Source organism: Chrysemys picta, chromosome 20, assembly GCF_011386835.1.
Source record: "Chrysemys picta bellii isolate R12L10 chromosome 20, ASM1138683v2, whole genome shotgun sequence".
NCBI lineage: Eukaryota > Metazoa > Chordata > Testudines > Emydidae > Chrysemys > Chrysemys picta.
In genome coordinates, this window is record NC_088810.1 from 8,842,836 (window position 1) to 8,912,531 (window position 69,696).

At 53.2% G+C, this 69,696-nt stretch overlaps 3 protein-coding genes across 3 annotated transcripts in view; all 3 read right to left on the reverse strand.

Annotated features, from left to right (window-relative positions):
- Positions 1-10,053: 10,053 nt before the first annotated feature.
- LOC101950905 (alpha-tectorin-like) lies at positions 10,054-30,242 on the reverse strand. The gene is made up of 7 exons (XM_065574664.1): positions 30,173-30,242; positions 18,323-18,474; positions 17,130-17,411; positions 15,672-15,809; positions 14,743-14,902; positions 13,793-14,214; positions 10,054-10,626 (listed from the first exon to the last, which is right to left on the reverse strand). Exons 1-7 carry the CDS (start codon positions 30,240-30,242, stop codon positions 10,054-10,056), a joined length of 1,797 nt encoding a protein of 598 aa, XP_065430736.1.
- A 23,297-nt stretch (positions 30,243-53,539) lies between these two features.
- On the reverse strand, positions 53,540-59,017 carry LOC135976701 (sulfotransferase 2B1-like). The gene is made up of 6 exons (XM_065573830.1): positions 58,510-59,017; positions 57,857-58,065; positions 57,465-57,591; positions 56,080-56,174; positions 55,283-55,463; positions 53,540-54,068 (listed from the first exon to the last, which is right to left on the reverse strand). The coding sequence occupies exons 1-6, from the start codon at positions 58,643-58,645 to the stop codon at positions 53,959-53,961; spliced, it is 858 nt and encodes a 285-aa protein (XP_065429902.1). The 5' UTR covers positions 58,646-59,017; the 3' UTR covers positions 53,540-53,958.
- A 6,217-nt stretch (positions 59,018-65,234) lies between these two features.
- LOC135976861 (sulfotransferase 2B1-like) overlaps positions 65,235-69,696 on the reverse strand; it is a 6,437-nt gene continuing 1,975 nt past the window's right edge. Inside the window, exons 4-6 of the mRNA XM_065574541.1 lie at positions 68,753-68,847; positions 67,105-67,285; positions 65,235-65,760 (exon numbers count right to left, since the gene is read on the reverse strand). Coding sequence (XP_065430613.1) covers positions 65,651-65,760; positions 67,105-67,285; positions 68,753-68,847 — 386 coding nt within the window. The 3' untranslated portion in view covers positions 65,235-65,650. The remainder of the gene's footprint in view (positions 65,761-67,104; positions 67,286-68,752; positions 68,848-69,696) is intronic.

A 69,696-nucleotide genomic window follows, 5' to 3' on the forward strand; every position in this document is an offset into this window, starting at 1 on the left:
TTCCAAAATGTTTCCTCTCATCTGCAATTTGAATTATACTAACTTCAACTTTCAGCCCCTGAATCCTGTCATTCTTCTGTCTGCTGGAACATGATAACAGTTTTAAAGTACATAGAAGGTTGTTACAAGGAGAAAAATTGTTCTCCTTAACCACTGAGGAGAGGACAAGAAGCAATAGGTTTAAATTGCAGCAACTGGGTAGGGTTCCTAACTATCAGGGTGGTTAAGCACTGGAATAAGTTACCTAGTGAGGTTGTGGAATCACCATCCTTGGAGATTTTTAAGAGCAGGTTAGACAAACATCTGCCAGAGATGATCTAAATCAGGGGTGGGCAAACTACAGTCCGCAGGCTGAATCCGGTCCGCCAGCTGTTTTAATCTGGCCCTCGAGCTCCTGCTGGCAAGCAGGGTCTGGGGCTTGCCCCACTCCAGTGCTCCAGCCGGGGAGCAGGGTCGGGGGCCACTCCACGCAGCTGCCAGAAGCAGCGGCATTGCCCACCCCCCACCCCCAAGCTCCTACGCATAAGGGTAGCCAGGGGACTCTGCTCTGCACACTGCCCCCACCCCAAGCACTACCCCTGCAGGTCCCATTGGCCGGGAACTGCACCCAATGGGAGCTGCAGGGGCGGTGCCTGTGGATGAGGCAGTGCACAGAGCCACCTGGCCACCCCTCCGCGTAGGAGCTGGAGGGGGGACATGCCGCTGCTTCCGGGAGCCACTTGAGTTAAGTGCCACCCGGAGCCTGCACCCCTGAACCTCTCCCCGTGCCCCAACCCCCTGCCCCAGCTCTGATCCCCCTCCTGCCCTCTGAACAACTCGATCCCAGCCCAGAGCACCCTCCTGTACCCCAAACCCCTCATCCCCACCCCAGAGCTCGCTCCCCCAGCTGGAGCTTACAGCCCTTCCTGCATCCCAACCCCCTGCCCCAGCCCTGATTCCCCCTCCCACCTTCTGAACCCCTCAGTCCCAGCCCGGAGCACCCTCTTACACCCCAAACTCCTTATCCCCAGGCCCACCCCAGATCCCACACCCCCAGCTGGAGCCCTCACCCCCCCCACACCCCACTCCCCTGCCCCAGCCTAGAGCCCCCTCCTGCACCCTGAACTCCTCATTTCTGGCTCCACCCCAGAGCCTGCACCCCCAACCAGAACCCTCACCCCCTCCCACACCTCAACCCCAATTTTGTGAGCATTCATAGCCGGCCATACAATTTCTATTTCCAGATGTGGCCCTCGGGTCAAAAACTTTGCCCACCCCTGGTCTAAATAATACTTAATCTTGCCATGAGTACAGGGGACTAGACTAGATGACCTCTCAAGATCCCTTCCAGTCCTGTGATTCTATGAGTGGTGTGCACATGAAGTCTGTGGTGTGCAAATGTGAACATGGGTGAGGAATTTAGGGAGAAACCTGACTATCATCTGGTTTGCAGCTAGACATTAAACCCATACTGTCCTCCTAATTGGGGATTTTAGTTATAAACTGCCTTTAAACTGGGCTAGTGTCAAGCAAAAATTGCAGTGCTGCAGTGACTGGTTTATTGGGGAAGGTTGAAAAAAAATCTGGGAAATGATTTTTTTTTCCAATTTAAGTTCTTTGAGTTAATACTTTCCCAGTGAATTACCTTGACTGTCCCGTGCTGCCCTCTCTGCAGGTGGATCTCAGTCCTGTTCACAAGGACAAACACCTCTGAGGTCACAGCCACAGGAACACGGGGCAGGTTTCCGTTCTTCACTTCCACTCTGAAGAAGGGTAAGGATTTGGATGCCCCACACAATTCAGCAAAGACATATCTGCAGGTGCTCTGGGAATTGTATCGCTTCCCATCAAACGTAGTGTAATGGGGCAGCCCAGAAGCCCAGCAGATGCCGTTGGTTCGTTCGTGGCATCCATAAACCCCCTTTCGAGTGCCACAGAATTCCCCTGGGGCACAGGCAGAGCGGGAGCACTGGACAGCGTGGGAGGAGCCATCACATCTGCACAATCTCTGGCAATTTTCTCCTTCCCAGAAGCTTTCCCCTGCCAGGTGGTATCTGCCATTGTGGGTGCAGCCGCACTGCTCCCGAGGCACACAGTCGGCGCCACTCAGCACAAAGCCAGGGTCACACTGGCACCCTTCTTCACACGCAGTCCGGCAGCGGGAGGGCACAGCTGGGTGGGCACAAGAGGCCGGGCAGGAAGGTCCACAGAGCTCATAGTGGCTGTTGGGGGGGCAGGTTAGCTCTGAAAGGGACATGAAGAGCAGTGTTAAATACAGAAGGAATGCTCCAGGGAATCCTTCCAGGCAGTAAACCCAAGGGAAGGAATGAAAATGGGGATAATAAGACAGAGCATGAAAAACAGAGACTAGGATAAACAGTCGTGTGAAAAAAATAATTTCATATTGGTTGGAATTTTGAAATGTACCTGAGCAACTTAGAGCAGGAATCCCAAGTGGGATTTCTGCTCCGAAATCATATAGGCACTTGTCAAAATTCTACCCATTAGTAATAGCCGTTTTGCATCTAAGATAAACACTGTTCTCCTGCTTATTATTATTTTATTCATTTCAAACTGGATCTGACGTAAGAGCTCTGTTGAGAAAATAATGACTCCTGCGTTTTCTTTATCAGCATTGTAGTGCTGGCTCATATCTTGGTAAGGCACTTCGGGAGACCTGACATTTGAAAGCAGGACGAGTACAAGTCCACACTGTATCATAAAAGCTAATTTGTTCTGAATACAGAAAACTGGGAGAGGAGAAATAAATTATCTGTTTGTCTTCATCATCTAAAGATGTTTATATTGATCTTTATGTAAGCAGAGTCAGGATGAGCTCTACCCTGACATCTGGTGGTGAATTATGGCGAGTGTGGAAAAGAACTCCAGGGGCTGATCTTGTTTGCATAGGCACACCCACTCGCCTGGCATGAAACAACAGCAACTCAAAGTGGTTACTTTGGCTGGTGTGGGATCAGTTTTCTCTGTTATTGGGGCAGGAAGAATAAAGTTTTGTTACCCTGATTCTGTGAATCAAGGCCAATGAAACTGTTGTATGACAGAAGGACTGAGTGAGTCCTTCACCATTACCTAAGTAGCACTTGCTTGACAAGGGGCGTGGGTTACAAAACCCAGGGAATAGAGGAAGGAAGGAACTTTCTCTCTCTCTCTCTCAATTAGAGGTCTAGTTACAGACTGCTGAGCTGAATTCACTTTGGGCCAATGGTGCACTAGCACTGGGGCTCCCCTACTATGAGCTGAAATTGCTAAGAGCTGAAATCACAAAAGAGCTAAAGTTATTAAGAGCTGAGATCACTGAGGCTGTGTTAACTAGTGGGGGAGCCTGAAGCTATATTGCTAAGCAGCTGGCGGAGCAGCTAGCAGAGTGGAGCCTTGCGGGACGGTTGGAGTGGAGCTGAGCGACTCACAGGTCGGTGAGTGGAGCGGAGTGGCTGGAGGAGCAGCGAGCAGAGCGGAGCCTTGTGGGAATGGCCCAAGGGATGGCTGAAGTGGAGCAGAGCTGAGCGGCTCACAGGTCGGTGAGCAGAGTGGAGCAGCTGCCAGAGCAGTTCGTGGGACGGCAGGAGCAGCTCACGGGGCAGCTGGTGGAGTGGAGCGGCTCGTGGTGAAGGCTGCGGCAGAACCCCGTCGGCCTCGGATCACGTAAGGTGCCCCTTAACACCCTGCGTGCCCCCCACCCTGAACTCTGGGGCTGCACTGATGAGGGACAGAAACTTTGGGGTTGTTGGACTTTTGGGACTTTGGTGATCCTTGGGTTGCTGGTTTCAAGAACCCAAGGGCAAGGACACAGCCCAACTTGTTGGGGTGGGTTTTTTTGCTCATGGTTTGTGTTATGAATCCTGTTTGTGGTGTTTTTCCAATTTAATGCTGATGTCGTTTAGCTCATGTTATTAAACATTTTTTGTTACACTCAGACTCCGTGCTTGCGAGAGGGGAAGTATTGCCTCTTAGAGGCACTCAGGGGGTGGTACGTAGTTGTCCCAGGTCACTGGGTGGGGGCTCAAGCCGGTTTTGCATTGCGTTATTGAAACGGAACCCCTAGATACAGAACCCGGCCCTTGTTGCTGCCAACTTAGATGGGCAGAAGGGTTACATTTAAAAGGGAAGACATCAGAATGTAGGAACAGGAAGAGCCTGCCCTGACCAATGTGGCTCAGGCGAATGTCTGAGCTGTTCAATAAGAGAGGATGTATTACTAAAGAACATGTGTTTGGAATCATGTGCTTACCGCACGCAGCCCGCTGTCTCCATGGCTCAATGGCAATGCTGCGACTTTGACACTGCTGGGCATAACTGCGAAGCACTTCACACAGGGTCTTATGGCTGCCCCGAGTCGCGCACACATCCCTCACGCAGCTCTCTAAGTGAACCTGCGCAGCAACCGGCTGGTTACACTCTTTAAAAGGCCCAGTAGTATCCGTGATAACCCCGCAGTAGCGCTCAGATTTGTACTGGGCTAGTTCCACTTTGTTACATTGGGCTGGGAGCCCAACGGCCGTGCAGTGAAAAGGGGAGTTGGCATCCTTCCAGCTATTGCCAAAGGTGACGGCATCATGGACCACAGAACCATTTGGGGTTCGAAAATCATCACTCCGGTTCCCATTGAAGTCCCCACCGAGTCCACAGAGGAACCCAGAATAGGCCTCAGAAACAGAAACCAGCACATAGTAGGACCAGTCGTAGGACACAGAAAGGCCAAAATCCGTCTGAACCACAGCCGATGAGCCGCTGAAATAGGCATAGAGTTTACCTGATGCAAGGACCAGGGGAAGATTGACCAGGGATCCATTCACCTAAGGGGAAAGCGAGACATGAAGAAATCTTTAAGAATAGGATGCTTGTCTGGCATGGGAAAATCAGGATTCCCCCTGTGATGAGGATTCCATCGCAGGCATGTAGAAGTCTTTACGCTATCTTCCCCCACCTCAGGGGCAGGGAGGGCCATGACCATGGTTGGAGAAGCGGGAAAAGCCAGAGAATACCACATTCCAGCTTGTACTTGACTGGTATAGCATCCCTTCAAGACAGCTGCGTCCACTCTGATTTAGAGCAGCCTTGTGGCTCTTGCCCAGGTACTTATTGGGAAAAAAGCAAAATGTACGAGAAGTCATGGAAATTGTCTCACCTGCACCTGGCCATACTGTCCTTCTGCTATGGCAATGTGCTCACCGTAGACCTCGAGCTCTACCAGGTGCGTCCAGGACACTACGATGGAGCCCCTGTGCACATTCTCTACTTTGATGGTGAAGTCGGGGAGTTTCCCAGGGGGGCCACAATACTTGCTCAGGGTGTACTTGCAGGCTCCTTGATAATCAAACATGACTCCATCGAATGTGGTGTAGTGAGGATGACCAAACACCCAGCAGGTGCCATATTTCACAGGGTAACAGCCTCGGATGCCATCCGCAACGCTGCATGTCTCCAGAGCCCCACAGGCATGATCCTGGCACTGCATGGGCTGGGCAGGCTGCCGGCAGCTGCATTTCCTGCTGCAGGTGTCTGTCAGGATCACCTCCTCTCCCAGCTGGTGATACTGACCATTCAACATGCAGCCGCACTGTCTCAGGGACACACACACTGCTCCGCTGAGAATGTAGCCTTTGTTGCAAACACAACCCTCTCTGCAAGGCTGGGTGCAGTACAGGGGGGCAGTGGAATCCATGCAGCTGGCAGGACAGGCAGTGGCACAGGGTTCATAATGGCTGTTCTCTGGACAAGTGATCCCTACAATCACAGGAAGGTAGGAAGGAGGAAATTGTTAGCACATGCTGAATCATATAAATGAACCAATGTTTGAGCACCTGCAACTCCCACTGAAGTCAGTTGAAGGGTTGGGCCTATTAGCTTTAACACAGAGAGCAGTCTAGTCTGTGGGTGTCTAGACCGGGGCAGAACAGAGGGAGACCCTATTTATTGATAGGAAGTGCCACAGTTTGCATTAGTTAGTCTGGGAGTTAGGCAGGTAGGGAGAACTACTGGGTTTCAGTTTATTCAACTGCCTACATAAAGTTGCCTCTGCCAATGCCAAAGATGATAGTATCTCTTCTGTACCTTGCAGGAGCAATACATCATCTGGATTTCACACATCACTGCTGTCACAGAGTGTGGGGGACACAAGACCCTGCACCCCCAGCTTCCTGCGATTCACCATGACTCTCAGCCAGTCAGTAAAGCAGAAGGTTTATTTAGACGACAGGAATACAGTCCAAGACAGGTCTTGCAGGCGCAGACAACAGGACCCCCCTCAGTTAGGTCCATCTTGGGCTCCCAGGGTACCCCAGCCCCCTTGCGAGGTCAGAGCCCCATCTGCCTCCCAGCCATATCACCAGCCAGCCCCTGAAACTCTGCCTTCAGCGACTCCTCCCACAGCCTTTGTTCAGTTTCCCGGGCAAAGGTGTCACCTGGCCTCTAACCCCTTCCTGGGTTCTCATGTTACATGCTCAGGTATTCTCCCTCGGTCAGTCTCCCCTCCCCCAATGCAGACTATCCTAGCCACACTCCCCTGTCAGCATTCAAAGACCACAGTAAGAACAGTCCCAGTTCCTCACAACTGCCCTCCTCAGCCATATTCCTGGATTCCCATTTCTGAATCCAGGACATAACATCCCTCTTTGTCCTAAAGTTACCTCAGGAATTTACCCTTCACCATCATGTCCTATTCTCCAAACCATTCAACACCTTTCTTTGTATCAGACATTTTTCAATCTCCTCCTCACCCTAGGGAAGGCTAGTGCTATCTCCCATGCTGTCCCTGTCCCCCACCTGAAACATCACAGTTCCACAGCATTCGATTCAATGAGGCATTATTGGCATGACCAGCTATACAAGCGTTGCCCAAGTGTAGGAAAAAGACAGACCCCTCAGGTATCTGTGAGAAGCAGGTATTGTCCACCCAGCATAGGGTTACACACATTTGGGGTTTGACCCCATGTTCTTTGGTCACTTCTGTCCATGCCTGATCCAGTGACAGATGGTTACATAGCACAATGTCATCTCTGCTGTACCAGGGTTACGTGCCTCCTCTGCAGATCCCTGACTCTCTTCCATTCCTATCTTCACCCCCTGCTTCAGCCTCCCTTTCTGACAAAATAAATCACGTCCTGCTCTCCAAGACTGCAGCATTCCCCTCTGGCGTCAGCCATTCTCCCCACAAAGTATTCTGCTGTCTCATCCCCTGTTCTAAAGCATCTCCAACCCTTCTCTGGACAAAAAGAACAGGAGTACTTGTGGCACCTTAGAGACTAACGAATTTATTTGAGCATAAGCTTTCGTGGGCTACATCCCACTTCTTCGGATGCATAGAATGGAACATATATTGAGGATATATATATATACACACATACAGAGAGCATAAACAGGTGGGAGTTGTCTTACCAACTCTGAGAGGCCAATTAAGTAAGAGAAAAAAAACTTTTGAAGTGATAATCAAGATAGCCCAGTACAGAAAGTTTGATAAGAAATGTGAGAATCCTTACAAGGGGAGATACAATCAACTTAGGCTTGAATCTATCTAGTTTGCATATCAGTTCAAGCTCATTCACCCGCACATCTACCAATGTGATATATGCCATCATGTGCCAGCAATGTCCCTCTGCCATGTACATTGGCCAAACCGGACAGTCTCTACGCAAAAGAATTAATGGACACAAATCTTACATCAGGAATCAGAACATTCAAAAACCAGTGGGAGAACACTTCAACCTCTCTAACCACTCAGTGACAGACTTGAAGGTGGCAATTTTGCAACAAAAAAACTTCAAAAACAGACTCCAACGAGAGACTGCTGAGCTGGAATTGATATGCAAACTAGATACAATCAACTTAGGCTTGAATAGAGACTGGGAATGGCTGAGCCATTACAAACATTGACTCTATCTCCCCATGTAAGTATTCTCACACTTCTTATCAACCTGTCTGTACTGGGCTATCTTGATTATCACTTCAAAAGTTTTTTTTCTCTTACTTAATTGGCCTCTCAGAGTTGGTAAGACAACTCCCACCTTTTCATGCTCTCTGTATGTGTGTGTATATATATCTCCTCAATATATGTTCCATTCTATGCATCTGATGAAGTGGGTTCTAGCCCACGAAAGCTTACGCTCAAATAAATTCGTTAGTCTCTAAGGTGCCACAAGTACTCCTGTTCTTTTTGCGGATACAGACTAACACAGCTGCTACTCTGAAACTTCTCTGGACAAGGTATTATAACCTCCAGCAGGTCCAGGTAATTCTCAGCATGGGCTAGAACTGGACAAGAAACCTCCAAGGTAAGTTTTGTATGAAATCTGGGGAGCTGGACCAATGCCAATGTACACTAGCTGAAGATCTGGTTGTGGAAATAAGCTATATTATAGCATCATATTCTTAACTGGCAGAATCTTGCAGATCATAATTAAAGTATATAGCCACATATGTACTTTTCTGTTTAGAATCAGATAATAATTGGTCACACTTTATATTAAGGTTCCATTTATAAATAGTTAATAAATGATTAATACATGTTTTAATAAATGATCAAATGACTGTCAAAGAGTTCCATTGGTTAACAGACTACATATAACCATCTATCTGTTTCATGGCTTTAAGACCAGAAGAAACCATTAGATCATTTAGTCTAACCTCCTGGATAAAACAACTCGTACACTCATGTCTGTAACATGCTTATAACGCCCAATCATGTATTAACTTTTTATAAGCCATTTACAAATGTGACTTTATCCTAAAGTTTAATTGAAACCTATATACATTTAATATGAGATTTAAATGATTATAGGTGATAACAGGGGAAGTACAAACAATGAAAATTAATTATATAGTTTCAGGAAATTACCCAGATCATTAGACAGCAAAAATTACACTTTAAGTACTGGGCGGGCACATTGTACTCTACTGGGAATAACATATATTCTGAGAAAATCCTGCTATTATTATTTACTATTTGTATTAAAGTAGCATCTAGACACCTGAACCGAGATCAGGGCCTTGCTATGCTAGACACTGTACAGATACTAAGAATAGTAAGAAACAGTCCCTGCATCAGAGTTTACAACCTAACTAGACAACCGATGGAGAAAAGAATTACTACCACCAGTTTACAGATGGAGAACTGAGGCACACAGACTTGCCAAAGGTCACGCAGGAAGTCTGTGGCAGAGCAGGAATTGAACTCAGACCCCAGTTCAATACCTTGCCCAAGGGGTCCATCCTTCCTCACCAATGCAGATGAAATTGTTAGCAATAATGACACCAATAATTTTATTTCTTACCGGCTCTCCCACCCCAAGTCAGTGGAATCCGAGAAGTAAACAAAGGGTCTGAGTCTAATCTCATAGCTGCATAGGTCAGAAGTAACTCCCCTGGAGCCAGTGTGGAAATGAGATCAGAATTAGGCCCAAAGGGTATTTCCTGTGTGACCTTGGGCGGACTTTGGCCTATAGGAGTGAGAATTGCAGCGTACCCTAGTGTGCTGTGCTCTCACTACCCATGTGGATGCTGCTGGCATGGACTAAAGGGTAACTAGTTCACGCTAGCGCTGCCTGTATGAAAGGCGACTATATTAACATGAACTAGGTAACTTTTAGTCCACCCCAGCAGCGGCCACATGGGGCAACTAGAGTGCAACAATTTGGTGTATTCTACAATTCACACCCCCGGAGTCCATACTGCGGTACCTTGCGGGTCGCAAGGTTATTATATGGGGGGTCATGAGCTGTCAGTCTCCACCCCAAAGCCCACTTTGGGTTCAGCATTTATAATGGTGTTAAATATAGAAAAAGGTGTTTTTAATTTATAAGGGGAGGTCGCACTCAGAGGTTGGCTGTGTGAAAGGGGTCACCAGTACAAAAATTTGAGAACCACTGGTGTAGACATAGCCTGAGGCTCTGCGTGGCTCAGGTCCCTATCTATGGAATAGCAGTGCCCTGCCTCACAGAAGTACTGTGAGAAAAAAATGTATTGAAGATTGTGAGGCAATCAGTAATGGAGTAATTGCAGTAATGGAGGCCAGATAAGTGCTTTACACACAAAATGGTTAGCTAAAGATTTGTAAAGATTTTACTCACCACAAAACTGGTCTGTTCTCCACTGCCCAACAGTGACGTTGGCTGCCTGGCAGCTCGCTGTGTAAGCGCCTAGAACCCCACACAGCACAGTCCGATTCCCCCTGGACATGCAGAGGTCATACATACAGTTTTCCACCAAGCCTGCCTGGGATAGGGTCTGAGCGCAGGCTGTGAAGGGGCCTGGAGACATTTTCATAATGCCGCAGTAGTCGTGACCAGAATAACGAGCCTGTTCAGCAGTGGGACAAGAAGGCAGCTCCTGGTCCTCCACACACTGGCGCCTGTCACCCTTCACCTGCCAGCTTGTGGCAAAGAGAGCAGCTGACGTGACTAAGGTGCCATTTGGAGTCTGGAAGTCATCGGAGGGGTCACCAGTCAGTGTCCCACACAGGCCGCAGGTGAAGTTACGATAAGTCGAGGGCACGGTGACCTCCACACGTTGAATCCCATCATAGGAAACCTCCACCCCAAAATCAGTGGCAACTTTCACAGAGAAGCCATTTTGGTGCACTCGGATCTTCCCATTGAGAAGAGTGACCGGAAGGAGAGACTTTATCCCATTCACCTAGCAGGGGATTGATGAGAATAAAACACTGAGCTCTTCTCTAGTGATCTTCATTATAAAGTACTCTAGAGGCATTGGGCCAGATCCTCAGCTGGTATAAATCGGCACAGTTCTATTGCCTTCAGCTGAGCTACACTGATTTACAACGGCTGAAGATCATGCTCACTAGCTTATTTCTCCTCATGGCCCCGCATTATAATCTATAAGATTCTACGTGGGGAGCAGATTTCTGAGAGAAGAGGGCTCTTTAATCCAGCAGACAAAAGGGCAGAATAAAAATCAATGGATGGAAGCTGAAGAGAAAGAAATTCAGAGCGGAAATGAGATGCATTTTTTTTTAACAGTGAGGGGAATTAACCACTGGGACAACTGACCTAGCAATTCTCCATCGCTAAGAATCTTTATATTAAAACTGCATGTCTCTTTTAAACATATATGCTCACCTTAACCAGAAGTTATAGGACTGATGAAGCAATCAATGGGTGAAATTCTGAGGCCATGCTTAATGATCATAAGGGACCGCCCTTCTAGCCAAAAAAAATCTATGAATATATAGCATCTAAAGACCTAAAAACAACTGGATTTTTTTTTTAAATTTACATTAGAAATCCAGATTGTGCCTACCTGAAAGACCCTATGGTCAACCAGAAAACTGAGAGGATTATGACATTAGAGATCCCTTGCTAGTAAACCAGACTGATTGAGAGGGGAAGAAAATTTCATTGAGACTGTTTAAAACTCTGTTTTGTTTGCTTGTTTTGTTAACTCCTGTTTAACTCAGAATCAAAGAATATCAGGGTTGGAAGGGACCTCAGGAGGTCATCTAGTCCAACCCCCTGCTCAAAGCAGGACCAATCCCCAACTAAATCATCCCAGCCGGGGCTTTGTCAAGCCTGACCTTAAAAACCTCTAGGGAAGGAGATTCTACTACCTCCCTAGATAACCCATTCCAGTGCTTCACCACCCTCCTAGTGAATTTTTTTTTCCTAATATCCAACCTAAACCTCCCCAACTGCAACTTGAGACCATTACTCCTTATTCTATCATCTGGTACCACTGAGAACAGTCTTCCATCCTCTTTGGAACCCCCTTTCAGGTAGTTGAAGGCAGCTATCAAATCCCCCCTCATTCTTCTCTTCTGCAGACTAAATAATCCCAATTCCCTCCAGCCCCCTAATCATTTTGGTTGCCCTCTGTTGGACTCTTTCCAATTTTTCCACATCCTTCTTGTAGTGTGGGACCCAAAACTGGACACAGTACTCCAGATGAGGCCTCACCAATGTCGAACAGAGGGGAATGATCACATCCCTCAATCTGCTGACAATGCTCTTACTTATACAGCCCAAAATGCCGCTAGCCTTCTTGGCAACAAGGGCACACTGTTGACTCATATCCAGCTTCTCATCCACTGTAACCCTATGGTCCTTTTCTGTAGAACTGCTGCCTAGCCATTCGGTCCCTAGTCTGTAGCAGTGCCTGGGATTCTTCCATCCTCAGTGCAGGACTCTGCACTTGTCCTTGTTGAATCTCATCAGATTTCTTTTGGCCCACTCCTCTAATTTGTCTAGGTCCCTCTGTATCCTATCCCTACCCTCCAGCGTATCTACCACTCCTCCCAGTTTAGTGTCATCTGCAAACTTGCTGAGGGTGCAATCCACTCCATCCTCCAGATCATTAATGAAGATATTGAACAAAACCAGCCCCAGGACCGACCCTTGGGGCACTCCGCTTGATACCGGCTGCCAACTAGACATGGAGCCGTTGATCACTACCCATTGAGCCCGATGATCTTGCCAGCTTTCTATCCACCTTATAGTCCATTCATCCAGCCCATACTTCTTTAACTTGCCAGCAAGAATACTGTGGGAGACCGTATCAAAATCTTTGCTAAAGTCAAGGAATAACACAGAAGAAAAAAAACACTTGGGAGAAAATAATCTCTTTGCCAAACAGACTGCACTTTTACCTACTAGGACAAAGTAGTAATTTTATGTAATATTTTTCTCAGTGATATGCCTGGCAATGACTTCCTTGACTAGGGATAAGACGCTGCTATTGGGGCAGAGCAGGAGGTGTGAGGTGTTTGTGTCACTAAACTGTCTGTGGTGGTATGAATGAGCCGTTAACTGGCTGAAACCGACCCATATTAATAGAGGCTCCAAAAAGACAATGGGGAACCCAAGGACTGAACAATGGACACCTAACAAAGGGAAACTCGGGCAGGTGAGGAATGGGGCTGAGGGGAAGGGCCTGAGGGCAGGTGGGGGGAGGACTGAGGGGCAAGGGGCAGGTGGGGGGCTGAGGGGAAGGGGATGCGGGCAGATAAGGGAGGCGCTAAGAAGCGAGGGGGGCTGAGGGGCAAGCAAGGGGGTCTGTAAGTGACAGGGGAAGGGGGTGAGAGAGGAGACGAGAGGGGGCTGAGAGGCGTGATAACAACGCTTAGTTCTTTCCCGCCTTGTTTCCGTCGTCTCCTCTGCGCGTGCGCAGCTGGGAGAGCCCGACAGCCGCAGCGCGAGGCTGGAGCAGAGGGGGTGGGACGGTGCTGAGCAGAGCACGCGCGGGGATCTCCCGCCCCTCCCGTCCGCTGGCAACGGCAACTGGAAGGAGAGAGGGAGGAGCTAAATCCTGATTGGGGGCTGGGGCAGGAGGGCACTGGGGGGCAGTACGGGAGGGGCTAGGGCAGGAGGGCACTGGGGGGCAGTACGGGAGGGGCTGGGGCAGGAGGGCACTGGAGGGCAGTACGGGAGGGGCTAGGGCAGGAGGGCACTGGGGGGCAGTACGGGAGGGACTGGAGCAGGAGGGCACTGGGGGGCAGTACGGGAGGGACTGGAGCAGGAGGGCACTGGGGAGCAGTACGGGAGGGACTGGAGCAGGAGGGGACTGGGGGGCAGTACGGTAGGGGCTAGGGCAGGAGGGCACTGGAGGGCAGTGCGGGAGGGGCTAGGGCAGGAGGGCAGTATGGGAGGGGCTGGAGCAGGAGGTCATTGGGGGGCAGTACGGGAGGGACTGGAGCAGGAGGGCACTGGGGGGCAGTATGGGAGGGGCTGGGGCAGGAGGGCACTGGGGGGCAGTACGGGAGGGGCTTGTGTTCCTAAGGGGCTGTGGGAGTCTGAAGACAGAGCAGTTACACTGGGGCTGGGCTTATGTCATGGAGCCCCCAACTCACCGTGATTTGTCCAGTGGCCCCCCTGGCCATGGCGATGTCCTGCCTGTAGACTGTCACCCGGACAAGGCGGGTGCCGGGTGCCCCCTGTGCCGCTCCTGGCTCCTCACTCTCTGCCTCCACCTGGAACGGTGCCAGGCCGGAGGGATGCGGGGGGGCACACAGCTGTGACAGCACATGGGTGCAGGCCCCCTGGAAGTGGTAGAGTTGTCCGTCGAAGGTGCTGTAGTGCCGCCCTCCCCATGCCTGGCAGGCTGCTCGGCTGATGGGCTGACACACGTGATACCAGGAGGCTGGGTGGCAGGCCTCATCCGGGGAGCAACCCCTTGCATGGCATGTCACCCCGTCCTCCCCATACATGCACTGGCACCGGCGCTCGCACTTCTGGTCGCTCCAGAAGAAAGTGCCAGGGGGCAGGAAGTTGGCTGCAGAGAGAGAGCAGGAGATGTGAGTCTGTGCCCATCTGGGCAGGATGGGCAGATGAGGAAGGCAGCAGCTGCCTGGGCCTAGGTGGAGGGAGACACACATCTGGGAGCAGGGGAGATATGGTTAAAGGAAGGATGGAGCATGGGGGGGTTGTTGGCTAGAGAGGGTTGTTGTTCTAGAGAAGGTTGGGCTAGAAAGAGGGATGGGCTAGAAGGGAACAGAGAGATGGGGCGAGCAATGGGAGGGGAGGAAGGCGCCGGGAGAGGGATGGGTTGGACGAGGGAACGGGTCGGAAGGTGTTAGGGTGCCTGGGAGAGAGGCTTAGACAGAGACAAAGGCCCAGAGCAGCCAGGCTTACATGCTTCATGGAAATCCTTGATGGGGTCAAAGTGGGGTGTGTGGATCAGAGATGAGCAGAGACAGGGGGCTTAGCCAAAGCAAGTGCAAGGTGCAGGCTGTAATATACTGGTGTGAGAGAGGTGTTGCCGCCCCAACTGGACGGCAGTGCTGCGGCCTCTGCCACGCACCGTTGTAGACACAGCCGTTGGGCACAGCGAAATTGTCCACCTGGAAGGCCCAGCGCCCAGGGCTCTTGATGTTGCTCATTGAACTGATCTTCAGGATGCTTGGGGTCCGTGAGCCAGGGATGTTGAAGTAATTTTTGGACCCACCACTGTTAAATCCAGCCTGAGAGGGGAATGAACAGGAACAGGATCAAAGGAAGGTGGCAGTGGTTTGTGCCGGAGAGAGACATGACTCCAGTGCTGCGGATCCAGCTCCATGGGCAGCCAGAACCCAGGATACACATGGGTCCTGGCCATGCCAGGGAGTCCATGATGGGGCATCTGCAGGCACCAGGCTCATCAGGAGAATCAGTTTTTGTACCACTGCCCCCTACTGGGCAGGAACAGGAGCACTGCAATGGGTCACACCAACTGGAAAAGTACCCAGGGGTACTGACTCATCACTTCTGTGACCACTAAACTACACTTCACTCCAAGAGCTATAAATGCAAACAAAGGGACTCCCAGTCCTCCCACTTCAACTACTGACCCCCACTCTTCTACTAGAGCTGGGATTGAACCCATGAGTCCTGACTCCCAGACCCCTGCTCTGACCCACTAGACCCCACTCCCTCCCATGCTGTGAATAGACTCCAAGAACTCAGGAGTCCTGACTCACATGCTTTGTTGAAACTAGAACTCAGGGCCTGGATCTTGGTCTCCTTTCCTAATTACTAGTACTAAGGTGAAAGGGCTTGTGAGTCCAGTAGGTAGCTACACACCTGGTACTGTATGGGGATGGATGGATGGATAGAGAGACAAATGCTGCCTCCCATAATACAGAGAGATGGTCCTTCTAGGCAACATGTCCATTGAAAGTGTTACCCATGTGTGCTGAACATACCTTCTCAGCCTCCCAATTTTCCAGCCTGGAGTAATAAAGCGAGACCTACCTGAGCTGGGGTGCCCCCCAATCCAGTATGGGGGTCCCCACCACTCGCCGCCCCTGTTGTCCACTGGATATCACTGTAGTGCAGCATGATGAAGGACAGGTCGCCGTCGGTGGTTAGAACCACCTGGAAGGTGTTCACCTACAACAGTGCATGAGGAAGACAATCAGTGAAAATTCACAAACCAGCACATAAGACCAAGTTCTTCTCTCCACACGGCAGGTGTAGTCCCATGTTCACCCTTGACCCCCGCCTGTGTGGAAAGGAAGTTCAGGAGACCATCAATGCTTGGTCTCTTTGCTGAGGTGGACAATGAACGGGTTAAATTAGTGTTAGTGGCAGGGAAGGGCGGGTTGTCATGTCGATGCCTGTCCCTTAGGAGATGTGCTGAGAACCACCACACTCACTCCAGACAAGCCACCAAACTGGCCACCAGATGGGAATAATGGGTTATTCAATGAAACAAGTGTTGAATATTTTGGAGGTTAGGAACCAGATTCTGATCTCAGCTCATATAAATCAAGAGTATCTCAGTGGGGGTTATATTCAGTGGGGTTACTCCTGATCTACCCCAGGGTGAGTGATAGTAGCATTGAGCCCTGTGCTCCTGCACCCCTTTAGTCCTCTGGCCTGAGGAGCTCTGCAACCTGGTTTCATTGTCTTTGAAAGCTAATGTTCCTAACGACGTATTTAATGAAGATTTATCAAGACAGTTATTGTGTGTTTAATTATAAACAGGCATTTATTTAATGCACATTAATGCAGGAGGTCATAGAGAGCTAGACGCTCAACTGGAGTAAATCAGCATGGATTTCCAAGCAGCAATGCCAGTTCACCCCAGTTGAGGATCTGGCCCCAAAGCCCCACCCTCACCCTCCCTTTCAGTTTCTGTGAGAATTCCAGCTCGGACCCAGCAGCTGGCTTTAGCGAGATCCTTGTTTCCAGCCAGTTTTCCTGGAGAGATCAGATACCCTGGCTGAGGTAGTACAGGGGAGGGTGTAAGGAGCCACCCATTCAGTGGAGCCACTGAGCCATGCAGACCCTGCCAAAGGCTCACACCATTCACAGCTAGACATTGCACAATAGGGATTCAAGATAAACACAAGCCCACTCCTGCAGCTCCCACTGAGCTCAGCCATTGGACCACACACTCCCAGAGGTGGGGAGATAAATAGTATCTAGGAGTTTTGACTCCCAGCCCCTCTGCTCTAACCATTGTACCCCACTCCCTACCCAAAGCTGGCACTAGAACCCAAGAGTCCGGAGTCCATGTCCCTGCTGTTTTAGCCATTAGACTCACTTTTCACAGATTGGGGAAAAGAACCCAGGAGTCCTGACTCCCAGTCCCCTCCAGCTCTAACTACTTTACCTCACTGCCCTCCCAGAGGTGGGGTAGAACCTAGGAAGCCTGGCTCCTGGCCTTCCCCCCTCCACTACAACCAAGACCCTCTGGTACTTTACCTTGGAGGATTTGGAGCCATAGAAGGTCACGCGGTCCCAAGTGGCCACAAAGAGCCAGGTCGCAGTGAACTCTTCGTGGGGAAAGTAGGTGTTGATGTCAGCCGTGACTCTCTGCAAGAGCTGCGGGTCTCGGCTCTGCCGGAAACACACCTCGCCCGTGATGCGGTTATCCACATCCGCCCAGAATGGCGCCACAAAGGCCCGGCCATCGGTCAGCGGGAAAGAGTCAGGTGTGAATTGGTTAACAGGGACGCCAAACGACACCACACCATTATTGTTCACCTGGGGGTGGGAAAGGAGCTGAGGGTCTATCTTTTATCACCACACATATCCATTCCCCATACTCGCTGATCGATTGATCAATCTGTCTGTCTATCTATTTTGTATGCAGTGTCGTAGCTGTGTCGGTCCCAGAATATTAGAGAGACAAGGTGGGGGAGGTAATATCTTTTATATATATATTAGTAATCTATTATGGCCTGAAGAGCTCTTTGTAAGCTTGAAAGCTTGTCTCTCTCACCAACAGAAATTGGTCCAATAGAAGATATTACCTCACCCACCATGTCTGTCTAGGTATCCATTCCCCAACATACTGATTTATCTGTCCCCTATGCTCTTCTGTGTAGCAGCTTAGCTTTTTATAGTCTTACGTGGTCCTTGTCACTGCACTCAGTGGATGTTGGAGCCTGTTTGTGCAGCCTTTTTTTACTGGCTACAGAAAGGTATTTGGTGGCTACCTTGACAATAGACCTCATTGCTGCCCTCTCTAAGGACCCCACCCCTGGAGGGTAGGTAGTTCAGCCTCCCTGGCTCATTCCACCCATGTGATCTCTGCATTGGCCTGCCCACTAAGTAGGGTGACCAGATGAGATGAAGAAAATATCGGGACACATGTGTGGGGAGGGTCCACCGGCGGATCAAAAGGGAAAAAAACCCAGTGGTGCCAGCGGAGCAAAATATCGGGACAAATTGCATCCCGACCAAAGATCGGTTGGGATGCGGGACAACCACCCAAATATCGGGATGGTCCTGATTTTATCGGGACGTCTGGTCACCCTACCACTAAGCACTGGACTGAGACCCCATCCATTCATTCCTCAGAGGCCACCAAAGAGCCTGCCAGTGGAGAAGATCATCCTAGAGTTTGGGCTGCTGAGGAGAACACTCCCACACAGAGGGAATGAGCAACTTACGTAAAGAGAGCGGTAATTGCTGTTATAGAAGGAGAAGCGCACTGAGATGGGGATTTCAGGAGATGCCCCATCGTCTGCCTTGGGGGTTCTTCTGTCTCCAAACTTGGGTCCGTATGGGTACATGAGTGTATCTGAGGAGACACGGGGGGATACTGAACAGTGTCATATGGAGAACCAGCTGTCTATCTGTCTACAGTGTTGTTGTAGCTGTGTCAGTCCCAGGATATGAGAGAGACAAGGTAGGTGAGGTGATATCTTTTATTGGACCGACTTCTGCTGGTGAGAGACAAGCTTTTGAGATACACAAGAGCCCTTCTTCAGGTCTGGAATAGGTAGTCAGAATGTCACAGCTAAATGCAAGTCGGGACAGATTGTTCAGCAAAGGGAGTAAGCACACATTAGTGGCCAATTAATACCTGCAGTTATAGGACAAAGTGGGTTGGTGGGTTACAGATTGTTGTAATGAATCATCAAACCAGTATCGGTTCAGTTCATGACTTTAGTGTCTAGTAAAGTTAAACTTGCAGGCAGTCTTTTGAAGGCGCTGTGCAGGTTTCCTTTGAGGATGAGGACTGACAGGTCAGATACGGAGTGATGGCTTTGTGAAGAGTGTTCGCCCACCAGTGATTTTTTTTTTGTCCTTGCATTTAGCTGTGACACTTTGATTCCTTTTTCCAGACCTGAAGAAGGACTCTGTGTAGCTCGAAAGTGTCTCTCTTTCTCCACCCGAAGTTGGTCCAATAAAAGACTTCACCTCACACACTTTGTCTCTCTAGTATCCTGGTACCAACATGGCTACAACAACACTGCATCATCTCTCTATCTCTCTTGCCTATAGTAGCTATCTGTGTATTTATCCTGTCTGCCTCCCTACATAAGCAATGTGTGCATCTATCCTGTCTGTGTCTACACATCACCACAGCTCCAATGCTGCACCCATCTGCCTGTGGTACTAGAAGCCCAGCATTGTGCCTCTGGGGCAGGGACTGACTCTTAGTGCTCAGGCAGTGCCCAGCACAATGCGCCCCCAGTTCTCACTGAGGCCTCTGTCTGTTGCTTTGATAGCAACCATGGAGGAAGAGAGAGAAGGACGTGGCTGAGGACAGTGGGAGCTGCACAGGAAGAGGTGCTCATGCCCACAGTGCAGTGGGAAGGGAGCAGAGTGGAGACTAGGGCTAGATGAGTCTTGGGAGCTGGGAAGCGAGTAGGTAGAGAGGCAGTTTCTGTGACATGAGGGTGGAACTTGTGCCTGAAGTGAGCAGGGAGCTGGGAGGGGGCTGCTGAGGGTTGGGGTGATGTGGTCACCCCTCTTTATACATGGCAGTAGGTGGCAACAGCATCCTGCCCTCACTGGAGCTTGGGGGGGGCATAGATAGGGTTACCATTCGTCCGGATTTACCCGGACATGTCCTCCTTTTTGTGCTAAAAATAGCATCCGGGGGGAATTTGTAAAGCACTCACAATGTCCGGGATTTCCCCCCTCCCCCGGCAGAGCAGAGCGAGCGGCTGGGAGGGCTGCAGGAAAGTCCCGGGCTGGATTCCGGAGCAGCTTCCTCCTCCCTGCATTCTGAGCCGGCAGCTCCTCCTCCTGCAGCCCGGTCCCGCAGCACTGTGCAGGGCCAGGGACCGGGTTTTGTTGTGCTGGGGAGCGCAGCCACGTGTCCGGCTGGCACAGAGCCCAACACCCTGTTCTGAGCAGCAGGGTAAGGGGGCCAGGGAGGTTCTGGAGGGGGCAGTCAAGAAACGGGGGGGGGCTTTTTGGGGGGAGTGGAGAAAGTTTTGGGCAGTCAGGGTACAGGTAGGGGGTGGGGTTCTGGAGGGCAGTTAGGAGCAGGGGTCCCAGGAGGGGGCAGTCAGGGGACAAGGAGCGGGGGGGTAGGGGGCTGGGAGTTCTGGGGGGGAGCTGTCAGGGGGCAGGAGTGGGGAGAGGGATCGGAGCAGTCAGGGGACAGGGAGCAGAGGGGTTTAGATGAGTTGGGAGTTCTGGGGGGGGCTGTCAGGGGGTGGGGAGTGGTTGGATGGGGCGTGGGAGTCCCAGGGGTCTGTCTGGGGGTGGGGGTGTGGATAAGGGTTGGGGCAGTCAGGGGACAAGAGGCAAGGAGGCTTAGATAGGGAGTGGAGTCCTGGGGGGCAGTTAGGGGCAGGGGTCCCAGGAGGGGGCAGTCAGGGGACAAGGAACGGGGGGAGGGTTGGGGGTTCTGGGGGGGCGGGAAGTGGGAGGGGCAGGGGCGGGGCTAGGGCGGGGCTCCTCCCGTCCTCTTTTTTGCTTGTTGAAATATGGTAACCCTAGGCATAGAGGAAGGAGCCACAATAGCTAAGATGAGAGGAGATGGAGGCTTGGATAGGATGTGATGCAGCTTACAGATCCAGGGGGGTGCAAGAGGAGGTGTCCTGCCCAGGGTTGAGTCCAAGGAGCTGCTGGGGGCAAAGAGATCACTCCCTTGGGGTGCATTCAGTTCCACTTGGAGATTGACCCCACACTGGCCAGTTTCACTTGCTGCCTCTCATCCATTGTGCTCCCTGGTGGGGGTCCCCAGCATGGCTGGGAAGTGTTTGCCCCAAACCATGCACCTGCCTGGACTTAGGGGTAATGACTGGCCCCCAGCACCCTCCCCCCTGCAAACAAGGACAAACACACCTCACAGCTAATGCCCCCCTGCTGCATGTGTGGCAATGAGGAGCGACTGAAGTCCACCTACCTGTATCAGCCACCGCTGCCCCAGAGAGCACCTGCAATGCTAAAATCAAAGGGAGATTAACAGAGGCAGGCAGTGGCTGGGTGGCCTTGCTTTCTGGCTGAGATACTAGCCCAGGGCAGAAGTGCTGGCAGCTGTGCAGGGGCATTTTCTGTTCATAGAATCATAGAATATCAGGGTTGGAAGGGACCTCAGAAGGTCATCTAGTCCAACCCCCTGCTCAAAGCAGGACCAATTCCCAGCTAAATCATCCCAGCCAGGGCTTTGCCAAGCCAGCCCTTAAAAACCTCTAAGGATGGAGATTCCACCACCTCCCTAGGGAACCCATTCCAGTGCTTCACCACCTTCCTAGTGAAAAAGTTTTTCCTAATATCCAACCTAGACCTCCCCTGCTGCAACTTGAGACCATTACTCCTTGTTCTGTCATCTGCCACCACTGAGAACAGCCGAGCTCCATCCTCTTTGGAACCATGTAGTTGAAGGCTGCTATCAAATCCCCCCTCACTCTTCTCTTCTGCAGACTAAACAATCCCAGTTCCCTCAGCCTCTCCTCGTAAGACATGTGCCCCAGCCCCCTGATCATTTTCACAGACTAGGGCTAGCGGAGGTAGTGGCAATGTAAGCTTCCCACTACATCTATCCATCCCCATACACATAATCTATCTATCTATTCCCACGCATCATCTATTTCTTCCCACACATTATCTATCTATCTATCGTTAATGTATTTGTCTGTCTTCTTTAATCTATCCATCCATTTGATCTAATCTATCTGATCTGTATAAAATCTCTTTTTGTTAAGTATCAGAAGGGTAGCCGTGTTAGTCTGAATCTGTAAAAAGCAACAGAGGGTCCTGTGGCACCTTTGAGACTAACAGAAGTATTGGGAGCATAAGCTTTCGTGGGTAAGAACCTCACTTCTTTTTGTTGTTTTTCACTGTGTTTGTTTTCTCTCTCTCTCTCTCAGCCCATCTGAGTGGCATCCAGGTGCTAATGCCTTCAGCAGTCCTCCTTGATGGGCTTTTCAATGTGACCTGGCCCAGCCACCCCTCTAGGGCTGAGAGGGGAGTTCAGTCTGGGGGGCCCAGTCACAACTCTTAGGAGATGCTAAAAGAATGAGTGTAGGGAGGTATATAAAACCTGGTGGCGATCTCTCTAGTGGGGGTGCGGAGGAGCCTTTCCTGGGGGCCGATTCTCCTGTCACGGTGGGGTTCCTACACCCTCTCTGAAGCAGCAGGCGTTGGCCACCCTCAGAGACAGGATCCGGGGCCAGCTGATCTGCTCTGCTCACTCAATTCCCCTAAAGTCAGATAGCTCAATAGCCACAGTGCTAACAACCTTTCCTTTAAGTCCTCCACAGAGCATCCAGCAGGGTCCCCCAGCCTGCTCAGCCCTGCCTGTCACTGAGGAATGACCTAGCAGCATGCCCTGCAGGTTTCAGGCTGTTCCCGACCAAGGCAGGAAGCGCAAACAGGCTGCCAGCAACTCCCTTGCTCTCCTATCACTGGTTCAGGCATCTCTGCAGATAGAACCATGGCAGAGATGCCGTCCAGGTAGTCAGGTCCCAGGCTGGTTAGGGCTTCTTAGGTCAAAACCAACATCCATCAACCCAGAGGCCAACAGCCAGACAGACTGTCTGTGGGAAGTCAGGTACCTGAGCCTCTCGGAAGTGGGCTAAGAACCCCCAATGTCCTTTCACACAGGTCCTCAAGGGGGTGATGGTGTTCAGTCCCTACTGCTCTTGGTAGGGTTCTGGAGCTGAAAGACGCAGGTATTCCAGTCCCATGAGCCATCTACCTTGGAACAGCTGCCCTGGATCAGAGCCAATATCCTGCTTCTGAATGTGGCTTCAGAAGAAGGGACAGTGACTGTTCTGGGGTAATCTGCCTCTAAGATTCCTTTTAACACCCCGACAGGCTAGTTCCTCACAGAGGGGAAGGGTGGCCCAGTGGTTTGTGCACTAGCCAGGAAGTTGGGAGACAGGTCTTCAGTTCCCTGCTTGGCCTCAAACTCCCTAGGTGAGCTACAGTAAGTCATCTAGTCTCTGGTCTGTTCTCCATCCATACAATGGGGATGACAGCACTGCCCTGCCTTACAGGGCTGTGTGAAGATAAATGTGTTAAAGGCTGTGAGTTACCCAGATACTAGGGTGATGGGGGCCAGATGAGCCCCTAAGATAGACAGAAACCCCAAAGCAGGAGAAACAATGGAGAGTCCTTGTGGCACCTTAGAGACTAACAAATTTATTTGGGCATAAGCTTTCGTGGGCTAGAACCCACTTCATCAGCTGCATGAAGTGAAAAATACAGGAGCAGGTATTAATACATGAAGGGATGGGGGTTGCTTTACCAAGTGTGAGGTCAGTCTAACGAGATAAATCAATTAACAGCAGGATACCAAGGGAGGAAAAATAACTTTTGAGTGGTAAGAGAGTGTCCCATTACAGACAGTTGACAAGAAGGTGTGAGTAACAGTAGGGAGAAATTAGCATTGGGGAAATTAAGTTTAGGTTTTGTAATGACCCAACTATTCCCAGTCTTTATTCAGGCCTAATCTGATGGTATCCAGTTTGCAAATTAATTCCAGTTCTGCAGCTTCACATTGGAGTCTGTTTTTGAAGTATTTTTGTTGAAGAATTGCCACTTTTAGGTCTGTTATTGAGTGACCAGAGAGGGTGAAGTGTTCTACTGGTTTTTGAATGTTATGATTCCCGATGTCATGTTTGTGTCCATTTATTCTTTTGTGTAGAGACTGTGGGCCACTCTCTTACCACCTCAAAAGTTATTTTTCCTGCCTTGGCATCCTGCTGTTAATTGATTTATCTCATTAGCCTGACCTCACACTTGTTAAAGCAACCCCCATCCTTTCATGTATTTATACCTGCTCCTGTATTTTTCACTTCATGCATCTGATGAAGTGGATTCTAGCCCACGAAAGCTTATGCCCAAATAAATTTGTTAGTCTCTAAGGTGCCACAAGGACTCCTCATTGTTTGTGCTGATACAGACTAACACAGCTACCACTCTCAAAGCAGGAGAGTTTATAATGGGATTCTTGCGGTTACGTTAACTAGAGCAGGACAGAAGTACTGTTTTGTGAAGGGGTTTGTTCTGAATAGGAAAGAAATGTCCCAATTTTGAAATTCTCCACAAAGGAAAATTTTGAAAAAAAAATTCATTTCAGGTCAATCAAAATGTTTCATTTGGGCAGAACTGAAATGTTTGGATTCAATTTTGACTTTTAATTTTTTTTTGTTATTTTGCTTTCTATTCTCATTCAGAATGTTAATACTTTCAAATAAAAGAGTCATTTCAAAATGAAAAGTTTAAACAGCACCTTTTGACATAATTGGAACATCTCCCCCCCATTTTCTTCTGAAACAAATTTCTGATGAAATTGACTTAATTTTGCAAAGCATTTTGATTTCCGTGTATGCCAGCTGAATATGGTTTTGTCAAAGTTTCTCTGAACAGTTCTAATTTTATGCTTTATTATTCTAACTTCTCATTAGCCATCTAAATGGTTGATCTTTATTTTGCATCCTGCTAAGTTTTGGCCCTCACTGTGCCAGTGAGTTCCACATACTAATTCTTTTGCTCAGTTTTGAATTTGCTTCTTTTCTGTGTCATTGGAAGTCCCTTTGTTTTTGTGTTAAACATCAGGGTGAATAAAATCTATCTTCTCTCTCCCATTCGTTACACTCTCTATATTTCTCATGGCCCCTCTTTTTTCCATGGCAGGCTTCTTTCACTCTTCCCATAGCCCTTCCAAAATCATTCAATCCCAGGTTGGTACTTACCCAAAGCTAGCAGTCCTGGAAACAGCAGGTGACACTGTCTTGTCATTTCTGTCCCCTTGGCCACTTAAATCAGAAACTGTATTGAAAACCTAAGAGTTAATCATAAACATGTCTTGCATTTCCTGAAGGGTCGTACATTGCCTTACAGGCTGTATACACCAGGCTTGTTCCCCCCCTGCTGAAATGCAGCTGCCTCTGGGTGAGGAACAGCAGCTATTTAACAGCTACTCAGCAATGCTTCACATGGATCACTCACCTAGCGGTACAAGGCGGCCAGCTCTGGGGTGGGGTGCAGCAGATGTCTCTGGGATGGGCATCTGGTTTAAAGGTTACACCTGAGACTGGGAGTCAGGACTCCTGATCCTATTCCTAGGTCTATGAGGAAGCATGATTTAGTAATTAGAGGGAGGATTGTGACTCCTGTATTGTAGGGTCTGCCATTGTACATCACTTCCCCTTTCTGTGTCTCAGTTTCCCTATTGCTAAAATGAGGACGACCTCCAAGGGGTTCTAAGGTTGAATGAATTCACGTTAAAGAAGGGCTCCGTGATCCTGGGATGAAAGGAACCGGAGTCAGTTCACCCACTTCTGGGTGGAGGAGCAACACAGTGGCTCACTCAGCACTGAAATGCAGCCACTTCTGGGGTACGGTTGGGCAGCAATGCCACACGGAGGTCACTTGCCCAGCACTGAACTGCAGCCAAGTTTGGGGTGGGCTGTCAGCTGTTTAACAGCCACACTGCAACTTAGATCACCTGGGGACGGTCCAAGACGTGCTCCTTTCCTTTCCAATGGTTCCACAAATATTCTCCTCTTCAAGTAGCATGAGATCGGCTGGAACCGAGACACGGGAATAAAGCTGCTGCCTCTTACCTGTGTTCCATCAGTGTGATCCCCCTAAATGCTTCTGGGTCCTGCGTGAGTAGCATGGTGTCTTTCTGCAGGGCTGGGGGGTTTATACCTAACATCTCAGGGGCGTAACTTACCGGGAACAAATCCTGGGTGCATCATAATACTGAATAGGTCCATTTTTCACCTCCAGCTCTGCTGGGACTCTTGGCAAGACCCGTTTCCCCCTCCAGCTCTCTGGGCACTAATATTAAATGGATTTATTGTGTTTCTTCTCCAAAGCCCTTGGCAAGAAGCAGGGGCAATAAGGGCCACGGTATTAATGAGCTGGAAAGAGGCAGGAGTGCTAATGTGGGGGGGTTAGCTGCCCCCATGGTGTTGCCACCGGACAGAGGGTGGGTTTGCCGGCACCTTCTCCAGGGAATGCATGGACACCTCTCTCCGTGCCGGGAGCCGAGGGGCAGGAGCAGAGAATGAAGCAGGTACAGATTACATGGCTAAGCCATCTTGCTGTTGGCAGCGGGGAAAGATAATGAGTGGGGTCTAGTGTTCAGAGCAGTTAGGCTGGGGAGCAGGGCCCCTGCGTCTGGGAAGCGATTGGAGTCTAATGGGTTAGAGCGGGTGGGTTGGGAAGCAGGTTCTATCCCTGGCTCTGGGAGGGGAGTGGGGTCTAGTGGTTAGAGCAGGTGAGCTGGGGATCAAGACTCTTGGATTCCCAGCTCAGGGAGAGGAGTGGAGTCTGGTGGGTTGGAGAAGAGGGGAGGCTGGAAGCCAGGACTCCTGGGTTCTGTGCCCAGCTCCAGGAGGGGATGGGGAGTAGTGGTTCCTAGTCAGGACTGGGAGTTAAGATAGGCGTGTGATTATGAATCATCCTATTGTCTTCACCAGGGCTGTCCAGATGTCACCAAGAGCAGAATTTGGGCCATGGCTAAGTGTGAGCCAGAACAAACCCCAGTTCCCTGGGGCAGGCTGCGTGGCTAACACTAGGGAGGGTCCTAGAAACAGCAACCCTGCCTCTGACACCCGCTGGGCTGGGAGGGGGATGGGATAGGCACCTTACAAAGCAGAGCCGTGCAGGGAGTTTCTCAGTACGCCCATTGCTCCACCTCAGCATGACAGGGGATCGGCTGGGAACCACGGCCCTCCACAAGGGAGGGGCCTGAGCTGAGGATGGGTGGGGAAGAAGGAACTCCTAAGAACTCGACAGAGAGGCCTGACCCTCTCCTAGCTATGTGCTGGAATTCCCCTCCTCTGCACCCCCAGTCCTTCATGACGGCACTCCCGCGCCCTCATGAACCCTGTTCCCCTTCTCCCTGGGGCACATTGCATTCTGGGCCCTCTCTCGCCCCACGAGTTGCCCCATGGCCCATTGCAGTCCAGGGAGCAGCTCCCACTGATCCCTATGGGCCATGGGGCCAGCCTGGGTGTTTCTTAGCCTCAAGAGGGACATGTTCCCATAGTGTCCAGGGCCACAAGACCCCCCAGACTGGGGAAGGCCTTTATGAGCCAGGTTCCCCAGTCAGACTACATCTCCCATGGTATATCATGGTGTCCCACCATGGCCATCACAGGTCATCATGCGAGCTGAAGCCCAGCTGGGGATCCCAGCATATAAGAGTAAAGGAAAGCACAGGGAGCCCAAACTACAGCTCCCGTGAGGGACCACGGCAACGTTCTCACACCAAAATACTTGGGTTGTTGGGGAAAGACTGAAAATGTCTTGGAAATCAAACATTTCCACAGGGAGCTGACATATCACCACAAACCCTTTAGCAGGAAAACCTAGTGTTCCACCGGAAAAGAGACAGTCCACGCGGCGTGCCAAGGGTCTGGTTCAGGTCAGGGCAGTACCATGGGGTTTGTCCAGTTCAGGCTGGGTAGCATGCCAGGGGGACCAGTTCAGGCCGAGGGAATCATAGAATCAATAGAATACCAGGGTTGGAAGGGACCTTTAGTCCAACCCCCTGCTCAAAGCAGGACCACTCCCCAACTAAATCATCCCAGCCAGGGCTTCGTCAAGCCTGACCTTAAAAATCTCTAAGGAAGGAGATTCCACCACCTCCCTAGGTAACCCATTCCAGTGCTTCACCACCCTCCTAATGAAAAAGTTTTTCCTAATATCCAACCTAAACCTCTCCCACTGCAATTTGAGACCATTGCTCCTTGTTCTGTCATCTGCTACCACTGACACCAGTCTAGATCCATCCTCTTTGGAACCCCCTTTCAGGTACCTGAAAGCAGCTATCAAATCCCCCCTCATTCTTCAATTCTGCAGACTAAACAATCCCAGTTCCCTCAGCCTCTCCTCATAAATCATGTACTCCAGCCCCCTAATCATTTTTGTTGCCCTCTGCTGGACTCTTTCCAATTTTACCACATCCTTCTTGTAGTGTAGGGCCCAAAACTGGACACAGTACTCCAGATGAGGCCTCTCCAATTTTGAATAGAGGGGAATGATCACGTCCCTTGATCTGCTGGCAATGCCCCTACTTATACAGCTCAAAATGCCGTTAGCCTTCTTGGCAACAAGGGCACACTATTGACTCATATCCAGCTTCTCGTCCACTGTAACCTCTAGGTCCTTTTCTGCAGAACTGCTGCCTAGCCATTCGGTCCCTAGTCTGTAACAGTGCATGGGATTCTTCCTTCCTCAGTGCAGGACTGTGCACTTGTCCTTGTTGAACCTCATCAGATTTTTTTTGGCCCAATCCTCTAATTTGTCTAGGTCCCTCTGTATCCTATCCCTACCCTCCAGCATATCTACTATTCCTCCCAGTTTAGTGTCATCTGCAAACTTGCTGAGGGTGCAATCCACGCCATCCTCCAGATCATTAATGAACATGCCATGAGGTCTGTTTCAGGCTTACTGTTGTGTCATGGGGTCCAGCGTAGGCCAGTCGGTGTGCCATGGAGTTTGTCCAGTTCAGGTTTGGTGTGTGCCATGGGACCAGCTAAGGCTGGGGGTGAGGGACATGCAGGGGGTCTGGCTCGGCCCAGTTGGCGTGCAATGGGGTCCAGTCCAAGCTGGCTGGCATGCCATGGGGCCTGGTTCAGGCTGAGGGACATGCCATGGGGGCCAGGCCAGGCCAGGCCAGTTGGTGTACCATGATTCCAGTTCAGACCAGTTGGCATGCCGTGAGACCAGGTTCAGTCCGGGGTTTGTGTCATGAGTCTGGTTCCTGGGTGAATCGGGCCAGTTGGTCCAGTCTGGCCCAGAGGCCAGATCCCATAAGTGGGCACCGAGGCCCCAGCACTCATGGAATGGTGGCCCCAGCCCCGGAGCCCATAAACCCAGCTTCCCAGCAGTGGCCAGTCCCGGATTCTCTGGGTTCATTGCTTGCTGATTTCCTGCTCTCACCCCCCAGGAGAGGCACAGCCCGCTCAGCCATTAACTGCCTGGGGAGCAGGCCATCCGTCTCCTTCAGCAATGTGCCACAGTGTGTAATTACAAACAGTGGGAGCTCTCACCCTCCATGGCCTGCCATTGTTCTCGCCCCCACACGCTGGCGCCCATTATCCACAGCATGATTAGTCATTAGGAGCTGGCTGGGGGGAGGGGGATAATGAGCCACCAGCCAAGCTGAATGAGGCCCAGCACAGTTAACTCCATAATATACGATATGGTGTGTGGGTGGATAGATGATGGGGTGTGGGGGAATGGTGGGATAAATGATAGGTATGTGGGACTGATGGTGGCAGGGATGGATCGATGATGGTGCAGGGGGATGGATCGATGATGGTGGGGGGATAGATAGATGGTTGGGAGGATGGATAGATGGTGGGGGATGGGTCGATGGTGGTGGGGGATGGGTCGATGATGGTGGGGGATGGGTCGATGATGGTGGGGAGATATCGATGATGGCGGGGAGATGGATACATGGTGGGGGTTATGGATAGATGATGGGGGATGGGTCGATGATGGTGGGGGTATGGATCGATGATAGTGTGGGGATGGATAGATGATGGTGGGGGGATGGGTACATGATGAAGAGGGGATGGATCGATGATGGTGGGAAGATGGATACATGGTGGGGGTATGGATTGATGATGGTGTGGGGATGGGTAGATGATGGTGTAGGGGATGGGTCAATGATGGAGGGGGATGGGTAGACGATGGTGGGGGAATGGATCGATGATGGGGGATATGGCAAAATGGTGGTGGGGGGATGGGTAGATGGAGGACGGATGGTACCTAGCAGTTGCTATGGGGAACTGCCACCTTTCCCCAGCTGTGCCCCCAGCACTGCTCCTTTTGACACGACCTGACGGCATTGCTGGTCGCTCCATGCTGGTGTGGGCGGCCAGGGTCTGTGGTGTCATCCCTTCTCTCCCTGGAGGCCTCCTCCCCAGCAGCGGCTGAGCTGTCCGCTCACAGCACTGCTCTCACCCTGCCCCGGAGAAGGCCCTGGCCAGCACCCAGGACCCTCAGCCAGGAGGCAGGATCATGGGGAGCAGCATGCCAGGGGCCTATTCACCCTCACCTCCAGCTGACACAGTGGCACCTACCAGCCCACAGTCCACGTGTCCAGGGCTTGGAGAGCTTAGGGTTACCATACATCCGGATTTTCCCGGACATGTCCGGCTTTTTGGGCCTCAAATCCCCGTCTGGGGGGAAATCCCAAAAAGCCGGACATGTCCAGGAAAATAGGGAGGGAGGGCCCAGGGTGCGGGGCCGGGGGCTGGCGCGGTGCTCGGCAGGGGCTGGGGCTGGGGGTGCGGAGCCGTGCCGGGAGCCGGCGCGGTGCTCGGCCGGGGCCGGGGGCCGGGGCCGGGGGCGCGGGCACTTGGCCGGGGGCGCGGTGCTCAGCCGGGGCTGGGGGCACAGTGCTCGGCTGGAGCCGGGGCTGGGGGCGCAGGCACTTGGCCGGGGGCTGGGGCAGGTGCGGTGCTCGGCCGGGGCCGGGGGCCGGGGGCCGGGGCCGGGGGCATGGGCAGTTGGCCGGGGGCCGGGGCCGGGGCCGGGGCCAGGGGCGCGGGCACTTGGCCGGGGTCCGGGTCCGGTGCGGTGCTCGGCTGGAGCCAGGGCCGGGGGCGCGGGCACTTGGCCGGGGGCGCGGTGCTCAGCCGGGGCTGGGGGCACAGTGCTCGGCTGGAGCCGGGGCTGGGGGCGCAGGCACTTGGCCGGGGGCTGGGGCCGGGGGCGCGGGCACTTGGCCAGGGGCTGGGGCAGATGCGGTGCTCGGCCGGGGCCGGGGCTGGGGGCACGGGCACTTGGCTGGGGGCCGGCGCCCTGGGGCCCAAGCCGGGCGGGAGACGCCGGGGCCAGAGCCTCTTGGCCTGGGCCGGCCGGCTGCCAAAGGGAGCTGCTCGGCCAGGGGGACCGGACTGGGCCACGCCGCACCCCGCCCCAGCCCCAGCTTACCTGCTGCCTCCCTGTTTCAGGCTTCCCGCGAACATTTGATTCGCGGGAAGCAGGGGAGAGGGAGGAGCAGGGGGCGGAGCATTCAGGGGAGGGAGCAGAGATGGGGCGGGGCTGGGGCGGAGTTGGGGCGGGGCCCGGGGCCCCATGGACTGTCCTCCTTTTTAAAAATTAAAATATGGTAACCCAGGGGAGCTGACAGCCCTGGGCACTATGGGAATATGTCTCCATTGAGGCTGAGATGCCCCAGGCCTGCCCCATGGCTCATGGGGATCTGAGGGAGCCACTCCCTGGGCTGTGGTGGGCAATGGGGCAGCCCCTGGGGAGTGAGGGGGCCCAGAATGTAGGGGCTAGTGGGAGGGGAACAGAGCAGGGAACAGCCACTCCTCCTGCTTGGGGGTGGGGCTGGTCTGAGGAAGGGGCCCCAGGGGCAAGAAGAGGCGGAGATGAGGCAGCAGGAGAGAACATGGGGGGCACTGGAGGGGCAGCATGTCCCCAGCCCCTCTCTTTCCACTCTGGGGATCCCACCATGACCCTGCCCCCAGCTCCTCTATCTGCTCTGTGGATCCCCCCATCACTCTTCCACTGGCCCCTTTCTATCAGCTGTAAGGTCCCCCCACCCCCATGGAATATCAGTGCTTGAGGGCTCCAGCAGATCAAGGCTCCGGGAGAAATATCGGGGAGATGAGAGGAACTCAGTGTGTGCCCTTGGTTAAGCAGCATCTCTGGAGGGGGATGACACCCCACGAGGCTGGGAGTGTCATTAGCCCAGGGGCAGAGGAATCCAACAGGGTCATGTGTGGATAGAAGATACAGTGCCCCTCTCAGCCCTTGCGCTGATCTCTACAAGTGGATTGAGCCCGGGGCTAATGCCGAGCCCCAATGTCGGCTCTTGGCTCCATGCATCAGTGCCCCTCATCAGGGCACCTAGCAGCTCAGCCCATTCTCCATGTTCCTGTACCCCCAGCCTGTCTCTGAGGGGCTGGGGAGATGGGGCAGAAGTGTGGGGATTGGACTGGAGAGGCAGGCCTTGCTCTGGGCTGGCATATACTACGTGAGCGCTGAGCTCGTGAACCTGGCGCTCAGCTCCAAGGCAGGTGGAACTTTCTAACTCTCAGGCTTGGGTGAAGGTTGGTGTGAGGGCACTGGGTAGGGAGCCAGGACTCCTGGGTTCTGTCCCGGCTCTGGGAGGAGAGTGGGGCAGGGTGTTCGCACCAGGGGCTACTACCCCTGAATGGATCTTTAATGGTTCCCAGCGGAGCAGATTACTGTCATACCAGTGAAAAAGGTCCACAGTAATTAACTTACATACACTGCAGTTTATTCGAGAAGGAATCACACAAGCAGTAAAGGATAATGTTAAGCACATAACTCCTATGTTAGACATTAAAGAACTATACATTAAGAGCGATACATTCCTCTTAGCGAGCCTTTCGTTCACAAACATACCCAAACAGGCCCTGTGCTAGCCTCACACAGTTCCTGCTTGGCAACCAGAGAAGGTGGTTACCAAATTTTATGGACAAATTCTTCTCTTCAGGTCTGGTCTCCTCAGCCCTCTGGTCTGTCTCGGATTCTTTCAAGGCAAGGCCTTGGCTTGCTGGAAACCCCTCTGGCTCACAATCCTACTCGAGTCCATGGAGCAGAGGTTTGGCTACTCTGTTGAACAGCATTGCTTCTTTAAGCGTTAATTAAGGAATAATCCCAAGAGTAATTTAATTTGCTTGATTTTTATACTCTTTTTCCTCAAAGGAATCACATGTCTTAAAAGCATGCCCAGAGGGTGTGTGGCTACTAATTTTTACCTAATTAATACTTTAGGAGGAGACTGCAGAGTGGTGCCAACTGAACATTACCCCACATTCCCTCCCTTATCAATCATTCACATCAGCCCCCTGCGTGATGGCCTTCAACAGGGCCGAGATGCAGGGCCAGCTCTGGCTTTTTTGCCGCCCAAGGCAAAAAAGCCTCCCGCCGCCCCCCCAACCCCCAGTGGGGAGCGCAGCAGGGGAGGGTGCCGAGCCCGGCCGGGACTCCGCTCTCCCCGGCGGCCAGAGCGACGGGGAAGGACGGCGAGCCCGCTGCAGCTCCGCTCTCCCCAGCGGCCAGAGCACCGCGGGGAGGGCGGCGAGTCCAGTTATGGCCCCGCTCTCGGGCCGGAGAGCCGCGCCGTGCCGCCCCACTCCAGGTACCGCCCCAAGCACATGCTTGGTGGGCTGGTACCTGGAGCCGGCCCTGCCGAGATTCCCCAGTCCGCCCATGCTCCACTCAGGATGTTCTACTCGTGATGTTTGGTTTCAAGTGGACATATTTGCTGACCCAAAGATCAGTATTGATCATACACGCAGCCTGGAGCCAGTCAGTTTCACCTCTGGCATCTGCCTGATGCAAAGAGAAGGATTCTGCTCCCAGAATCCTCTTTGGCGGTTCAGTCATGTCAAGCCATGTTCTCCCCATTCATTCAGTACGGCCACACCAATTCGGCACCGTCCCAACAGTCCCCCATTCGAAATTAAATTACCAAAGATAATTGTAATATCGCATCCATCATACCCACAGTTTGTACACTAACTATTAGATCATGTATCTCCTTTTCTGGTTTTTATAAAACTCAAAGCATTATTTTACGATTTTTAGTAGCATAATCCAACAGCTCGATCTTATACATTTTCCATAAAGCCTGTTTTTTCTTATATTGCTTACACATTTGGTATTCAAAACAGAAACATACAAGGAATAATGCTGCAGTGTTAGAAATTTAAAATAACATTGCCCATTCAACATCATTCTATGCTGTTACTTGACATTCAACATTATACCAAGCACACATTTGAGATCTTATTTTTTCTACAGCTTTTTAAACAATTTTATACTTTTGAGCAAACATATTTTTTACAGATATTATTAATCTAGTTGACCGTTCTGTTTGGTCTAGTGTGCCTTGATTAATTTGTATTTTCATATCCCAATCTGTATCATTTTACTCTATTTTCCTCAAATTTGGTGATGCTAATCTAGGGTGAGTCAGAAAGGTTTTAGTTATCTGAGAGTACCGTTGATATTGTTTATACTGGAAATGGGTTACATTTTTACAAGTACATTACATTTCTTTGTCAATAGGCCAGGTTATTTATAGAATTTTTTCACTTGACCAGAGCTCGGAGAGCCGGGAAGTGATTACCCTTTTCCATTTGATACCAACATATGTCTTGGTTTATTTTATATAATTCCCACCGTCCTTTTTCCACTGTAAATTCATGGTGACGTTACCCCCTTTTTTATCCAAATTTCAATTTCCTTCTTTAACCAAGGTACCACATCCCCATTGGACTCCTAGTATTTGCTTCCATCCTAATCCAGGTATCCACCATAATCCATTCCCTTCTGGTACTATTTGATAGTACCCTGTTTCATTTCCCCAGGCGCTGTTATATTTTTTGTTGTATGTGAGTCTATGTGAGTTCTGACTGTTTTGCATAAATACTGTGTGGTGCCTTAGTTTTCCTGTGTGTTGCACCAATGCTTAGGGGGTCGGAACAAGGGCGTGTGACTTGCTAAGACCCTTGAGGGCAGGGAAGGCTACTCCAGTTGCCTGTACATAAGCTATAGAAGGTACTTTTCGTAACCTAAAACCTAGGAGGGGGGATGCGACCAGGTGCCACTTTGCCCGGGAGGTGAGCCGAAGACCAGGAGGAGGAGCAATGGGCGTGTTGGAGGTCGGGTTGCTAGAAGCTGGGCGGTCTGTGGTTGGGAGAGAGGCAGGGAGTCCAAGATGGACTTGGCTAAAAGTTACTGATTCCCGTGCCAACAAATCCATTCCACATTGTGTACCTGTTAATTAATAAACCCTCCGTTTTACAATGTTGGCTGAGAGCTACAGCTGACCATGGAGCTGAAGTGCAGGGCCCGTTGGCTTCCCCGGGAGCCACGCCCAGGCGGACTCACTGCGGGGATGCTAAATGCCCTGAGGTCAGACACAGGAAGGCCAAGACCACTTAGGCTTTTTTGCCCCGGCAGGAATGTGAGGGGAGCAGGGTTTTGACTGGCTTTTTAGAGAGCAGTTTTAGAACATTAGCCTGGTGACTCTGTGACAGACTGTTGATTATTCACTCCTTAGGGACTAAGATTACAGAAATCTTAAATTTAGATTCCTTGTGTATATATATACACTATGATTACAATCTGGAATTTTTATATGTTTATATGTTTAGGACCATTGTGACATTTTTGTGTTGATTTGGTTACATTAACACATGTTTATCCTTCCATATTTTACATATTGTCTCCATCTAGGTATGGCATCTTAAAGCACATTTATGTTAGGGTACTTTTGTTTGAACACTTTAAATACGGATTTATTACCATACCCCAGTAAACAGGTGTTTTTGTGTGCATCAATTACATTCTCATTGATACATTTTCATTGATACATGTTCATATTTTCAATAATGTTATACAATTTTACAGTTGATCCTATAGTTATGACTGGACTTTTAGTTTTAGTTTTAAACTAAGCCCCTTGAATTATGTATTCCTGGGGTGCTTTTTTCCAATGGTGTTGATGTGTCTGAGTTGTGGTGTATGTGGGTCTCACAATTCCCCAGTGTTGGTATTAATTGCTTGGGATACGTTGGCCCCCAATGCATATGCACCATTTGTTACACTTGAGGTCCCTAAACACCTTTTGTTAGTTGGATTATATTCCATCTTAACTACTAAAGCACGTTTTCCTGAAGCTTCTTGCCACCCTTTTGTTAATATCTTGGATGTTAAACCCTGTACCCACACAGAAATACATGCCTTATTTGCTACATGAAATGTCCACATTCCCTGAGTGTCTTTTATGGCCTCAAAGGGAATGATAGATTCTGTTACCATAGAGTGCCAGATTCCCCCATCTTCCACATTCTTCCTTCGTATCATCCCCTTTACCGGGTTTAGCAACTTGATATTCCTTTACTGAGTTGTGGAGAGCTTTTGTACTGGAAAATCAGTTACCTGGATAGAAATTTTCTTTTATTCCCTTTTACTTTGCTTTCTTTTAGCCTTTTTCCCCCCTCTCCCTTTGATCCTAGTGAAATAAATGCTGCTACAGTAAACATCAGAGAAACAACTCTAAAATGACTTTTATACAGGACTTTTTTGCAGAGGTTGGCTTCAAGTTGTTGCCCACAGTAAGGTTCACTTTGGCTAGGACTTTGATTAACTCTGCACTGTTATCTATCCCAATACTAGAATTTAGACTTTCCAAAAGCTTTTTTTTAAAACTTCCCCCTCCTCAGAGAATTACGCCTGGAGGCTGCTTTCAGATTTTGAGATTTTCCTATATTGGTAGTATATTAAAAGCAGGAAGCCTACTACACAACCTGTGAGGCCACTGGGTAATTAAGGTCTCCTTAGCACCTTGGATCACCCAAGAAGAATAAAGCCGATATAGAAGATAAGAACTAAAGAAATTATAGTAAAGATTAGTGACAATTAATTTACTAGAATTCTTTGAGAGGATTAACAAGGATATAGTCACAGTGATTTAGTGAATATAGTGTACTTGGGTCTTCAGAATGTCTTTGAACCCTTACTGAAGGTTTTTAGGCAAGGTGAGCTGTTTTAGGATAAGACAGAAAGTCCTTTATGGATCAGGTTTCAGAGTAGCAGCCGTGTTAGTCTGTATCCACAAAAAGAACAGGAGTACTTGTGGCACCATAGAGACTAACAAATTTATTTGAGCAAAAGCTTAAATTTGTTAGTCTCTAAGGTGCCACAAGTACTCCTGTTCTTTATGGATCAGTAATTGATTAAAAGATAGGAGACAAAGGGCAAGAATAACTGATTAGTTTTCAGAATGAAGAGAGGTAAACAGTGGCATTTCCAAGGGTCTTTACTGGGAAAAGGAAGTACTGTTAAATGATCGATATATTAAAAAGGCAAACAATGAAGTGGCAAAAATTTGCAGACGGCACAAAACCTCAAGATAGTCAAGTCCAAAACAGACTTTAAAGAGTTGCAAAGTGATTTTACAGAACTGGGTGACTAAACAGATGAAATTCAATGCTGACAAATGCAAAGAAATGCACGTTGGAAAAACATAATTCCAACTATACATATAAAAGAACGGGGTCTAAATTAACTGCTACCACCCAAAAGAAAAAAAGATTCTGTTATCATTGTGTATAGATCCCTAAAAACATTCACTTAATGTGCAACAGCCATATCCAAAAAAAAGCACAGAAAAAAAAGCAACCAAAATTATCAAGGGTCTGGAAAAACTTTATATAAGAAAACATTAAGAAGAGTAGGACTTTCCATCTTGGAAAAGAGATCACTAAAGGGGGAATACAACAGAGGTCTATGAAATCCTGACTGTTGTTGAGAAAGTAAATAAGAAAGTGTTACACCTCTACCTCAATATAACGCTGTCCTTGGAAGCCAAAAATCTTACCTCGTTATAGGTGAAACCGCGTTATATCGAACTTGCTTTGATCCACCAGAGTGCGCAGCCTCGCCTCCCCGGAGCACTGATTTACCGCGTTATATCCGAATTCATGTTATATCGGGTCGCGTTATATCGGGGTAGAGGTGTATTTACTTTTTATATATATAACACAAGAACTAGGGGTTACCAATTAAGATTGCTAAGAAGTACGTTTAAAATAAACAAAAGGAAATAAACACAGGAAAATTAACCTGTGGAACTTCTTGTCAGAAAATGTTGTAAAGGCCAAGACTGGGTATTTTTTGTTATAAAAGAAAGAGATGAATTCATAGAGGCTGCGAGCCAAGATGGGCAGGGACGGTGTCCCTGGCCTTTGTTTGCCAGAAGCTGGGAATGGGCTGCAATGATTACTTGATCATTGTTATTTTCTCTGAAACACCTGGCATTGGTCATTGTTAAAAGACAGGATGCTGGGCTAGATGGACCTTTAGTTTGACCCAGCATGTTTTTATGCTTGTGCCCCTAAGTAGGGTGCTCATTGTACTGAAATTTGAGTAATTTAACAATCTTCTGGCTTATTCTTTAGCTGGAATCCTGTGGCACAGACAGGTCTAGTAATCACATCGCCAACAAGCCATAGCAAATTTCACAGCATACTTCTTGCTTCCATAAATTTATAGATTAACCTGTAATAATATAAACAAACAAAACAAAAACAACACACACAAGGCCTCTGACCGGACCTTATAGGTTAGTACATACTGTGCATTCATTTCTGAACATTGTTATATTTAGTCCCTTGGCAAGTATAATTGGATTTGATCAGAATGTTTTACACGTCTCCATCTGGAGTGGTTATTAAAACTGCCAAGGGACTGGCCCTATACTTAATTGTTAACTGGAAAGGGTTTCCTTTATATGGGGATTATTTTACCTTTGTTTACCAATTCTAAGCATTACTGCGTTTTCTATTTTTCATTGATATTTTAATTATTCCTTTGGCTCTTCCTTTTGTTTGTGTTGATTTCTCTGTCCAAATGTTTTCCAATGTCTGCATCACATTTGCTACCCAGATCTTCTCCTGGACCTGCTCAGGCATTTGTTTCTTTGGTGTTAACAGGAACTCGGCAGTTCTTATAATTTAGCCTGTTATTAATTCAAAGAGGTTAATAACATAACAAAGAATCAATTACCAAATGACAAATTCAGTACAGAGAACCATTTAGTCCTGGCTACTACAACAGGGGTAGATTTACAATTATATTTTTATAATATAATCATGAGATGTCATTTGCCATCCGGTTTCTGTACAAGCCAGATCGGGGCGTTGCAGGGCCTTTGACACTTTACTACTACCCCTTGTGCTTTTAGATCCTGCAACAGGGTTTGGGGTTTTTTTATGTGGGGAGCAGCTTCTGCTGGATAGGCAGGGCTGGCTTCAGCGTTTTTGCCGCCCCAAGCAGTGGGGTAAAAAAAAAAAAAGGCGCGATCGGCGGCAGCTCTACCACCGCCGCTTCATTCTTCGGCGGCACTTCGGCAGCAGCTCTACCGCTGCTGCTTAATTCTTCGGCGGCACTTCGGCAGCCAGTCCTTCCCTCCAAGAGGGACTGAGGGACCCGCCACCGAATTGCTGCTGAAGAGCCGGACGTGCTGCCCCTTTCCGTTGGCCGCCCCAAGCACCTGCTTGCTGCCCTTGTGCCTGGAGCCAGCCCTGTGGATAGGAATAATGAGGACAGGGACGGCTCCAGGCACCAGCCAGGGACGGCTCTAACTTTTTTGCCGCCCCAGGCAAAAATAAAGAGCGCCGCCCCGCCGTAACACCCCCCCCTCCAGCGCTGTGCCGCCTCGCCCCACCGAAGCCCCCCCCCGAACACTGCACCGGGTCGCCCAAACCCCCGAGCCCCACCCCGGGCTGCCCAAACCCCCTCCCCTCCGAGCGCCGCCCCGCCATAACACTCCCCCAGCGCCGCGCCAGGCCGGCCAAAGCTCTGCCCCAGCACCGCGCCGCACCAGGCCGCCCAAACCCCCTGAGCTCCATGCTGTGCCGGGCCGGCCAAACCCCCGCCCCCCCCATTGCGCCGCGCCGGGCCGCCCAAACCCCTACCCCTCCGAGCGCCACGCCGGGCCTCCCAAAACCCCCGAGCGCCAGGCCGGGCCGGGCTGGGCCGCCCAAACCCCAGAGTGCTGCGCTGGGCCAGGCCGCCGAAGCCCTCGCCCCCCAGTGCTGCGCCGCCGAAACACCCCCTACGCTGCCCGGCCGAAACAAAACAAAAAACAAACAAAAAAACCTCGAGCGCCGCCCCACCAAACAAAAAAACAAAAACACGGCGAGCGCCCCCCGCCACCCCAACATTGGCCGCCCCTTCTAAGGTGCCGCCCCGAGCACGTGCTTGGTCACTGGTGCCTGGAGCCGGCCCTGGCACCGGCGCAGCAAGCTGTTGCTTGGGACGGCCAATGGGAAGGGGCAGCACGTCTGGGTCTTCGGCGGCAATTCGGCGGCGGGTCCCTCAGTCCCTCTGGGATGGAAGGACCGGCCGCCGAATTATGAAGTGGCGCAGTAGAGCAGCCGCCGAAGTGCCGCCGATCACGGCTTTTTTTTTTTTTTCCCCCTCTTCGCCGCTTGGGGCGGCAAAAACGCTGGAGCCAGCCCTGACTGAGGAGCTGCCTTTACACATTTTTTTTCGCTATCTTTACGACTGCCTTTTCTTTCCAGCCCAAACCGTGAGAAACTTCCCTTATCCACATATTGTCTGTTTCCCACCCCCGTGGGGCCCCACCTGTCTCCCCGGAGCTGAGCCGCCTGGGACTGGTGCAGAAGCCTGGCCTGTCTCAGCCAGGTGGGGAGAGGGAAGGGGCAGGGGGGAGGGCAGGGAACTTGGCTGGGCCCCTCCAGGGGAAGTGCATTGTGAGGGAGCCCGGCTGGGGCGGGCCCTGGCCTGGCTGATCACACCACTCCTGAGCGACTGGAGCGATTCCCGGCCCGGGGACCAGCCCTGGCCGCGCTGCCGACTCAGCCCTGGCAGACAGTCGCCTGCCAGCAGGGCCGGTGAGTGCGGCCGGGAGGCAGGGGGTGGGGAGTGGGTCTCTGGGGAGTCTGGGGGGTGCTGGGGCGGGGAAGATCTATGTGTGTTGGGGCATTAGGGAGGGGGGTCTTTGCGGGGGTGCTGGGCAGTTGTGGTGGGGCTGTGGACAGGGGAGTGCTGGGCAGGGGTGGTGTTATGCAGGGCGCTGTGTATTTGTGAGGAGGGGGATGGGGGGGACGCTGGGCATAGTGGGTCCGGGGGGGCTCTGGCCATAGGGAGTCGCAGGGGGGTTGGGTGGGGGGGCTGTGGCATGGCATGGGCCCCCCCCCCAAGGGGAAGGGACATGCTGGCAGCACAGGGCCAGGCGGGCCACTATGTGTCTGGCAACTGCCGGTTTGTAAATAGTGCCCTACATTGGGCTGGGTGGAGCGGGGCCGCCCCTGCCATGCAATGCCCCATTGCCCCGCGCTGGTCCCTCGCTCTGGGGACTGACCTCCCCACACCATGCCCCATTGCCCCCATGGGGGCCCACAAATATATTTGGTGCCGGGACCACAAAAGGTTAATCCGGCCCTGCTCATTGACACCAGCCCCCCACGCCCGATGGGCTCCAGACCCAGTGGTGGGCCTGGGCTCCACTCACCCAGCAGCAGCAGCAGCAGGAAAGCGAGGGGGGTTTTCATCTCGGCCAGTCGCTTCGATTGGGAGCTGCTGGGTTGGGCTGTGCGAGTGACACAGCAACTGGACTGCAGGGGCCAGGAGAGGGTGTTAGGGTGGGAACAACAACATCTATCTATCTATCTATCTATCCCCAGACACCTCATCTATCTAATCTATCTATCTATCTATCTATCCCCACACACACCAACTATCTATCTATCTATCTATCTATCCCCAGACACCTCCTCTATCTATCTATCTATCTATCCCCATCCACCCATCTATCTATCTATCTATCTATCTATCTATCCCCAGACACCTCATCTATCTATCTATCTATCTATCTATCCCCACACACACCAACTATCTATCTATCTATCTATCTATCCCCAGATACCCCCTCTATCTATCTATCTATCTATCTATCTATCTATCTATCTATCTATCTATCTATCTATCTATCCCCATATACACATGCTCTCTCACTAGCCCCATATACTCTATCTATCCTTCCATCCATCCATCCCTGCTCTTGGCAGTAGACCAAACTCCTGTGCGGAGCGAGGAACAGAAGCCAGGTGCTGGCACTTTTAAGCTGCAGGGACTGTGCGAGTCATTCCGGGATGCTAACGCACCAGAGAAAATCCGTGGGTCTCCTTGCACCCAGGAGCCAGGGCAGAGACAGACTTGGAGGGGTGTCCCCGTTAAGCAGGGCTCTCGGGCACACTAAGCATCAGCGCTCATTGGGTGTCGTTGGGCTGAGCCTGGCCCCCCTGGCAAGGGGAGCACGTCTCAGTGAAATGGGCTGTGTGGCGAGATGTGGAGTGTGTGTGTGTCCCTGTGTTGCCCCTGCTCTCAGACCCTTCCTCACTCACCACCCAGGCCCCGTTGCTCCAGCATTGCTGACTTCCCTGCACTGAGCACCTGGCGGAGCTCTGGTGTCTTTATCCCCTGGCGAGGGGGGGGGGGGGGAGTTGGGCTGGCAAACACAACCTGCCCCCACACAGGGGTTGGGGTCTGGCTGGAGGCCCAGGGTGTTGGGGCCATACTGTCCCCAACCCAGGGATGGAGCCATGGGCTGTTTATCTATGGCTTAAAGCATGGATTTGATAGGCAGGAGGTGGCTCATTAGGGGAATCGCTTCCTTAATGAGATAGCATGAGGGGGGTTGGGTGGGGGAGCAAAAGCCTCAGTGACGTCAGGGTCTGCTTGTGCAGAGGCACAGGCAAACTCACAGCCATGAGGCCAGGGTAATGGGCCCTTCCCAGCCAGGGGAAAACCCAGCGCTATGAGGCCAGGGGGATGGGCCTGTCCCAGCCAGGGTGCGGCAGGCTGGCAGTCAGGGCCTGGTGGTGACGTGGGGCAGGAAGGGCTTGGAGTCAGTGCTGCTCCTCTTTCCCCCTCCGGTCAGTGTTTGCCGAAGCAGCTCCCCATTCAACTGAACATCCCTGCCCAGGGCCCCTGTCCGTGTCCAGGTGTGGGGCCAAGGGCAAGACTTCTGTGCTTTGGGGCATCGTGCCCACTCCTGCCTGCAACTTAATCCTGTGCACCCGAGGGCAGTCACCTGCATCCCTCCACATGCTCCCCAGACACACCCAGGCCCCCCTCCTAGTCCCAGAATCTACTGCCCTGAGTGGGGCCTGTGACACAGTTGGGGATTTTGTCATGTTTTACATTAATATTGTATGTCTCAGTTTCCCTGTGTTGCCTGTTTAACAAGGTGGTGGGAGAGGGTTTATGGTTGCAGAGGACCAGGTGTGACCTCGCCTAGCAGCCGGGACCCCCGGACAACAGCCTGGAGATGGGGTACCCTAGCGACCAGGTCACCAGCTTGGCAGTCAGCCAGTTCTGGACAGTGGGAGGACAATGGGCTGCGGAGAGAGGACCCCGGTGACCTGACCAGCCGGTTCCAGCCAGAGGGGAACAAAGGACAGGAGAGAGAGGGACCCAGTGACAAGTTTACCTGGGACGGAGGACAAAGGACAGGGGAGGAGCTGTTGGGGGAGGGGATATCGGATGCCCAGCTGGAAGGAGGGGGCGCTGGGCTGGAGAGGGGAAGCAGGCAGAGCCCCCCTGGATGCAGAGGAGACTGGGATGTGCTGTGCTGAGGGAGGCCAGGCCTGAGGCCCTGAGAGTTTCCTGTGCTGTGTTCAGATGCTCAATAAACCCTCCTGGTTTACACTGGCTGAGTGTCACTCCGGTCTAGAGAGCAGGGTGGCATTATTCCTTTTGGGGAGTGGAGGCCCCAGGAGTCCACAGAGAGTGGACTCCCTGAGGGGCCCCACGGTGAGAGACAGATGTGCTAAGGCTCAGAGAGGTGCGGTTCCAGGAGTCAGAGGGGCTTAACCCCCGAGAGAGAGTGAACCCCCGAGAAGGGCTGTCGCACTGAAGGGGGTTCCTCCCAGGGACTGTACAGAGCCAAGAGTGGGCACGACCTGGGAGTCCGTGACAGGGCCCCAGCCACCATGACCCCAGGGGGTTGGGGAACAGCACTGGGGAAGGGGAAGGAAGGCAGCTCAGCAAGACTGGATGGGGCAGCAGGGGCCTCCCCCCCAGTGATTTGGGCCTGGCCCACATCTGGCCCCTGCATGCAGTGAATTGGAGGGTCTCAGCCAGGCTCCTAGGGGTCCTCAGGATACTTTGGTTCCATTCCCAGCCCTGCCCCAGCTCCTGGAGGGGTCAGTCTCCCTCGGCCCTGGGCTAGTGACACAGGGATCAGCTGTTCTCGTTAGGTCTGGCTCGAGCTCCAGGGATTAGCCACGGCTTCCACATGCCCATGACACAGGGAAGCCACCCCCCATCCGGCAGCCACAGCACCTGGCTCAGCAAGCAGCCCCTGGGAGGTGGATTGGAGCTGGGTGCCTGTCAGCTGTAGGGGGCACAGCCCTGGAGCCGGCTGCTGGCTCTGTGGGGAGCCAGCCTCATTTACATACATTAGAATAGTGCTTACCCCTCTTCTGAGGCCTGTTATTGCCCAACCAGCTCCTTATCTGGCCCCATCGCCCTGGGCATCTCTCCGGTGAGGCAGGGCATCAAAGCCATCCTCAGGGGGAAACTGAGGCACGAGGGGGCAAGCTAAGTGCTTTGTCCAAGGTCACACAGGCAGTTTGTCCCAGAGCTGGGAATTGAACTGTAGAGCCCCACAGCCCAGGGTAGCACCCTCACCACCGGGCCAGCCTGCCCCTCTGGTTTTGTTGTACTTAAATTACTGCACAGGATCTTTTCAGGGGGAATAAGGCAAAACGCCACATTTATTAGTAATACATGTATTCAGTAACACTGTATCATAAGCATATAATATATTACACTTACACACACACACACAAACACACTCCGTCTTGTTGTTACCAATTAGTTGTTCCCCTTAACTTCACTGGCCAGGTGAGTTAGATGGGGGAGGGGGTGGAGCCGGGCTTCTGTCGATCCGGATCGACAGAAGCCCGGCTCCACCCCCTCCCCCATCTAACTCACCTGGCCAGTGAAGTTAAGGGGAACAACTAATTGGTAACAACAAGACGGAATGTGTTTGTGTGTGTGTGTGTGTGTAAGTGTAATATATTATATGCATATGATACAGTGTTAATGAATACATGTATTACTAATAAATGTGGTGTTTTGTCTTATTCCCCCTGAAAAGATCCTGTGCAGTACTTTAAGTACAACAAAAAGAAGAACAGGAGTACTTGTGGCACCTTAGAGACTAACAAATTTACACGAAAGCTTATGCTCTAATAAATTTGTTAGTCTCTAAGTTGCCACAAGTACTCCTGTTCTTCTTTTTGCGGATACAGACTAACACGGCTGCTACTCTGAAAGCTGTCATTAAGTACAACAGTTTGGCTGCTGTGACAATGCAGTTCTGGTGGAACCCAACTGAGAGTGCCAACTCAGGACAAATTGCTAAAACAGGGCAGTTACAGCCCAACGCTGGGGTTTTTCCACCTCTAAGGCAAACCAAACCAGCCAGACTAGGAGGACTTTGGTCTCATCCCACTGGCTAACCGCAAGTCTCACAAGCAATCTCCTTAGGCACTCCAGTTTCCCAGTATTACCACCAGTGCCACTCGTTATGGGGATGAATGGTTATGAAAACCAATACCCCAGTAAAAGAAAAAGGTTCTCCTGATCCCAAAGGACCAAGCCCCAGACCCAGGTCAATATACAAGTCAGATCTTACCCACAAATCACGCTGCTGCCAATCCTTTAGAATCTAAAGGTTTATTCATAAAAGGAAAAAGATAGAGATGAGAGTTAGAATTGGTTAAATGGAATCAATTACATACAGTAATGGCAAAGTTCTTGGTTCATGGCTTGCAGCAGCGATGGAATAAACTGCAGGTTCAAATCAAGTCTCTGGAATACATCCCCCGCTGGGATGGGTCATTCAGTCCTTTGTCAGAGCTTCAGTTTGTAGCAAAGTTCCTCCAGAGGTAAGAAGCAGGATTGAAGACAAGATGGAGATGAGGCATCAGCCTTATATAGTCTTTTCCAGGTGTAAGAACACCTCCTTGTTCTTACTGTGGAAAATTACAGCCAAATGGAGTCTGGAGTCACATGGGCCAGTCCCTGCATACTTCGCTGAGTTACAAGGCATATCTGCCTTCTCTCAATGGGTCCATTGTACAGCTGATGGTCCTTAATGGGCCATCAAGCAGGCTAGGCAGAGCTAATCTCAGCTTGTCTGGGATGTCACCCAGAAGCATAGCATAAGTTTGCCATACAGACAGTATAGAGCCAATATTCATAACTTTAACTACAAAACTGATACACACATATAGACAGCATAATCATAACCAGTAAACCATAACCTTGTCCTAGACACCCCATTTGACCCCCTTTATACAAGATTTGGGTGCCACTACAGGACCTTGGTTGCAACAATGATCTAGACCACATGTGTCAAACTCAAGGCCCGCGGGCCACATCCGGCCCGCCATACAATTATATCCGGCCCGCGAAATCGTTTTATATATCTGTTTTTAATGGCCCTGTGATATGACGCCCCAATAACACACACTACAAATCCCATGATGCAGTGCAATTGCCGCCAACGGCAAGCCGCGGTTCAAGTTCGCGGTCTGTTGATGTATACAACGCTAATATCAAATCAAAGCTAGACCCCAACAATGGCCAAGAGAAAAATTGATTCTGAAAACCGAGGCTTTCAAAGCCGGTGGGAGAATGAGTATATGTTTACTGAAATTGCAGGTAAACCAGTGTGTCTCCTTTGCGGGAGTAATATCGCTGTAATGAAGGAGTATAACCTAAGACGGCACTACGAGACGAAACATGAGAACAAATTCAAAAACCTGAGCGCAGGACAGAAGCTACAAAAGGTAGAGGAGTTGAAGAAGAATTTGACATCCCAGCAGACGTTTTTCACCAAAGCAAAATCACAAAGTGAAGCTGCTGTGAAAGCAAGTTTCATTGTGGCCGAAGAGATCGCCAAATCAGGACGGCCGTTTACCGAGGGGGAATTCGTAAAGAATTGTATGATGAAAGTGTGCGACGTCCTTTGTCCAGATAAAACGCGAGCGTTTGCAAATGTAAGCCTCAGCAGAAACACTGTTGCTAATCGGGTTTGTGAGATGGCGACTGATTTGAAAACACAGTTGACTGAAAGAGCAAAAGATTTTGTTGCATACTCCCTTGCCGTGGATGAAACTACTGACGCGACTGACACTGCACAGCTGGCGATATTTATCCGTGGTGTGGATTCCAATTTGTGCGTAACAGAGGAAATACTGGACATTAAATCGATGCACGGGACAACGAAAGGAGAAGACATCTTTGGAAATGTATTTCAAAGTGTAACCGACATGAAACTGCCGTGGGAAAAACTCGTTGGACTTACAACAGATGGCGCACCTGCTATGTGTGGTGAAAAAAATGGACTGGTGGGAAGGATGCGCTCAAAGATGCGGGAGGAGAACTGTGCCGGTGAGTTGACAGTGTATCACTGCATCATACACCAGGAATCGCTGAGTGCTAAAGTCCTAAAAATGGATCATGTGATGAACACTGTAACACAAACCGTCAACTTTATCAGAGCCCACGGTTTAAATCACCGCCAATTCCAGTCTTTTCTGCGGGAAATAGATAGCGAGTTTGGCGATATGCCATATCATACGGAGGTCCGGTGGCTAAGTCGGGGAAAAGTTCTCAAAAGACACTTTGAGCTGCGAGAGGAAATCTGCCAGTTCATGGACAGTAAGGGGAAAGACTGCACAGTTCTGCGGGATGAAAAGTGGAAATGTGAGTTGGCGTTCCTGGCTGACATAACGTCGCATCTTAGTGCTTTAAACCTTCAACTCCAGGGACGGGAGCACATAATAACCGATATGCATGATGCAGTGAAGGCATTTCAAGTGAAGCTGCGCTTATGGGAGACACAAATGCACCAATGCAACTTGTCTCACTTTCCCTGTTGCCAAGTAATACGGAACCAAGAAAGTGCCACAGTTTTCCCAAATGCCACCTTTGCTGAAAAACTCAGCGCGCTGCGCACTGAGTTCGCACGGCGCTTCAGTGACTTTGAGGCACAGAAAAGTAACTTCGAGCTGCTTCGCAACCCATTTGCAGTCGATGTGGAAACCGCACCTGTAGAAATGCAGATGGAGCTGATAGAACTGCAATGTAACGGGACACTGAAGGCAAAGTACGACACTGCGGGGCCAGCACAGTTCACTCGCTTCATTCCTGAAGCGATGCCGCAGCTCCGCCAACATGCGGCTCGAATCCTGTCCATGTTTGGCAGCACATATCTGTGCGAGCAGCTGTTCTCTGTGATGAAAATTAACAAAACGTCACACAGGAGTAGCCTCACTGATGAACACCTGCAATCGATCCTGAGAATCTTCACAACACAGAACCTAACCCCAAACATAAACGAACTTGTTGCAAAGAAAAGACTCCAAGTATCAGGCTCTGACTAAATAGGACAAGAAAATGGAATGTTATGATTTGTTATGATTATACTTTTGCTTTAAATTCAATTTTTTATTTATATTTTCAGATTTTTTAATATTCCAGCATGTACAGATTTTGAATGTATTGTATTGACAGGATATTTTTTTATGAAGAGCAAAATATTTTAAGTTGAAATGTATTTATTTTGGAATGATATCCTGTATTTTGGTTCATATTAATGGTTAAAAAACATAAATATTTAGTCTGTTAAATAAATGGTTATACTGTTCGGCCCGCGAGTTTTGAGTTTTGGCCCCCTGTGCAATTGAGTTTGACACCCCTGATCTAGACGGTCCCAGTTTATGTCAATAACGTCACAGCTGCATAAATGGGATTAGCAGAGGGTTATTGCCATGCTGGGGAGAAGCAGGGGATGGGGCAGAGCTCTGTAGGGGGTGATTTCTGCACCCTATGAGGGGTCCCCATAATGGGTTTGGAGGGAAGTGTTGTATAGTGGATAGAACACCGGTCTGAGACTTTGGAGAGCTGGATTTGAGTCCCAGATCTACTGGGTGACTGTGCCTCAGTTTCCCCATCTGCACAATGGGGATAATGAGCTTGCCCTCCTTGGCAAAGCGCTTGGAGATCTGCACAGGGAAGGCACAGCGGAAGGGCCAAGGGTTGCCATCAGTAATGGGGTGTGAGCTCTGTCCTGAGGAAAGGGGAGGATGCTGGCCCAGAGGCTGGGAGCGCTGGTCCAGGGAGCAGGGCTCAGCCATGGGGGTCTTTGCTATGCCACTCCCACCCTCCCGGACCTCTGCACCCTGAGTCTGTGAGACGGGAGCAGTGAAGGGGGAGCGAGCCCCGATGGGTGGAACTGGCTGGAGATGACCGGCAGTGACACAGAGCAGCTGGCAGGGGGCAGCGGCCCAGCCGACATAGTACCCCGACCTGCCCAGCCAGGGGAAACACAGCCAGCATCATAGAACTGGACCGAATAGTAACAGGGTGGGCTCAGGTAGAGTGGTTCTCTCTGGGCTGGAACAGAGCTGCAGCCACCTCTGGCAGTCAGGGAACAGTTGCATAGTGACACCGCATGGGGATGACTCGCCCAGCGCTGAGATGCAGCCACCGCTGGAATGGACACCCTATGCTCCCCTTGACCGCCCCTGAGCCGAGCTGGACATGTGAATGGGGTATGGCCGGGAGGTTATCTCAGCATCCCAAGTTTTCCCTCGGAGCACTGGGTGGAGGGCAAACACTGGCTGCTTCGATGGGGTCTGCTTTCATGTGAGGGGGGGGTCCCTGCTCCTTTTGGTTGGTTCCCCCTTGCCCCCCCTGCACTGGGGGCCACACAGATATTCATGTCCTCAACCTGGAACAAGGGGCCAGCAGCTGGGGCTGGAGTGATTCCAGGCCAGGCCTTGAGACACAGTGAGCTACTCGGGGGCATCTGGATACAAGGACCAGCAGTGCCCCAGGAGTCCCCCAATACACCTCAAGTGAAACCTCCCTCCCCCCATGGGGGCCATGGCCCAAGGTGTGCAAAAGGCTCTGGCAGCAGCTGCTCAACCTGGGGTTCACAATGGAGCAAACACCTGCCATTTCCCACCTAGAGCAGGATAGAACCCAGGAGTCCTGGCTCCCAGCCACCACCCCCCTTAACCACTAGACCCCACCCCTCCCAGAGCCAGGGATAGAACCCAGGTGTCCTGGTTCCCATCCCCCTGCTTTAACCCACCCGATCCCATTCTCCCATCATCCCCCATTCCATTTTGATCAGGTCCCAGCTCCACTGGCGGACACTAAAGGGTTAAGCAGCTGGCGATCTCTTGGCACACAGGTCTGCTGCCCCATTTACTCAGCTAATCCCAGCTGGGATCCTCCTTCCTGAGTGGGGAAGAGCCTCTGGCCCAGGCCCAGCCCAGCTCCCAGCACCTACAAGAGGAGGTGTGGGAGGGGCACAGGTAGCTGTAAGCACTAGACCCCACCCCCCTCCCAGAGCTGGGGAGAGAACCCAGACGTCCTGCCGCCCAGCCTCCCTGTTCTAACCACTCAACACCACCCCCCTCCCAGAACTGGGGAAAGAACCCAGGCGTCCTGCTGCCCAGCCTCCCTGTTCTAACCACTAGACCCCACTCCCCTCCCAGAGCTGGGGAGAGAACTCAGACGTCCTGCTGCCCAGCCTCCTTGTTCTAACCACTAGACCCCACCCCCCTCCCAGAGCTGGGGAGAGAACCCAGACATCCTGCTGCCCAGCCTCCTTGTTCTAACCACTAGACCACACTCCCCTCCCAGAGCTGGGGAGAGAACCCAGGCGTCCTGATGCCCAGCCCCCCTGTTCTAACCACTAGAGCCCACTCCCCTCCCAGAGCTGGGGAGAGAACCCAGACGTCCTGCTGCCCAGCCTCCTTGTTCTAACCACTAGAGCCCACCCCCCTCCCAGAGCTGGGGAGAGAACCCAGACGTCCTGCCGCCCAGCCTCCTTGTTCTAACCACTAGACCCCACTCCCCTCCCAGAGCTGGGGAGAGAACCCAGACGTCCTGCTGCCCAGCCTCCTTGTTCTAACCACTAGACCCCACTCCCCTCCCAGAACTGGGGAGAGAACCCAGGCGTCCTGCCGCCCAGCCCCCCGTTCTAACCACTAGAGCCCACTCCCCTCCCAGAGCTGGGGATAGAACCCAGGCGTCCTGCCGCCCAGCCCCCGTGTTCTATCCATTAGTCCCCCCTCCCAGAGCCAGACAAGAGCCCTGCTGTGTGAGATATTCTTCTGTAGTAAGGGCAGGTGCTGCTGCCATGGGAGGACATCAGGCGATGCTGTGGGGGCGGGTGGGGGTGGTGCAGCCCAGGTGGCCACATCGCCTTCTGCCTCGGGCCCTGGGCTTGGGACAAGGACAGGCAGGGTGGGGACGACGCCCCTCCGCCCTGACGGCCAATCCTGACCTAGCAGAGGAGTGAGCCAGCCATTCGCCAGGCAGGGGCGAGCGCATCCAACGCCAGTCACAGCGTGTGGGCAAACAGGAGGAATCCAGCCTGGGCCGGGTGCGGAGACGGGTGGCCGGAGGCCTGGGGAGCTGGGCTGGGTGAGCCCCCATTGTGCACTGGCAGCCGGGAACATAGAGTCGAGTGAACCAGGCAGGGACAAGCCATCGGGGCTATGCTCAGAAAACTGCTGGTGAGATCCCTCCTCTCTACAGCCCCTGCCAGCTCCCTAGTCTCCAGCACCTTCACAGGGCTCCCCTTCTGGCGGTGGCTGGGGTGGCAGCAGGCCCTCCAGGGCTCCCCCTGGCCCCTGCTGCCACAGGCTCCCCCCCCCCCCCAACATTCCCACCCTCCTCCCCCCCAAGATCCAATCAGGGGTATTTATGGTATAAGTCATGGACAGGTCATGGGCCGTAATTTTTTGTTTCTTCCCTGTGACCTGTTCATGACTTTTACTAAAAATGCCCATGATTAAGTCGTAGCCTTACTAATAAATGATGTACAGCACTAGCATGAGGGGGTCTGTGACATTCTGTACCTTGGGCGAGCGCCCTGTAACCCCCATATTCCTCATTTTTATATAATTGTGATATTGCATATAAAGCAGGCGGTGTGAGGCATCAGGGGAAAGGTTATGATCTGCTGAAAGTCATTTCTCTATCCGTATATGTGTATCATTAATGCATATGGAGTTATGAGAATTGTGTTGTATGGTGGTCACTAAAACATGCTGTAAATTGGGGAATCAGCCAGATATTAGCTCCCCACATGCAACAGCAAGGAAAGTAACCAAGGCCCAGGCAGGTGTCAAACAACCCATCAACAGCCATTGTCCAACAAGGGAGCTACAATGCAATGACTCACCTGCAAGAGGCCACACGGGGGGATTGCTCAGCCTTGCCTGGAGACTCAGCAATGCCCCAGACATGCCTGGACTCGTGTTCTCCAAGCACATGGGACTGAGGTTATAAAACAGAACACGGGGCCCCATGCTGGGCCTTTCTCCTGCCCCCATGCTGCAATCAACCAAGACACTCAGAAGAAGACTGAAGACTCCAACAGAGGAGACTGGCCCAGGTTTAAGGAACAAACCTGTATATTAAGGACTGCAATATCCAGTGGGGTGAGAAAAACTGCTTAATCTAGACATTGCCCAGTCTAATAGAGTTGAGAGTTTAGACTGCGTGCTTAGAGACGCAGAGAACTGGAAGGGACCTTGAGAGGCCGTCTAGTCCAGTCCCCTGCACTTATATTTTATTTTATTTTGGTAACTAACTCTGACTTTTTGCACTTACTATCACTTACTATCTCTCTTTTGTAGTCAATACATTTCTTTACCTGTTTATCTTTGCCAGTGAGTTGGTATGAAGTGTGTGGAAAATCTGCTCAGGTTTGCAAAGACTGGTGTATAGCCACTTTCCATTGATGAACTGGTGACCCAATGAAAAAATCTGCATTATTTGTCTTGAGTAGTGCAAGACAGTTTATTCCTGAGGTGCAAGGCTAGGAGCTGGGGGGATTTGGCTGGTGCCTTTCTCTGTGTGATTCATGAGTGACTCTGGGACCATTCATGCAATCTAGCTGGGTGTGGGGTCTCCACATGTGGTTGTGCTGAGTGATCACAGCACCTGGAGGGGTTTGCTGCTTGTCACTAGCAAGGCATCGTGAGAGACAGCCCAGGCTGGAGAGAGTTCAGGGGGTACAGTTGTCCCACAGTCCCAGGCTGCACCCCGGGAATCCCATCACAGGGTCCTGGGCCGAGAATGGGGTCCTAGGCACTCCTGTAATACACCTAATAAATAGCACTAATAATGTACAGCGCCTGTGTTTGGGAGGGGAGTCCATGGCCCAGGAGAGCCCTGTGTTCCTGCCAACACCTCACGCTGTTGGGATGGCCCATGGACTCACCCTCTGCATCATGGACTCCAGGGTGTGGGGAGCCCCCCCACCCTCATGGGCCCCCGCACACTAGAGCCCAGATACCTCCAGTGGATCACCCTCTTGGCCCAGTCTTGCCTTCAGGGCCAGCTCCAGGCACCAGCGGAGGAAGCACGTGCCTGGGGCGGCACATGCTAAGGGGCGGCATTCCGTCCATTCTTGGGGCAGCACAGTCTGGGCATTTTTTTCTTTTTGCTTCGGCAGTTCGGGCGGTAATCTGAGCGGCTTTTTTTTCTTTTTGCTTGGGGCGGCAAAAATGGTAGAGCCGGCCCTGCTTGCCTTGCCTTCCTTACGGGCGGAGTTGGGTGGGGCTGATGCCTTCTGGGCTGACAGCATCCTGGCCCCTGGGGGTATTGCTGGGATCTACCTGGGAACTGGGTCACCAGCAATCACAACCTTTGGAATGGGGGAGGGGGGCATGGGGAGTGGGGGAGAGAGAGACAGAGAGAGAGAATGTGTGTGTGTGCATGCGTGTGTGCGTGTGTTCCTGCTGCTCCCTGCTGGATGGGATCATGTTCTGTTCATGGCAAACCCAAAGAAGTTAGATTAAAAAACCAAATCCTCTTGCTGGAAGGTTGCCACATCACCTGATTTTATTTCTTAGAATCCAGAGCCCTGAAGCACAGGAACCCAAACTCGAGAGAGACAGAGCAGGCTGCTCCCCGCACAGAGGCCCATCTCCCGCACCGTGCTCTGGGCTGGCTCTGTGCAGAATTTCACATTTCCCTGCAGAGCCCCTGCCTGCAAGCAGGACCAGGAACACCCTGCAATGGGCAGATTTTAAATACACCTCAGCTGAGCCCTGCCCTGTGTGTGCACGCGCTCACTGACCTCGCCTGGACACATGCCCCAGCCCAGCTCTGCCTATTGCTGATGCTCTAGAGACGCTGCCCCAGGGGGCATCTCCCAGGGCACAGGAAGAGCAGCAGCACGTGGGTGGCACAGGGCCGGTGTATTGCGGGTGCAGATGTGGCGGGCGCGGGGCCGTCAGTCCCAGGGGAAGGTCATGCCCAGACCCTGCATCCGCTCCCGGTAAACGGTGTCAAATCGTTGGCTCTGTGCCTCCGAGAGATGGTTCCTCCAGTCGCCGCAGATCCCTGCAAACCACAGGGGACATGGACTCAGTAGCGTAGCTAGGGGGGTCAGGGGAAGAGGCTGCTCCCCCCTGAGCACATTTTGCAAAAGCTGCGCCTTTCCACGCAGCCAGCGCTGGGCTCCGGACTCAAAATCTGGAGCCCGGTTTTGCATGAGGGCGCCGGCTAGCTCTGGGCTCCGCACCGCCCTCCTCCATCCCCAGCCCTGTTCGCTCACTCCGGGGCTGCAGGCAGCTGCCTGGCTCTCCGGGGATGAGGAGGAGGAAGCTCCCTAAGCCGGGGTGGGCTCTGCCAGGAGGGGAAGGGGCGGCAGTGCAGCCCCCACAGCGTGGCAGGGGGGGAGGGGGCTGAGGTCAGACTGGGGCCGGTTAGTGGTGAGGCCGGGGCAGGGGGAGGGGTGCTGTCTGGTCTAGGGTGCCCCTCACTCCCAACCCACAGCCCCTCCTCCCCAGCCCTGCCCCTGCAACCTCTGCCCATGCCCCTCACTCCCAACCCACAGCCCCTGCTCCCCAGCCCTGCCCCCGCAACGTCTGCCCATGCCCCTCACTCCCAACCCACAGCCCCTGCTCCCCAGCCCTGCCCCCGCAACGTCTGCCCATGCCCCTCACTCCCAACCCACAGCCCCTGCTCCCCAGCCCTGCCCCCACAAGCTCTGCCCATGCCCCTCACTCCCAACCCACAGCCCCTGCTCCCCAGCCCTGCCCCCGCAACCTCTGCCCATGCCCCTCACTCCCAACCCACAGCCCCTGCTCCCCAGCCCTGCCCCTGCAACCTCTGCCCATGCCCCTCACTCCCAACCCACAGCCCCTGCTCCCCAGCCCTGCCCCCGCAACCTCTGCCCATGCCCCTCACTCCCAACCCACAGCCCCTGGTCCCCAGCCCTGCCCCCGCAACCTCTGCCTATGCCCCTCACTCCTGACTTAAAGCCCCCTGCCCTCCTGGCCCTGCCTCATGCAGCTCTGCTGGTGCACCTCAGTCCCAACTTGCAGCCCCCGGCTAGCCCAGGCAGGGCCGGCTTTAGGCCGATTCCCCGGAATCGGGCCCGCGCATAAGAGGACCCCGCGCCCAGCCAGAGCGCGGCAAGCCTGTGGCCCCACTCCCTGGGCCGGGGCGTGGCAATGCAAAGTGCTGTCAGAGCGCTGCCCCGCTGATTATAAGCCCCACGAATCGGACCCCGCACTTGCTAAAGCCGGCCCTGAGCCCAGGCCTGGACTCACCTTTCCTCAGGAACTCCCCGTTCTGGTGGTCCATGTACTCGTCACTCAGCTGCGAGTAGTTGGACATTTTGTTCCCCTTCATGCTCTGGAAGGAGGCGTTCTCCACCACCGCGTCCACTTGCTCCTCACTCAGCTCCTTCCCCAGGAAGTGGCAGATTCTCCGCACGCTGCCCCGCAAATCCTAGGGGAAGAAACCCACTGCCATGAAGAGGGTGATTCCTGGGTGACAATTTTATGGTCCACATGTGCCTCAGTTCCCTCCCCCCGCAGGGTCCTGCTCCCCACTAGGTGCTGAGGAAGAGACCCCTTCAAGGGCAGAGGGCCTTGGCAGTGATCCACGTTGGCCACCTGAGGTCAGACCCTGTTCCAGGCCAGGGGCAGAGGAATGCAAAGGCCAGGACGAGCCAACACCCGGGACATGGATGCCGAGGCCTGGGGAGCTGGGGCTGGGAACACCCTAGAACACCACCTGGCTGGGGGCCTGGGGCGGGGTTATATGTGGGGATGGTTCAGGGCGGGGTTATATGTGGGGATGGCTCAGGGGCAGGGTTACATGTGGGCATGGCTCTAGGGGTGGGGTTACGTGTGGGCATGGCTCAGGGGCGGGGTTACATGTGGGGGTGTCACCAGGTGGCGGGGCTATTTGTGGGCGTGGCACCAGGGATGGAGTTATGTGTGGATGAGGTCTCAGGGGCGGGGCTATGTGTGGGCGTGACCCCAGGGGTGGAGTTATGTGTGGATGAGGTCTCAGGAGCGGGGCTATGTGTGGGCGTGACCCAAGGGCGGAGTTTCCCTACCTGCTGCAGCTCCTCGTAGGTGATGGAGAAGAAGTTCTCGTTGCCCGTCAGCCCCATCCAGCCGGTGACGTGGTCGAACCAGGAGCTGTAGGCCACTGTGCAGGAGAGAGTGGCACGGTGACCCCAGAGCTGCCCCCCCCCCGGCCCCTCCACCCACTGTTTAATTTATAATTAAAGTGGTGCCACGGCTCAAGCAATTTTTTTACATTCATAACTGATGCAGCCAGCCCAGAGGTGCTGGGGCTCTGAACTGCCAGGCCCAAAGGTGCTGGAGCTCTGAACTGCCAGGCCCAGAGGTGCCGGGGCCGTGGCACAAAACAAGCACTACTTCCACCTAAGTCCCCTCTGTGACGTTATTGATATTATCTGGGACCATATAGAACATGGTTGCAACCAAAGTCCTGTAGTGGCACCAAATCTTGTATAAAGGGGGTCAAATGAGGTGTCTAAGACAAGGGTATGGTTTGCTGGTTATGATTATGCTGTCTAGATGTGTGTATCAGTTTTGGAGTTAAAGTTATAAATATTGGCTCTGTACTGTCTGTATTTCAAACTTATGCTATGCTTCTGCGAGACACCCCAGACAAGTTGGTGTTAGCTCTGCGTAGCCTGCTTGATGCCCATTAATGACCATCAGCTATACAATGGACCCATTGAGAGAAGGCAGATACACCTTGCAAATCAGCAAAGTATGCAGGGACTGGCCCATGTGACTCCAGACTCCATTTTGCTGTAATTTTCCACAGTAAGGACAAAGAGGTGCTCTTACACCTGGAAAGGACATAAAAGGCTGATGCCTCTCCTCCATCTTGTCTTCAATGCTGCTTCATACCTCTGGAGGGACTTTGCTACGAATGGAAGCTCTACACAAAGGACTGATGACCCATCCCAGCTGGGGATGTTCCAGAGACTTGGTTTGAGCCTGCAGTTTATGCCATCACTGCTACAAGCCTAAACCAAGAACTTTGCCATTACTGTATGTAATTGATTCCATTTAACCAATTCTAACTCTCATCTCTATCTTATTCCTTTTATGAATAAACCTTTAGATTTTAGATTCTAAAGGATTGGCAACAGCGTGATTTGTGGGTAAGATTTGTATATTGACCTGGGTCTGAGGCTTAGTCCAATGGGATCAGGAGAACCTTTTCTCTTTTACTGAGGTATTGGTTTTCATAACCATTTGTCCAGCATAACAAGTGGCACTGGTGGTGATACTGGGAAACTGGAGTGTCTAAGGGAATTGCTTGTGTGACTTGTGGTTAGCCAGTGGGGTGAGACCAAAGTCCTCTTTGTCTGGCTGGTTTGGTTTGCCTCAGAGGTGGAAAAACCCTGCGTATTCCTAACTGCAGCAGGGCCCCCGAGGGTCCCGGGGTGCTGCTCACCGTTCCCGCTCAGGAAGTCCTCGAGGAAGGAGTCCAGTGAACCAGGGTCCTTGAAGAGACACAGAAGCTTGGAGAAGTGGTACAGCGAGACCAGGACGTCCTTGGGGCAGCGCAGGGTGTAGATCATCTGGGGGGAGGGGAAGGGGGTCACTACCAATCAGGGGAGGGGGATGACAAGTGAACCCAGCGATTAGCCACCCACCCCGGGCCGTCACCTCCCCACCCTCTCTGCAGGGAGACGGATTCGCCGCACCCCGCTGGCTGCTCTTCCGCACGCCCACATTGCTGTAACTCACACCCAGCAGCAGCCCTGGATTCACCCCCCTCCCGACGCACAGCCCTGTCGGTGCCCCTCAATCCCGACCCGCAGCCCCTGCTCTCCTGCCTCTCACCTTGGCCTTGGAGCGCTGCAGGGACTTGGGGAAGAGCTGGACGGGGAGGTGGGAGGAGAGCAGCTGGGGCGGGGGGTATTTCAGGGCAGCCTCCAGCCCCCTCCGGTTCTCCACCCAGGGCGCCCGCTCCCAGTTCAGCACGCTGCGCACCCAGCCGGGGTCCCCGTCACAACGGATCAGACTCAGGATCTCCAGCATCCAGTTAGTGCCTGGGGGTGAAAGGGTTAATGGGCCTGAAACAAGCCCTCAACCTGCTAGGTCCCCCTCTGCTCCCAGAGCTGAGGAGAGAACCCAGGAGTCCTGGCTCCCAGCCCCCATCAGCTGAGGTGCATTGACAGTGCTAAAATCAGAAGCTCTCATTTTGCTGTGCCAGGGGTCTCCTGGCCCTGCCGGTGGCTCTGGAGAAAGCCTGTGATCACAGTGTGTCTGCAGAGAGCCAGCCTAGCACCAGGTGAGTGAGTTGGGCCCCAGGGAGCAGCCTGCTTTGTCTCACCCTGGGCTGGGCGTGTGTGTGTGCCCGGAGTCTGGCATCTAGAAAATCAGGTCATGTGACGGGTTTGGTGTTTCCATCTAATGTCCATGTGTGTGTCAGGAGCCCCCTACACACACACACACACACACACACACACACACACACACACGCTCTCCCCTACCTGACTTGGGGTAGGTGACGTTGAAGATGTCGTCGTCCCGCACCTGGAATTCGTTCTCCACATAGCTCAGCTCCTTGGGGGAGTAATCCAGGCATGGGAACAGTACCCCCTTGTGGGTGAAGTATTCACGCGCCATGGCAGGGCAGGGACAGAGACAGACCTCCTGGTGTCAGTGTTGGTCCCTATGCGCTACTAGGGGAGCTGTGCTGCAGGGAGCGATGTGGGGGTCCTCTCTCCTGAAAGTCAGGCGTCTCCAGCGCCTCAGCCGGGCAATGGGAGGCTCAGCTCTGCAGGGAGCAGGGTGAGGCTATTACTTGGCTGTCCCACCCCAGAGCCAGCTGCACCTTGGCACCAGTTGAGCTGATTCCTTGGCGTGTTCCCGGAACGACTCAAGGGCCTGTGCTGGTGTCTGCAGCTGGGAGAACAGTCCCGTGCCTTGGTGGGAGCCTTCTGTGGGGTTGTGTGACAGGTCCAGGCACTCTGCTCCCTGCTCCTCCCTCAGCAACCCTTGAACCCGCGCAGAGCCAGTGCCATTCACCCTTTGGAGGCCCTGCCAGGCACAGCGACCTTTGGACCTGGGAGGAGCTGGTGCCTATAACCCTCCAAGGGCCCTGCACTGTCCCAGCAGCTCATGACTCCGGGCTGCCTGTCCCTGGCAGGTCCCTGCACCTCTTCCCAGCTGTGTCGGGTGCCCAGGGTCCTGTGTGGGAGTGGAGGGGGCAGGGGTGGGGCAGATCCTGTCATTCCCCCCCAAGGAAGGGTTGCTGATCTATGTGCTTTCATGGCAGTGGGGGATGGTTACCAGGCTTGGGGAGGGTGGGGGTTTAACCCCTTGCTGGTCCCTGCTGAGATCTCCCTGAGGTGAAGGAAACTGTCCGTGGGCTCTAGGCAGGGAGAGACTGGGCATGTGGGCAGGGCCGGCTCCAGGGTTTTTGCCGCCCCAAACGACAAAAAAAAAAAAAAAAGCTGGAGTGAGGGACCGTCCACCAAATTGCCGCCGAATGGGACCGTATGGAGCCAAGAGTGGGCACGACCTGGGAGTCCGTGACAGGGCCCCAGCCACCATGAGCCCAGGGGGTTGGGGAACAGCACTGGGGAAGGGGAAGGAAGGCAGCTCAGCAGGACTGGATGGGGCAGCAGGGGCCTCCCCCCCAGTAATTTGGGCCTGGCCCACATCTGGCCCCTGCATGCAGTGAATTGGAGGGTCTCAGCCAGGCTCCTAGGGGTCCTCAGGATACTTTGGTTCCATTCCCAGCCCTGCCCCAGCTCCTGGAGGGGTCAGTCTCCCTCGGCCCTGGGCTAGTGACACAGGGATCAGCTGTTCTCGTTAGGTCTGGCTCGAGCACCAGGGCTCCCACATGCCCATGAGACAGGGAAGCCACCCCGCATCTGGCAGACACAGCACCTGGCTCAGCAAACAGCCCCTGGGAGGTGGATTGGAGCTGGGTCCCTGTCAGCTGTAGGGGGCACAGCCCTGGAGCCAGCTGCTGGCTCTGTGGGGAGCCAGCCTCATTTACATACATTAGAATAGTGCTTACCCCTCTTCTGAGGCCTGTTATTGCCCAACCAGCTCCTTATCTGGCCCAATTGCCCTGGGCATCTCTCCGGTGAGGCAGGGCATCACAGCCATCCTCAGGGGGAAACTGAGGCACAAGGGGGCAAGCTAAGTGCTTTGTCTAAGGTCACACAGGCAGTTTGTCTCAGAGCTGGGAATTGAACTGTAGAGCCCCACAGCCCAGGGTAGCACCCTCACCACTGGGCCAGCCTGCCCCTCTGATTTGGCTGCATAAATGGGATTAGCAGAGGGTTATGTGGAAAAATTGGAAAGAGTCCAGCGGAGGGCAACAAAAATGATTAGGGGTCTGGAGCACATGACTTATGAGGAGAGGCTGAGGGAACTGGGATTGTTTAGTCTCCAGAAGAGAAGAATGAGGGGGGATTTGATAGCAGCCTTCAACTACCTGAAGGGGGGTTCCAAAGAGGATGGAGCTCGGCTGTTCTCAGTGGTGGCAGACGACAGAACAAGGAGCAATGGTCTCAAGTTGCAGTGGGGGAGGTCCAGGTTGGATATTAGGAAAAACTATTTCACTAGGAGGGTGGTGAAACACTGGAATGCGTTACCTAGGGAGGTGGTGGAGTCTCCTTCCTTGGAGGTTTTTAAGGCCCAGCTTGACAAAGCCCTGGCTGGGATGATTTAGCTGGGAATTGGTCCTGCTTTGAGCAGGGGGTTGGACTAGATGACCTCTTGAGGTCCCTTCCAACTCTGATATTCTATGATTCTATGATTCTATTGCCACGCTGGGGAGAAGCAGGGGATGAGGCAGAGCTCTGTAGGGGGTGATTTCTGCACCCTATGAGGGGTCCCCATAATGGGTTTGGAGGGAAGTGTTGTATAGTGTATAGAACACTGGTCTAGGACTTTGGAGAGCTGAATTTGAGTCCCAGATCTACTGGGTGACTGTGCCTCAGTTTCCCAATCCCTCCCCTCACGGGGGCCATGGCCCAAGGTGTGCAAAAGGCTCTGGCAGCAGCTGCTCAACCTGGGGTTCGCAATGGAGCAAACACCTGCCATTTCCCACCTAGAGCAGGATAGAACCCAGGAGTCCTGGCTCCCAGCCACCACCCCCCTTAACCACTAGACCCCACCCCTCCCAGAGCCAGGGATAGAACCCAGGTGTCCTGGTTCCCATCCCCCTGCTTTAACCCACCCGATCCCATTCTCCCATCATCCCCCATTCCATTTTGATCAGGTCCCATCTCCACGTGTGGACACTAAAGGGTTAAGCAGCTGGCGATCTCTGTGGCACACAGGTCTGCTGCCCCATTTACTCAGCTAATCCCAGCTGGGATCCTCCTTCCTGAGTGGGGAAGAGCCTCTGGCCCAGGCCCAGCCCAGCTCCCAGCACCTACAAGAGGAGGTGTGGGAGGGGCACAGGTAGCTGTAAGCTCTAGACCCCACCCCCCTCCCAGAGCTGAGGAGAGAACCCAGGCGTCCTGCCGCCCAGCCTCCCTGTTCTAACCACTAGACCCCACCCCCCTCCCAGAGCTGAGGAGAGAACCCAGGCGTCCTGCCGCCCAGCCTCCCTGTTCTAACCACTAGACCCCACTCCCCTCCCAGAGCTGGGGAGAGAACCCAGACGTCCTGCTGCCCAGCCTCCTTGTTCTAACCACTAGAGCCCACCCCCCTCCCAGAGCTGGGGAGAGAACCCAGACGTCCTGCCGCCCAGCCTCCTTGTTCTAACCACTAGAGCCCACCCCCCTCCCAGAGCTGGGGAGAGAACCCAGACGTCCTGCCGCCCAGCCTCCTTGTTCTAACCACTAGACCCCACTCCCCTCCCAGAGCTGGGGAGAGAACCCAGACGTCCTGCTGCCCAGCCTCCTTGTTCTAACCACTAGACACCACTCCCCTCCCAGAACTGGGGAGAGAACCCAGGCGTCCTGCCACCCAGCCCCCCTGTTCTAACCACTAGACCCCACCCCCCTCCCAGAGCTGGGGACAGAACCCAGATGTCCTGCTGCCCAGCCTCCTTGTTCTAACCACTAGACACCACTCCCCTCCCAGAACTGGGGAGAGAACCCAGGCGTCCTGCCACCCAGCCCCCCTGTTCTAACCACTAGACCCCACCCCCCTCCCAGAGCTGAGGAGAGAACCCAGGCGTCCTGCCGCCCAGCCTCCCTGTTCTAACCACTAGACCCCACTCCCCTCCCAGAGCTGGGGAGAGAACCCAGACGTCCTGCTGCCCAGCCTCCTTGTTCTAACCACTAGAGCCCACCCCCCTCCCAGAGCTGGGGAGAGAACCCAGACGTCCTGCCGCCCAGCCTCCTTGTTCTAACCACTAGAGCCCACCCCCCTCCCAGAGCTGGGGAGAGAACCCAGACGTCCTGCCTCCTTGTTCTAACCACTAGACCCCACTCCCCTCCCAGAGCTGGGGAGAGAACCCAGACGTCCTGCTGCCCAGCCTCCTTGTTCTAACCACTAGACACCACTCCCCTCCCAGAACTGGGGAGAGAACCCAGGCGTCCTGCCACCCAGCCCCCCTGTTCTAACCACTAGACCCCACCCCCCTCCCAGAGCTGGGGAGAGAACCCAGATGTCCTGCTGCCCAGCCTCCTTGTTCTAACCACTAGACCCCACCCCCCTCCCAGAGCTGGGGAGAGAACCCATGTGTCCTGCCGCCCAGCCTCCTTGTTCTAACCACTAGAGCCCACCCCCCTCCCAGAGCTGGGGATAGAACCCAGGCGTCCTGCCGCCCAGCCCCCGTGTTCTATCCATTAGTCCCCCCTCCCAGAGCCAGGCAAGAGCCCTGCTGTGTTAGATATTCTTCTGTAGTAAGGGCAGGTGCTGCTGCCATGGGAGGACATCAGGCGATGCTGTGGGGGCGGGTGGGGGTGGTGCAGCCCAGGTGGCCACATCGCCTTCTGCCTCGGGCCCTGGGCTTGGGACAAGGACAGGCAGGGTGGGGACGACGCCCCTCCGCCCTGACGGCCAATCCTGACCTAGCAGAGGAGTGAGCCAGCCATTCGCCAGGCAGGGGCGAGCGCATCCAACGCCAGTCACACCCTGTGGGCAAACAGGAGGAATCCAGCCTGGGCCGGGTGCAGAGACGGGTGGCCGGAGGCCTGGGGAGCTGGGCTGGGTGAGCCCCCATTGTGCACTGGCAGCCGGGAACATAGAGTCGAGTGAACCAGGCAGGGACAAGCCATCGGGGCTAATAAATGATGTACAGCACTAGCATGAGGGGGTCTGTGACATTCTATACCTTGGGCGAGCGCCCTGTAACCCCCATATTCCTCATTTTTATATAATTGTGATATTGCATATAAAGCAGGCGGTGTGAGATATCAGGGGAAAGGTTATGATCTGCTGAAAGTCATTTCTCTATCCGTATATGTGTATCATTAATGCATATGGAGTTATGAGAATTGTGTTGTATGATGGTCACTAAAACATGCTGTAAATTGGGGAATCAGCCAGATATTAGCTCCCCACATGCAACAGCAAGGAAAGTAACCAAGGCCCAGGAAGGTGTCAAACAACCCATCAACAGCCATTGTCCAACAAGGAAGCTACAATGCAATGACTCACCTGCAAGAGGCCACACGGGGGGATTGCTCAGCCTTGCCTGGAGACCTCAGCAATGCCCCAGACATGCCTGGACTCGTGTTCCCCAAGCACATGGGACTGAGGTTATAAAACAGAACATGGGGGCCCCATGCTGGGCCTTTCTCCTGCCCCCACCTATACTGCAATCAACAAAGACACTCAGAAGAAGACTGAAGACTCCAACAGAGGAGACTGGCCCAGGTTTAAGGAACAAACCTGTATATTAAGGACTGCAATATCCAGTGGGGTGAGAAAAACTGCTTAATCTAGACATTGCCCAGTCTAATAGAGTTGAGAGTTTAGACTGCGTGCTTAGAGACGCAGAGAACTGGAAGGGACCTTGAGAGGCCATCTAGTGCAGTCCCCTGCACTTATATTTTATTTTGGTAACTAACTCTGACTTTTTGCACTTACTATCACTTACTATCTCTCTTTTGTAGTCAATACATTTCTTTACCTGTTTATCTTTGCCAGTGAGTTGGTATGAAGTGTGTGGAAAATCTGCTCAGGCTTGCAAAGACTGGTGTATAGCCACTTTCCATTGATGAACTGGTGACCCAATGAATAAATCTGCATTATTTGTCTTGAGCAGTGCAAGACGGTTTATTCCTGAGGTGCAAGGCTAGGAGCTGGTGGGATTTGGCTGGTGCCTTTTTCTGTGTGATTCATGAGTGGCTCTGGGACATTCATGCAATCTAGCTGGGTGTGGGGTCTCCACATGTGGTTGTGCTGAGTGATCACAGCACTTGTTTCCTGCTTGTCACTAGCAAGGCATAGAGAGAGACAGCCCAGGCTGAAGAGAGTTCAGGGGGTACAGTGGTCCCACGGTCCCAGGCTGCACCCCGGGAATCCCATCACAGGGTCCTGGGCCGAGAATGGGGTCCTAGGCACTCCTGTAATACACCTAATAAATAGCACTAATAATGTACAGCGCCTGTGTTTGGGAGGGGAGTCCATGGCCCAGGAGAGCCCTGTGTTCCTGCCAACACCTCACGCTGTTGGGATGGCCCATGGACTCACCCTCTGCATCATGGACTCCAGGGTGTGGGGAGCCCCCCCACCCTCATGGGCCCCCGCACACTAGAGCCCAGATACCTCCAGTGGATCACCCTCTTGGCCCAGTCTTGCCTTCAGGGCCAGCTCCAGGCACCAGCGGAGGAAGCACGTGCCTGGGGCGGCACATGCTAAGGGGCGGCATTCCGTCCATTCTTGGGGCAGCACAGTCTGGGCATTTTTTTCTTTTTGCATCGGCAGTTCGGGCGGTAATCTGAGCGGCTTTTTTTTCTTTTTGCTTGGGGCGGCAAAAATGGTAGAGCCGGCCCTGCTTGCCTTGCCTTCCTTACGGGCGGAGTTGGGTGGGGCTGATGCCTTCTGGGCTGACAGCATCCTGGCCCCTGGGGGTATTGCTGGGATCTACCTGGGAACTGGGTCACCAGCAATCACAACCTTTGGACTGGGGGTGGGGGGCATGGGGAGTGGGGGAGAGAGAGACAGAGAGAGAGAATGTGTGTGTGTGCATGCGTGTGTGCGTGTGTTCCTGCTGCTCCCTGCTGGATGGGATCATGTTCTGTTCATGGCAAACCCAAAGAAGTTAGATTGAAAAACCAAATCCTCTTGCTGGAAGGTTGCCACATCACCTGATTTTATTTCTTAGAATCCAGAGCCCTGAAGCACAGGAACCCAAACTCGAGAGAGACAGAGCAGGCTGCTCCCCGCACAGAGGCCCATCTCCCACGCCGTGCTCTGGGCTGGCTCTGTGCAGAATTTCACATTTCCCTGCAGAGCCCCTGCCTGCAAGCAGGACCAGGAACACCCTGCAATGGGCAGATTTTAAATACACCTCAGCTGAGCCCTGCCCTGTGTGTGCACGCGCTCACTGACCTCGCCTGGACACATGCCCCAGCCCAGCTCTGCCTATTGCTGATGCTCTAGAGACGCTGCCCCAGGGGGCATCTCCCAGGGCACAGGAAGAGCAGCAGCACGTGGGTGGCACAGGGCCGGTGTATTGCAGGTGCAGATGTGGCGGGCGCTGGGCCGTCAGTCCCAGGGGAAGGTCATGCCCAGACCCTGCATCCGCTCCCGGTAAACGGTGTCAAATCGTTGGCTCTGTGCCTCCGAGAGATGGTTCCTCCAGTCGCCGCAGATCCCTGCAAACCACAGGGGACATGGACTCAGTAGCGTAGCTAGGGGGGTGCAGGGGAAGAGGCTGCTCCGCCCTGAGCACATTTTGCAAAAGCTGCGCCTTTCCACGCAGCCAGCGCTGGGCTCCGGACTCAAAATCTGGAGCCGGGTTTTGCATGCGGCCGCCAGCTAGCTCTGGGCTCCGCACCGCCCTCCTCCATCCCCAGCCCGGCTCGCTCACTCCGGGGCTGCAGGCAGCTGCCTGGCTCTCCGGGGATGAGGAGGAGGAAGCTCCCTAAGCCGGGGTGGGCTCTGCCAGGAGGGGAAGGGGCGGCAGTGCAGCCCCCACAGCGCGGCGGGGGGGGAGGGGGCTGAGGTCAGACTGGGGCCGGTTAGTGGTGAGGCCGGGGCAGGAGGAGGGGTGCTGTCTGGTCTAGGGTGCCCCTCACACCCAACCCACAGCCCCTGCTCCCCAGCCCTGCCCCCGCAACCTCTGCCCATGCCCCTCACACCCAACCCACAGCCCCTGCTCCTCAGCCCTGCCCCCGCAACCTCTGCCCATGCCCCTCACTCCCAACCCACAGCCCCTGCTCCCCAGCCCTGCTCCCACAAGCTCTGCCCATGCCCCTCACTCCCAACCCGCAGCCCCTGCTCCCCAGCCCTGCCCCCGCAACCTCTGCCCATGCCCCTCACTCCCAACCCACAGCCCCTGCTCCCCAGCCCTGCCTCTGCAAGCTCTGCCAATGCCCCTCACTCCCAACCCACAGCCCCTGCTCCTCAGCCCTGCCCCCGCAAGCTCTGCCCATGCCCCTCACTCCCAACCCACAGCCCCTGCTCCCCAGCCCTGCCCCCACAACCTCTGCCCATGCCCCTCACTCCCAACCCACAGCCCCTGCTCCCCAGCCCTGCCCCTGCAAGCTGTGCCCATGCCCCTCACTCCCAACCCACAGCCCCTGGTCCCCAGCCCTGCCCCCGCAACCTCTGGCCTTGCCCCTCACTCCCAACCCACAGCCCCTGCTCCCCAGCCCTGCCCCCGCAACCTCTGCCCATGCCCCTCACTCCTGACTTAAAGCCCCCTGCTCTCCTGGCCCTGCCTCATGCAGCTCTGCTGGTGCACCTCAGTCCCAACTCGCAGCCCCCAGCTAGCCCAGGCAGGGCCGGCTTTAGGCCGATTCCCCGGAATCGGGCCCCGCGCATAAGAGGACCCCGCGCCCAGCCAGAGCGCGGCAAGCCTGTGGCCCCACTCCCCGGGCCGGGGCGTGGCAATGCAAAGTGCTTCGAAGAGTCAGAGCGCTGCCCGCTGAGTATAAGCCCCACGAATCGAGCCCCGCACTTGCTAAAGCCGGCCCTGAGCCCAGGCCTGGACTCACCTTTCCTCAGGAACTCCCCGTTCTGGTGGTCCATGAACTCGTCACTCAGCTGCGAGTAGTTGGACATTTTGTTCCCCTTCATGCTCTGGAAGGAGGCGTTCTCCACCACCGCGGCCACTTGCTCTTCACTCAGCTCCTTCCCCAGGAAATGGCAGATTCTCCGCACGCTGCCCCGCAGATCCTGGGGGAAGACACCCACTGGCCTGAAGAGGGTGATTCTAGGGTGACAATTTTATGGTCCACATGTGCCTCAGTTCCCTCCCCCCACAGGGTCCTGCTCCCCACTGGGTGCTGAGGAAGAGACCCCTTCAAGGGCAGAGGGCTTTGGCCATGAGCCACGTTGGCCACCTGAGGTCAGACCCTGTTCCAGGCCAGGGGCAGAGGAATGCAAAGGCCAGGAGGAGCCAACACCCGGGACATGGACGCCGAGGCCTGGGGAGCTGGGGCTGGGAACACCCTAGAACACCACCTGGCTGGGGGCCTGGGGCGGGGCTATGTGTGGGGATGGCTCAGGGGCGGGGTTACATGTGGGATGGCTCAGGGGCAGGGTTATATGTGGGGATGGCTCAGGGGCTGGGTTACATGTGGGGATGGCTCTAGGGGCAGGGTTACATGTGGGGGAGGCTCAGGGGCGGGGCTATGTGTGGGGGTGGCTCAGGGGCGGGGTTACATGTGGGATGGCTCAGGGGCAGGGTTATATGTGGGAATGGCTCTAGGGGCTGGGTTACATGTGGGGATGGCTCAGGGTCGGGGCTATATATGGGGGTGGCTCAGGGGCGGGGTTACGTGTGGGGATGGCTCTAGGGGCGGGGTTACGTGTGGGGATGGCTCTATGGCGGGGTTACATGTGGGGGTGACTCAGGGGCAGGGTTACGTGTGGGCATGGGTCAGGGGTGGGGTTACATGTGGGAATGGCTGTAGGGGTGGGGTTACATGTGGGGGTGGCTCAGGGGCGGGGCTATGTGTGGGGATGGCTCAGGGGTGGGGTTACGTGTGGGCAGGGCTCTAGGGGCGGGGTTACATGTGGGGCTGACTCAGGGGCTGGGTTACATGTGGGCAGGGCTCTAGGGGCGGGATTACATGTGGGGATGGGTCAGGGGCAGGGTTATATGTGGGGATGGGTCAGGGGCAGGGTTACATGTGGGGATGGCTCTAGGGGCAGGTTTACATGTGGGGGTGGCTCAGGGGCAGGGTTACATGTGGGCATGGCTCTAGGGGTGGGGTTACGTGTGGGCATGGCTCAGGGGTGGGGCTATGTGTGGGTGTCACCAGGTGGCGGGTCTATTTGTGGGCGTGGCACCAGGGATGGAGTTATGTGTGGATGAGGTCTCAGGGGCGGGGCTATGTGTGGGCGTGACCCCAGGGGTGGAGTTATGTGTGAATGAGGTCTCAGGAGCGGGGCTATGTGTGGGCGTGACCCCAGGGGTGGAGTTATGTGTGGATGAGGTCTCAGGAGCGGGGCTATGTGTGGGCGTGACCCCAGGGGTGGAGTTATGTGTGGATGAGGTCTCAGGAGCGGGACTATGTGTGGGCGTGACCCCAGGGGTGGAGTTATGTGTGGATGAGATCTCAGGGGCGGGACTATGTGTGGCGTGACCCCAGGGGTGGAGTTATGTGTGGGCATGACCCAAGGGCGGAGTTTCCCTACCTGCTGCAGCTCCTCGTAGGTGATGGAGAAGAAGTTCTCGTTGCCCGTCAGCCCCATCCAGCCGGTGACGTGGTCGAACCAGGAGCTGTAGGCCACTGTGCAGGAGAGAGTGGCACGGTGACCCCAGAGCTGCCCCCCCCCGGCCCCTCCACCCACTGTTTAATTTATAATTAAAGTGGTGCCACGGCTCAAGCAATTTTTTTACATTCATAACTGATGCAGCCAGCCCAGAGGTGCTGGGGCTCTGAACTGCCAGGCCCAAAGGTGCTGGAGCTCTGAACTGCCAGGCCCAGAGGTGCCGGGGCTCTGAACTGCCAGGCCCAGAGGTGCCGGGGCCGTGGCACAAAACAAGCACTACTTCCACCTAAGTCCCCTCTGTGACGTTATTGATATTATCTGGGACCATATAGAACATGGTTGCAACCAAAGTCCTGTAGTGGCACCAAATCTTGTATAAAGGGGGTCAAATGAGGTGTCTAAGACAAGGGTATGGTTTGCTGGTTATGATTATGCTGTCTATATGTGTGTATCAGTTTTGGAGTTAAAGTTATAAATATTGGCTCTGTACTGTCTGTATTTCAAACTTATGCTATGCTTCTGGGAGACACCCCAGACAAGTTGGTGTTAGCTCTGCGTAGCCTGCTTGATGCCCATTAATGACCATCAGCTATACAATGGACCCATTGAGAGAAGGCAGATACACCTTGCAAATCAGCAAAGTATGCAGGGACTGGCCCATGTGACTCCAGACTCCATTTTGCTGTAATTTTCCACAGTAAGGACAAAGAGGTGTTCTTACACCTGGAAAGGACATAAAAGGCTGATGCCTCTCCTCCATCTTGTCTTCAATGCTGCTTCTTACCTCTGGAGGGACTTTGCTACGAATGGAAGCTCTACACAAAGGACTGATGACCCATCCCAGCTGGGGATGTTCCAGAGACTTG

What these genes read in the sequence shown, in the direction of transcription:
- LOC135976701 (XM_065573830.1), bottom strand. Translation starts at nt 58,645, where the DNA reads ATGGCGCGTGAATACTTCACCCACAAGGGGGTACTGTTCCCATGCCTG. An exon ending in GGACTTCCTGAGCGGGAACG is followed by an intron (nt 56,175 to 57,464) that starts GTGAGCAGCACC and finishes TCTCCTGCACAG; the next exon opens with TGGCCTACAGCTCCTGGTTC. An exon ending in CCTACGAGGAGCTGCAGCAG is followed by an intron (nt 55,464 to 56,079) that starts GTAGGGAAACTC and finishes TTCTTCCCCTAG; the next exon opens with GATTTGCGGGGCAGCGTGCG.
- LOC101950905 (XM_065574664.1), bottom strand. Translation starts at nt 30,242, where the DNA reads ATGTCCGGGAAAATCCGGATGTATGGTAACCCTAAGCTCTCCAAGCCC. An exon ending in GACACGTGGACTGTGGGCTG is followed by an intron (nt 18,475 to 30,172) that starts GTAGGTGCCACT and finishes GACACTGTTCAG; the next exon opens with TATCCCCCCGTGTCTCCTCA. An exon ending in CAACGGCTGTGTCTACAACG is followed by an intron (nt 14,215 to 14,742) that starts GTGCGTGGCAGA and finishes CTCTCTCTGCAG; the next exon opens with CCAACTTCCTGCCCCCTGGC.